Consider the following 72,089-nt stretch of genomic DNA (forward strand, 5'->3'; position numbering starts at 1 on the left):
TCAGGAGCTGCTTGTAGGCAAAAGGCTGCTGATGGCTGTTTTTTATCTCCATCCATAAGTCGGATGTAAACCTCCAGTAACTGCCACTGTGTAGACTTTGTGCTGTTGGATGTGGCTGAAATGTTTGATTTCCACATGCGTCTACATGACTCAGTATATATAAACCTTTCAAATCAGCCCTCAGAGTTTTCTTTAGTTGGACTGCAGCTGCAGACTCTGAGGGTTACTGTCCATCATTCATGTTCAGTCTGGATTGTGTCAAGCTCAGTGTACGTTTCGGTGATAAAGAGCAACCTCGCATGCAAGGACGTGAATTCCCCCGACCCCCCAATCTAAAACCTCAGAATTTTGTAGTTTATCAGTTGATGTGATTTGCAGAACTACTACTGTTACTTCTTTGTGTTTTTAGAGCTCTAGTAGATACTTTTAGATGAATATAATCAAACTCAGCCTCGGTATTAAAGCTGTACTCTTGAATCAGATTATGACTAGGGAGTATTGGGATTGTTTCCCAGTCTGAAGTTACTCTGGAGGAAGGCACATTTTAATATATTGGTGCAATCACATTCTGCATGCTGTATGAAAACCATAAAGCAAGCATCTCAACAAATACTGAAGTCAAAACCCATGCAGTTGCATAAGCGATGGCCACATCTCCTAGGTGCTTTTTAATAACTTGTGGATGATGAAGAGATTTGCATTGAGTATAAACAGATGGCCTGGATTTTTTTTCTCTGTATTCATCACATTTCTATAGAAACAGCTGACACCTCCTCACTGAGCATTTAACTTGTACGAGCTTCTGGATATGGCGAGGCTTTTTTTTAAAGACTATGTTCCCCTTTAGACTGCATACTCCTGTTAACACCACAAGCAGAGAAATGCACACGCTACCTTCATCCAAAAGTAACCTCAGTCACTTTTGCATTTAAAGGACTGTTTTCTTACTTGAATTGGACTGTTTTTAGTAACCTTCCTGTTTTTGCATCTTTCTTTTGTACTGTCTGAATTTATCTATCCAAATAAAAATTGATTTCTCAGTCTCTCGCTTGTCCTGTTGGATTTTCTGCTCCACTTAAAGCTAGTTGGGCTCCTAAAAATTCCTGATTGTCTTACCCCCTTTTTTCTTTTTTCTAACATTTTTTTTTCCAGAAATCAATAAAGTTATAATTAAAAGGGAGTTTTGTAAAAACATGTTTGATATGGGCATGAATTTTACTGACTGACCACTGTAGTTTTTGGTTGACTGTGGGGGGCCACTTTTCCAAATAACAAGGCCAGGGGCCAGTCACAGCAGCCCCATGCATGTTTGTAGGACTTCAGGACATTTTTAGGATTTTAGAACATTAGGGTCTTAGGTAGGACCTCTGTCGCGAGGGGTGGCAGATCTGCCACTGCCACTTTTTTTGATAGACAAGCTCTATTTTGATGCTGTTTTATGCACTCTGGCATCTTATGTATACTAAAAGTGCAAAAACAATTCCCAGTGTGAATCACTTTTTTTCTATTGGGAATTATAATTAATGAGCTACACATACAAGACGGAGTAAATAGTCAGTACAAAGAAACAGTGCTGCATACGTTACGTTAGAATTAGAGTTCTGTAGTGTACTTTATATACAGAGACCAAGTGTTCAGTAATTTTAGGATATAAAATAACCAGATAGAGGCATTACAATAATCCAACACATTTTTAAAGCTCAAAGCTCATAATGACATTGTATTTCATCTTGCTGTATTCAAGTATATGATATTTTCATGTGTCATGTAATATTGGACACTTTGAGTCTACATGAGTAATAATCAATGTCTTTTTGCAAAATGGTTTTAAACAGTAATGTCTCAACACCGTATCTAAATAGGAATATAACTGCTCTTCCGAATGTGTGTGTGTATTTGTTTGTTTGTGGACGGCTTCATTTGAGTCGGGTTCAGAGAGGTGCAGCAAGGGAGCTAAAGCCTCTGCTTGGCCACCAGGGGGCCCCCACACGTGCAACACCCATTCCTTAACATGTATTGACACCAGTGAGCTGTGACAAAAGGTTGTGCTGACAGAGTTCTGCTGGTCTGCAAATTATTACTGGGTTGCCTAGATAGGCCTACATAACTGAACTAATCATTTTCCCCACTATGTAATGTTTTGAAATTGCTTCAGCAGCTGTTACTTTGCTTTGACTTCTCTTATAAATTCATATAAGCTCAAACATTTTTTGCTAAAGACAGCTAAATACAAGCTTATCATTCCGAGCTTAACCATGTTTTAGGAGAGAGCGGGGCTGAAATTTTTTGTATAGACACAAAAAACCTCCAATATTCACTACTTGAATAATTTTACCCCAGAACAGGTAACGGTGTCACTTGTTCAAATAAATGTGGTTATCAGAGACACCATGTAGCCTATAGGTTTATGTAGGCTATAAAGTTTGTTCTGTTTTGCAAATTAATCAAACAAGTTGCAAGTTAAAAAAATTAAATAGTTGACTTTTTTTCCGGCAGTGGTTTGATCGTGCTTCTCCATTCAAATTTTTAAAGTATCCTTGGGCAAGATACTGAACCGAAAATTGCCTCTGAAGGCTCGTTCATTAGTGTGTGAGCACTTCAAAAACCACGTAGCTGGTGCCACCATGTACACTGTTTGAACGGGTGAATGTGACTTGAAGTGTAAAAATGCTTTGAGAGGTCAACAATCAGGAAAGCTCCATTCACCATTTACCTCAGGTCGCTTCTGGCTGCTTCACTTTTCAATCCCAGACCATGAAACCAGCCCAAACTCTTATGCTAGAAAAGTCTGAACTGACCTTGTGGTTTCCTGTGTGTTCAATCAGGATAGGGTCATTTCAGGGGGTCTGGGGCCAATGGGCAGTTTCCTGACGTGCCCACCTGGCTTTAACAGTAACAGTAATACAGTGTGTTTGTGTGTGTGTGTGTGTGTGTGTGTGTGTGTGCATGTATGTATGTGGGAGGGAGTAGGCTACACAAAACAATTCCAGAATGAAAGAAGGATAATAAAAATTGAAAGTTTTAAACAGAGCTGGCATTAACACTCTATGCAGTTGTTTAGGACCACAGCTACTAGAGGGGGGCCAGGATCAGTGTGTGATTTGCTTTTTTTCTTCCTCTCTTTATTTCAACACATACAACCATGGTAACATATCAATGTTAAACAAATGTTAAAGTAAACATAAAAATAAAAGGGTGAATAATAAACCAGTAAAGTCATTATGTGACTTGCTGCTTGTTCTTTTGTGTGCCATGGTGACACAACAGGCAGCGACAGTAGTGACAGTGAGAAGATAAAAAAGAAAATTGGTAATGGAAAAAACAACACAAGATAAAGGAACGTTATAATGTGATTGTTTGTTGAACCCATGGCCTGTATCTAAAGATGGACGACTCCTCCCCTCTTACCCCTGCTGTGCTGAAGTGATGCTAAAATTCGGCCGCTGCCATCTTGCACTGGTGACATAATTTGGAGCCGGGGTCTGAGCAGCAGTGATCTCCACCAGTGAGTTCCCACCAAAACACCTGCATGCAAGCGCATGGATTGGCTGTAACAGCTGTCACTCATGGCGGAAAATCCCCTTTCTGTAGAATTAAATAACTCATGAAAACCAAAGTTATCAGGAAAACAATCACTTGAACAAATATCTGGGTGATTAGAACTTCTTTCATGACAGAAACCATCTTTAGGAAAAATGTATTTGGGTGCACTTTCAGTTTTTAGTTTTGCCTAGGTCCCTTTCGCTAACATGGAGGGGCGGGCTTTGTGACCTATACTGCAGTCAGACGCCAGGGGGCAATCCAGATTGAAAAGCTACACCCTGGGGGAGCTGTGGTTAAGGATGATTGAATGAATCAACCTGTAGTTGTTTTTCGTGCCTGCAAGCAGCATTGAAGAGTTATTCTAAAAATAGTAGAGCACTTTCATGTTGTATCAGATCAACATCATCAACAGTACTAAGAGGTTGTTAAACTCTGAATAAGCGATATGAGAGCTTTTCAGGCCCAGCTCTGCAGCTACAATCAGAGTTCTTTTGCAACTGCATGTCACAACATGTCAGAGAAATTGATAAAAGTAGACTGTGAAAACACAGCTTTTAATCAAGAATCGACTATAGGCAGACTCTTAGGCTACTTCCCATGGGCAGTTCAAAACCACTATGTCTGATATTAAACACAACTGTTTTTAGATATAGTATGGTCAGTACACTTTATCTAGGAAGTACTTCTTGTTCAAATGCCCCTATGTATTTTATTCAACCCTCACTATACTTAAAATGAGAAATGATTAAAGTATTTAACATCTGTCGATAATGAGAATGTTTTTGGTGTATATATTGTATATATTAGTGTATATACTCATTACAATTCCCATCAACAGTATTATTTTTTCAATTTTTCAATAAAATTGCATTTAATGAGTTGATGATACAAAGACCTGAAAGATACATAAAACATGCCTATGTAATGTCTTCCAGCCTATATTTAAAAATAATAATAATCTAAAGTATCATCTTTTCAGGGGTTATTGAAATATTTTGGACCGATCTTCGCTGTGCTGGGACCAGCTACCTGCTGAAGAAACATCGTCACAAACGTCAGGGCATCTACTCTTGTAATATATTTTTATATAAAGTAAGATATTTGCTGTTAATTCATGTGCATGTGCAAAATGCAAATTAAAGTGTGGCATAACACAAATCGGACATCACAAGTTGTTCAGGTAATACAAAACTCACAGGATATGTTTCATAACCATATGGAACCATGTGTGTAAAATGATGAATGAAATCACTAAATGAGGGTGCTTCCTGTTTGAGGTGTTCCAGGCATGTCCAACTGGTAGGAGGCCCCGGGGCAGACCCAGAACACGCTGGAGGGATTACATACCTTGTCTGGCCTGGGAACACCTTGGGGTCCCCCATGAGGAGCTGAAAACAGTTGCTGCGGAGAGGGACGTCTGGAATACTCTGCTCCACCCTTTGCCCCTGGAACTCGAACATGGATAAGCGGAAGAAAATGGATGGATGGATGGATGGATGGAATGAGGGGTGCAACCATTTCCAAACAAATGCACTAGGCTTGTGCAAGAATTGGTCATATATCAACAAGTTAGTCCAAACATCACTAAATTCAGTGGACATTTTTAATCAAGCTATTGAAGCATTTCCACAAAATGTGTTTACCAATACAGGACAACAGTGTTGCCAAAGAAGGGGGTGGCTGCAGAGATTTGTGCATGAATGAATGAGCGTCTGATCTTCCTAAAACCTGTTGGTTATTAATACAGGTGTCATCAGTTTTAAAAGGTCTTGAACCTTTACAGCTTTCAACTTCCAGGAGTCCATGCTGGCTTTAACTCCAGAATCACCAGCCTGTTCTTATTTTGAAGTTGTCAAATACTGCAGCTTTGACAGTGCTTTCAGCCACCTTTTACATCTGCATGATATGCCCCTAACACAGCATCAGGTGAGAATGTGGCTGGACAGAACTGGTCACAATGCTAATATACGCCGCTGGATTGATGGACAACACCTGCCATGACTGCATACTACATGGATGGTCGGCGTCACTTGAGAAACTGGCCGGACTGAACCTGTTGCGTCTGCATAGAATGCCACAGAACAGCATCAGGTTCAAAATTCTGTCGGTAACAAGCTAATAGATGAAGTTTGAGGATGCCAATGGGGTGGGCTGGAGAGGTGGTGGATGGATCCAACAAACCCCGGACTGTCATTCAGCTAGTGTTTTTTTCCACACCTTATCATGTGCCTCCATCCCCTCATCCTAACCATCCATGCCACAATGTGCGTTTGTTGCCATGTGCTTATGTGAGCACAGTAATCTCACCATGTGCTTGTGCTGATATCACGGTAATCCTAGAAAATAAATGGCAGATGCAGAAGGATACCTTAAATGTAATACGTGGACACCGAAATCCATTGCAAAGTGGCAACATGTGGCGACTTGGGATGACAACATGTTGGAGTCACTGCTTGCAGCCACAGTCTACTTAATGTTTTATGTCTGTCATGATTGATACAATTTAATTTTTCTGTTTAGGCCTTTTTAAGACCTTTTGAGATTATCCAGTCTCAGGCTGGTGTGAATCCCCTTCCTCTGACACATTATCTGATCCCTGTCTATTGACTTGTTACAGCTAAATTAAACTAAATTTACCCTTTTCTTTGACCGCATCTCGTCTCCTTGGACAGGATGAGGACCAAATTATCTTAAATTAAGCATTTTATTTTCTGCTTATTAAGTCACAGCTTTAGATTTGGTTCTGGGTGACCTGTCTTATGAATGCATTCCTGGGCTGCTTCTCAGTAACACTCCGGACCGACGCGCATGTATCGGCGTCACCGGCGCCCCTGACGGTGGGAGGAGAAGCTCACCGGAGCGCGGCAGCGCAGCACACACACACATGGTCAGTGTCGGTGAGGGTAACCTGTTCACCATGAACCACTGCGCGCGCTGCCTCTCCATCGCGGTCGCCCTGTTGATGCTGCCAGCGCACGGTCCGGGGCGCAGAGCGGAGCTCGCGGTGACGGCGGAGTACTCCTCTAAAACCGACTTGGACTATGAGTTTGGGGACTACCGGGGGAAGTGGTGCATCGACGACCACGGGTTCGTTTATGGGATCGGAGAGATTTACTACCCGAGCCCGACGGCGTGTCCGTGCACGTGCACCGTGGACGGTCCCGTGTGCGTCCGACCCAAGTGTCCACGCATCCATCCTCGGTGCACGCGGATCAGATACAGGGCATGCTGTCCGGTGTGCGAGGCTATGGCCAGGGTGTGTGTGTACGGGGGTAAGACGTACCGGCTCCTGGAGGAGTTCAGGGTAAGAAGCATCCAAATCAACCCCCCCTCCCCCCGCCCATCACAAGTTCACACAGCTGCACATGTGGCAGCTGCTCAACGAGCTATAAAAGATTTCTGCACATCACAGAGTAAATAAGTGCTTTGAGTTTTTGACTTGACATGTACACATATTCTTCCTTGTCTTTTTTTTTAGTTTGTTCACATTTTTTGTATGCCTGAGAAAATCACAGGTGGAGGAAGTAGCCTACTTTTATATGTCGTAAAAATAACAATATTACCACAATGAAAAAATATCGTTTACAAGTCCTCCATCCAAAATCTAAGCAGGAGTGAGTAGGCTTGCCTAAAATTCTAAGTATTAGCAGTCAATTGTCCTTCAGGTATCAAAGGTATAAGTAGAAATGGCTGCATTAAATGTGTCCTGTGTATCGGCCTAAGTATTAATTAATGGATTTTTTTAGTGATTCATGTCAGTAGTTCTATCTCTTTATATTTTATAAACTGATCAGATGTTACCTTATAGGCAGGCCTTATAAGTTACCATGTTCTAGTGCCTAGTCATTTTCATTGCCTGTAAGCAATAAAAAAACAAACTGCATGAGATAGTCAATATGTCCAGTAAGATTGCTGGACAGCAGAAAAACAGCATGATGGTGACCTGTTAGTGGACAGGTGAGTACTGGAGAGATTTTGCATCCCCTGTGTAGTGCACTAGCTTGCTTATAGCAGCTGTATCATCAGGCAGAAGGTTCAGGGTGCCAGTCCTGTAAACCAGTCAAGCTCATTTGTGCCTACCAGTATTGCTCTGGGAAACAAAATGTGAACAAACTGAAAAAATAATTGAACCTCTGTGTGTGAGGATGTAGAGCGCATTTATTTGTTGATGATTCGTCTTTTGGTGGTGTTGTTGTTGTTGGTATTGAAGCTGTCTGTTTATTTATCTGACAACTGCTGTATGGCACACAATGGATTTCAGAAAGAACAAAAAAAAACCCTATCCATGTTTGAGGTGCAAACAGCCGACCACACATGCAGCTTTATATTTTGCCGGTAAATCAGATATATTGGGCCCATATCCAGCCCTAAGTTTAGTGTGTTTATTCAGTTTGTGATATTGTTTTATTTTTTACAGTTTTATGATGAAATATGCATCATATATGCAAAATATCTAGGCCTACAATAATAAAGATCTTATAACTTGAAACAGGACCGCCCCATGAGACAGGGCCATGGGAGTAGCTTCAGCCAGAGTTTTACAGCCAGATTTTGGCATATGATCTTGATGCCAAAAGCCACCTTTTGTGGATGTATGATACGCCAGTGGGTGGCATCATCTGAGAACCTGGCCATTTGTGGTGTTATGATACGATGCCTGATCGGATGGAGCTGGCTCAGCAGTGGGACATGTGGATAGGTATTGTCAGTTTGATATTCAGCTGGTAACAACATAATAAAAGGAGCACAAAGGTCGTTACTGGATGGCTGAGAGGGGCAGTGGATGGGGGAGAGGTGGTGGATGGGTTCAACAAACCCTGCACTTTCATGCAGGAGCCCAGTGTTCTTCTTCCTGTGAGTGAGAGTGTGAGTTACGACTTCTATTATGTAATTTTTTTTCTACACCTTTACCATGTGCCCTTTTTGCCGAATCCTAACCATGTGATGTGTTGATTAACTGGTTTTGGTTACCAGGTGCCTGTGTTGCCTAAACATCACCATGTGCTTTGATAGACTAATCCCACCATGTGCTTTGTTGACATGTCGGCATCCCAGAATGTCAACAGCAGATGCAGAGGGACACAGAGAGCACAATATGTAGGCATGGAGGTCCATTTCATGTGATGACTTGGGATGAGAACGTGTTGGCAGATAATAATCCGTGACCTCATGTACCTTTATATGGTGAAATATATCACATGTGAAATAATAAATTGAAGATATATATCATGAAATGGTTTCACTAATAATACATTCACACGTGCCGTTTTTGTAAAGGTGGGTTCTGCAGGTAGTTGTCGTCTTGGTTGGATTATGTAACCTTGAGAAGACAACAGTCACAGAGTGAGTGACGGTGAGTGAGAATGTGTGTGAGTTACCAGCTCTATTGCTGCCTGACATTTCAGATGAAAGAGGGTTGTCTTTTGTATGCCACTGCATCATTACACCAACAAACAGTTTGCATGCAGCCATGTGCTCAGTGAGGATCCAGCAGTGTGTTTTATATAACTGATAGTGTTTAGACAAAGTGCATTCAACCTGTCCAATAACCTGAGAGGCAGATCAGCTGTCTTTGTGTGTTTATTGGACAATGGCCTTCGTCCAAGAAATGATATATGAACATTTTTTTTTCTTATTTTTGCTCTTATCCATAATTTGTTGTTATTTTGTTGTTTTTTAGGATTCACCAAAGTTTTCTTATATTTGTTCGTCTCTATGGTAAGTGAAAATTTTATGAGCAGTCATGAGCACTCTGACCAAGATAAGAAAAAAAAAATCTTGTTTTCACATACCACCAATTGTTGACCAGCGCAAGGAAAAATAAGTTTTATCTTTGAGGAACATTAAAAAATGCATAAATATTATTTAATCACATGTTCATGATGTTTTAGAGTAATTATAATGACTGGATTCCAGGGCTAAAGAAATAGACTATACTTGGTGCATTGTAATTTAAGTTACTGTAATTTCAGTTACTGTGCATCCCTCTGCTACAGAAGCCCTGAGGGGCAAGTGAGAATTTTTTTTCTGATGATCCATTTTCTAAAATGCGTGAAATAGTAAAAAAATATTTATTTTGTGACAATTTTTTCTTGCGAGAATTTTTAAAAAAATTTTTGAGAAAAAAAATTGCAAAATTTTCACAATAATTTTTTTTTCTGCATGTGTGGAAAATAAGGCTCATTTTTGGGTTTCTTTTTGTAATACTCATTTTGACCACAAGAGCCTGAATTGCACCACCACCGTAATTGGACCAAGCATCCATGCTCTTACAGGGGATTTTTCATTTCTCTCTGCATTCTAAACACAACATGCATCTCTTATGTGTAAGGAGATTATGTAACATGACTGTCACATCTTTCTTTTGGCCATGAATGTGTCATACTTGGTGCTAATCTGCCACAGATGGAATATATTGTAGAATATTGTTTACTGTCAGCAAGTCGGATCGAGGATTAACATTTTATGGCCTCATATGTAGAATTATTTAAATTCTGATATATGAGCATTTTCAGTCATTTAAATTGCCAAGATCAAAATTCATCAAAGTGCTTATTCTGTTTGTTATAGCTATCAATACATGTGGAAAATAATCCTATTCCCTGCAAGTGTCCAAATGTCCCACTGACAATACGCAAACACACTGTATGTAATACAGTGTGTTTGCAGTGGTAACTACTACTGCTGATGTTAGATTTTGAATTTTGAAGATAAAACATGACAAAACACAAGCGCAGTGTTCTGTAACTGCTGCAAGTGACAGTGACCACTATGACCATAACCTTTTATGTAACATGAAAGTGCTCATATATCGGAATTTGAATAGTTTTATGTATGAGGCCATAAAATGTTAATCCTCAATCTGACTTCCTGACAGTACACAATATTCCACTCGTGGCTCTAATGGCAGATTAGTGCCAAGTATGACAAATTCATGGCCAAAAGAAAGACATGACAGTCATGTTACATAACCTGCTAACACATAAGAGATGCATATTATGTTTAGAGTGCAGAGAGAAATGAAAATTCCCCTGAAAGAACATGGATGCTATTGGTCCAATTTAGGACATGGATGGTGGTGCGCTTCAGTCTCTTGAGGTCAAAATGAGTGAATTTTTTTTTTCTCGCAATTTTGTTTTTCACTCTATTTCACACATGAAAAAACATTTTTTTGAACTTAGAAACAGGATCACCAGAAAAAAAAAATTTCACTTGCCCCTCAGGGCTTCCGCATCTCTGCTGACCAGTGCTGGAATATAACTAAGTGCATTTATGATATATTTTTATAATAGTATTTCATTTCTCATGCAAAAAACATTTTATAATTCCAGCTTCTCATATGCACTCAATGTATGATGACTTGCTTGCCTTTCCTTTAAATTATTTTGATTTATTACATTTATTTGAAACTATTTGCATGTGTACTTTTACTTTTATTACATTTCTCTGATATCTTTTACCATCTTTTCATTTGGTTTCATGTTTCTAATCTTGGCCATGTGCCAGAGTCTTTGCTCACAGCACCACACCTGTCCTAATATAGTGTTTAGGGGGTGTTACCTGTGCTAACAGGTGACTTATGATCAGTGGGATTCATCATTGAGCACACCTGGTCAGAGCAGATTTTGGTGGTTTAGAATGTGTGGTGTCAAGTCAAGTCAAGTCAGTTTTATTTATATAGCCCATTATCACAAAACATGGTTTGCCTCAGAGGGCTTTACAGTGTACGACATCCCTCTGCCTTTAGACCCTCACATCACCCAAGGAAAAACTCCCCAAAAAGAACCTCTGTAACGGGGAAAAAAAAAAGAGGAAGAAACCTCAGGAAGAGCGGTAGAGGATAGTGAGGGATCCCTCTTCCAGGACGGACAGGTAGGTGTGAAATTAGTAATTGCTCTCTATGATGATGTTGAGAGAGATGATAACAGTCTCATGCATATGTTGAAAGGGAGTTGTCCAAAGGCAAGATCACAGCATCGGCGCAACCAGGAGCAGACCACGATCAGGGCGAGCGGGGGGCACAGAATCAGTACAGCCACAGCACGAGCACAACCAAAGGCAGGGTCGCGGCATCAGCACAGCTATCACCACGGTCAGGCACAGTCAAGGTTACGGCCAGGATCCAGGGAAACTAGGAAACAAGGGAGCAGGAACGCCCCCAAGACGCAACAGGATTAGCGTAGTGCAGTTCAACAGACCCAGGCTCTGTAATCGCGAGCCCCAGGTAGTGAGAGTACCACATGGCTATCACAGAGCTAAGCTAAGCTTGCACATGGCAATGCAGTTAACAGACATGCATGAATCGTGTATCTGAAGTTAACTGCTCTTAAATTTTCGCTTACCAGAAAATTAAGAGAAAATATTGGAGAAATTTAATGTTAATTTTGTAATGAGAATGGTGCTGCATGAGGCCCACTGACTACATAACTGAGCCCACCAGTCACCTCTGGCATGGTCCTAGTCAATTACTAAAATGGTCAGAATGAATGAGACTGCTGATTGTTCCAATGGCCTCATGTGACATTCAAATTGTTTGTGTGTTCCAGTTGTCGAGGTGTGAGCGATGTCGCTGCGAGGCCAACAGAGAGGTGTACTGCAGCATTTCGGACTGCCCTGCCCCTCACTGCGTTAACCCTACCTATGAACCCAACCACTGCTGCCCCATCTGTAAGACTGGTAAGACTCAGTCAGAGCTGGGTGCTTCCTCTTCATCAGTTCAATACTTTGGTCCGTGAGTATCTCTAAAACTAATGTCAGGATGTCCCTTCAATTTGCTTTGGACATTCATGGTCCACAGAGGACAACTAATTTGTTGGTCATCCTGCGATCTGTCCTTTTGCACCACTCTCAAGCCATGGGATCCACCAACACACAAAGCAAATTTTCACTACATTTCTACAACACTGTGAGTGTATAGCTGATAATGAAATAACCAGGATCTACAAGCTTCAGTACATGTTTTCTGGTTTGCTGTCATCTGTGGACTAAAGAAGCTGTAGGACACTGTGTCTGTCTCAACGAGTCCACTAACTACACATATAATGCAAGAGAGTAAATGCTAGCTGGTATGTTCAGAATCAGTAACAGAAACATAATCAGAAACACACACACACACACACGCACACACACACACATAAATTTCTCTTCTCGCCTTTGGGCAGTTTTCTTCCCTCAAGCTTGGGTCCTCTATCAGAGGCCTGGGAGGTTGCGGGTTCTGCACAGTATCTTAGCTGCTCCTAGGACTGCACACTTCTGGACTAAGATCTCAGATATTGTTCCTGGTATCTGCAGGATCCACTGTCCCAGTTGCAGGGTTACTGCCCCGAGTGATCCGACAACCACTGGTACCACCGCTGCCTTCAACTTCCACACCTTCTCTAGTTCCTCTTTGAGCCCTTGGTATTTCTCGAGCTTCTCGTTTTCCTGAAAAATCCTGAAGTGGCTATTGCTCAGGATTGCTACATTTATCACTACTGCCTTCTTCTGCTGTTTATCGACCACTACGATGTCTGGTTGGTTAGCCATCACCAGTTTGTCAGTCTGGATCTGGAAGTCCCGCAGGATCTTGGCCCTGTCATTCTTCACCACCTTTGGAGGAGTATTCCATTTGGATCTTGGGACTTCCAGCCCAAGCTCAGCACAGATTTTCCTGTACATGATGATGGTGCCAGCCTCTTGGTTATGGCGCTCTGTGTACGCTGTGCCTGCCTGCATTTTTCACCCTGCTGTTATGTGCTGAACTGTCTCAGGGGCCTCTTTGCACAGCCTGCATCTGGGGTCCTGCCTGGTGTGGTAGACCCCAGCCTCTATTGCTCTTGTGCTGAATGCCTGTTCTTGTGAAGCCATGATCAGAGCTTCCATGCTGTCCTTCAGACCAGCCTTTTCCAGCCCTTGGTAAGATTTTTCGATATCAGCCGCTTCTGCTATCTTTCAGTGGTACAAGCCGTGCAGGGTCTTGTCCTTCCATGACAGCTCCTCCTCCTTCTCCTCCTCCTCATCATCATCATGCATCTGCTGCCTGAGACATTTACTCAGCAAGTCATCACTTGGGGCCATCTTCCTGATGTACCCCTGGATTTTAGCTGTTTCATCTTGGAGAGTGGCTCAGATGCTCACTAGTCCTCGGCTCCCCCTCCTTCCACTTAGTGTACAGTCTCAGGGTGCTGGACCTGGTGTGAAACCCACCACGCATTGTGAGGCATTTTCTTGTCTTGACATCAGTGGCCTCTATCTTGTCTTTTGGCATGTTATTATACCAGCGGGGTATCTAATGACTGGCAGTGCATTTGTGTTGATGGCTTTGACCTCGTTCTTTCCATCCTGCTGACTTTTCAGGACTTGCCTTACTCTGTGCAGGTATTTGGTTTTGGCTTTCCTTGAGGCTTCATTATGGTTCCCATTTGCCTGTCCTGTACATCCGCTATGTTGCCCTCTGGCAGGTCAACCCCTTCAGTTGTGACCATCTTGACTCTCTTAGATACATCCTGACATCCTGTCGCCTGATCGTTGCTGTTCTGGTGATGTGGATCAGTGAGTCAATGTCACACTCACTCTTAGCGTACAGCTTGATATCATCCATGTAGGATGGTATATGCCGCACTTGATGGTCACTTGGGCAACTGGCAAGTTGAAATCTTGATGAAGGCTCTCTACTCTCGGGTAGTTTGACACAATGACAAACTGGTGATGGCTAACCAACCAGACATCGTAGTGGTCGATAAGCAACAGAAGAAGGCAGTGGTGATAGATGTAGCAATCCTGAGCAATTGCAACATCAGGGAAAAGGAAAGCGAGAAGCTCAAGAAAGAGGAGCTAGAGAAGGTGTGGAAGGTGAAGGCAGTGGTGGTACCAGTGGTTGTTGGAGCATTTGGAGCAGCAACCCCCAAACTGGGACAGTGACTTCAGCAGATACCAGGAGCAAACTACTGCTACCTTCTGGGGGTCCTTCATGATCAGGACTATCTGGCCTTGTGCCATCCACTCTGGGTGGGTCCCATCTTGCAGCAGTTGGTTCATTTGTGCTGCTAGGCATTCATGGAGTGCAGTCAGCTTCTTTAGCCAGTAGGTATGAACCATGTCAGGGCCAGGTGCTGTCCAGCTCTTCATATGTGACACACTTTCTTGGATATCTGCCAGTGTGATATGTACTGGGTCTTGCTCTGGGAGGTTGCTGTGGTCTGCTCTTAGATCCCCTAGCCACTGAGCATTGGTGTAATATGTGTCTTCCTTCTCCCATATGGTTTTCCAGGGCTGTTCGGTCTCAGCTCTGTTTGGATTCTGCTGCATTACCATTACCCTGCCATTACACGAACACTTTGGATGGTTTGTTGGTGAACATCCTGTTAATTCTCCTTCCGTGTACCTGGGCAGCCAGTGCTGTTAGTCTCTGTCAGTCTGACTTTCCTTGGTGTTGGCTTGATTTTGGCCTCCAGCCAGGCTCATACTGTTCATCTTATAGCCAAGCATCTCTAGGATCACTGCTGCTGTACTGTGTATCAGCTTATTGGTCTCTGTAATGGTCTCAGTTAGGAGAGTTTCTAGCACTGCATACATGTCAGCTAGCAGACATTCAGACGGTACTTCTCAGCTTCTTCAGCCATGGGAATTGACCATAGGGGTACCAGGTGTCTAGCTTGTTTATGATCAATGTTCTCAGATCACGTTTGTCTTCAGTGTTTCTGAGGCTTGGAATCCAACCTCTGGGTTGTGGAGGTAGTGTATTACCCCCACTCCAACCTGTCATTCTGGTTCCCCCTTGCTGTAGCATTGTTGTTGTAGCAACTCAATCTCTAGTTGTGATAGTAGTTTGTGATTGCTAGCTCAGATTTTGGAACATCTGAGCTAGTTTCTTAGTTAGTGTGGATGATGGCTTTCAAAGTAACCATTGGTCCAACATCCTCTGCTTATATCTGGGATTGTTCTTATAGTAGCATTCCAACAGAGCCACATTATCGTCTGTGTTCCAGCTCTGTCTTGTTGCACTAACCCATTTGCCATCAAGTTGTTCTGCTTCTCCAACACCTGACGCCAGTATGGGTTTTGTATTCTTGTTATCGTTCATGTCTGACACACACACACACACACACACACACACACACACACACACAGACATACATACATATATATATCATAGCTGATATTGTTTTGGAACAAATACAATAACTTACTAGGATAATTTGATGTTTTTTTGACACAGATTGCTACTTAAGCAATAGCATATGATGGAGTGGTGTTGGAGGGAGTGATGTTGTACTGTATATCATCACAGCTGTGATTTGGTCGCACAAAATGACCAAAATGACTTTGGTAGAAGTTTAATTCACCTGTTAGAGTATTACTTGAGTAAAAGACTTGAAGTATCTGACTATTATTGCACTTGAGTATCAACATATTGATAATAATTGTACTTAAATAGAGAAAGTAAAAGTACAAATAAATGCTGGTAAGAAATGTGGTCAGAATTTTGAAAATTATGATGCTTTTTCCTTCGTAACATGCAGGAACTTTAAAAATTGCAGTGCACATTATGCTTGAAGAAAAACAAGGTCTTTTTCACAACTGAAAGGATTTAAAGAGCGCAGATCCAGTTTTTCCTTCCCTCCCATTCCTTCAGTCATTGAGCCATTTTCTGTTCTGTTTGCCTAGTGGGGCGAATCCAGGTGATTGTTCTGCTTTCTGCTAGGTATTTTTTCCCCATCATTCTAAAAGGCATCTTGCATTTTTTGATTTATTTCGAGAGCAAAATAAGGTGGTAAACTAATAGGAGATAAAAACTTTGAAGGGCCATAAGTTTGATCCATGTGCACCATCCACTTCCCTCTGTGCTACAGGCAGCTCACAGCAGGAGCAAAAACACATGTGCTGTCAGACCTCATCCCACTGCATGTTATCCATCATTAGAGGGCTGTTATTGTTCACCCAGCAGCTCTGAGAAGCAGCACCAGTTATGTCACCTCACACACCCTGAAGCTTACAGAGCCAACGCTGTTATGTCATATGTGCTTTCACTGCCACTGGCATTAAAGTCCCTCTCCACTAGTGGATTTTGTGTGTGTCAGACAGGAAGAACAGTTAGGGTGGGGGTAATCATAACTATTGTATTATATAAAATAGCTAAACAATCAAAGGCATTAGATTAATTGACTCTTTATGAGCAGGTAAAAGAGAAGCATATAAACATGCTGTCTATTTCCCAGGTACCTTGCTGCTTTATGGCAGGCGTAGCTAAGTTGTAGTGTCTATTTTTACTGCTCCCCTGCTGGACAGGCAGTGGGACAGATGGTTTGGTTTGTTGCGTCATTGTTTTGTTTTTGTTTTTTTTTTCCCCTGCTGTTAAATTCCCTTCTGTCAGCGGTGCTTTATCAGACGTGGTTGGATCTGGCATCAGTTGAACTGTATGTCCTGTCCTCCTGCTGACTGGCGTTGGTAATTGTTTCACAGGTAGCTGCCAAATAAAGGAACCCCCATCTGTGACTGAGGAATGCAAATCTTATCAAAGGCAGGCTGTATATAATTTTGCTTGCATGGTGTGCCCAGTCCAAACAACATTTTATTTACTTTTTTATCTACATTATATCATATACACACAGAGGAAAAGACAGAGCTTCTGTGGGAAGGAGTTTTTCTGGGACAGTTTAACCTTTGAGACCTGGATCAGTGTTCCTGTGCTGCATCCAGACACCTTTCACAATCTATTTGACCCTTTGAACCTGAGCAAATTGGTTTGATTCCTTTAATAAAAAATGGGGAAAAGGCAGTTACAAAATTGGTAAGAAATGTCCTACAAATTGCAAGAAATGAGTAAAAGATGACAAGAAAATAACCAAAAAAATTTTTTTTAGAAGAGAGGATTATTGGAAAATTACCCAAAAGGGAAAGACTTCAAGAAAACTATATTTATAAATAAATTATAATTTTATATTAAAAAAATATGTTACAGAAAATAATGATGAAACATATCAAATAAATACATGTATTATTATTATTTTCAGCATTTGTAGGTCATTTTGGTGTTTTTTTTTATTTTGTTTGTTATGTTACTTTTTTGGTTTTTTGGGACTTTTTTGAGTATTTTTTCTTTTAATTTTTGGGCCATGTCTTGTTAAGTTGCTCATTGCCTTCTCGCCATGTTTTTGAAAAAAATCAAGCCACTTTGCTCAGGTTTCGAAGAGTTAACCATACCTTTCATAAAAGTCAGCATCTGTAGCATATCCTCAGTTGCTTATATCATATTGCCCATTTCTATTAATATCACAGTGATGAGGCTGTTTAATAATGAACTTGAGCTAGAATTAAATTAAAGACTTTGTCTTGCATCAGACCAGCAGCTGTGAACTTGTGGTCTGCAGAAAAAGCAGTATACACAACACTAAACTAGCATCACCTAATAATTTAAAACAAAACAAGAAAATGTATTTGTCAAACCTATTGGAGAATAATTCACGTGTCTGTAATGTACCATCTCACTGGAATTGCAAACAACAAAATAAATAAAAATAAAAGCTTCTGGTCGGAACACTGCCGAGATGGTTGCATAGTGGGAGAGCTCCCGGGTCGAACCGGAGTAATTACAGAACTACCTCCATTCAGGCTGAGAAAAAAAGAATAAAAAGGGGGTAAGACTTTTACCACAGTAACGAAAAGTAAGCGCCAGTAGAAAAGAAGAAGAGGGTGGGAATGACGAGGCACTGCAACACAATTAGCGAGATAAGCTAAGTAGCAAGCAACAGGTGCAAACATGGCAGATATGGAGCTGATTTTGCACGAACTAAGAGTGTTTCGCCAAGAAAACAAAGAAAAATTAGAGAAAATTAAAGAAGAAATTCTAAAGATGAACACCAGGTTGGATGAAGCGGAGGGGCGAATCGAGAACGCGCGGGAGAGGATTCAAAACAATGAAGACATTATGACGAAGATGCTAAAGCTACATGCTAAGCTAGAGGACAAGGTAGTGGACTTGGAAAGTGGCTTCAGACATGAAAGTATAAGAATCTATAGGGTGCTGGAGGGGTCTGAGAAGGATTCACCAGCAATGGTTACATTTGTGGAAAAGCTGCTCTGTGAGGGTCTCGGTCTGACCGAAGACATGCCCGATTTGAACAAAGAATGAGCACACGGCTGGACCTCAGCTGCCAGGAAACGCACCACCACGCTCCATCATAGCAAAGTTTTTAAGCTTCAGAACAAAAGAGACAATACTCTGCAAGGCTTGGCAGGGGAGGGGGTTTACTTGAAGTGAAAACCAAATTAATGGAACACTGGAGCACGTCTATCCACTTCTCATTCTTAAAAAACACAGAGAATACGCGGAGGTCTGCAAGATATTGAAAGACAATCAAATCTAATTCCAGACCCTCTTCCTGACCAGGCTGTGGGTGAGGTATAAGGGTGGAACTAAAATCTATGACACTATAGAAGAGGCAACTGAGGATTTATCCAGCAGAGGCTACACTGTGTAGATCATCAGACCTTCAGCCACACTGATGGAGCAGATACAGCTGCTTTCCTGGAGGAGAATGGAAAGGGGAGTGAGGAAGGGTGCACTCGACTCTGGACGTGAACCAAACTACTAGACTTCGAGCCTTCAGGAGGTCTTCCCCGGCTCCTTCTACGACCTGATGGATCAAATACACCAGGATTTGCTCCTGTTTCTTCTTTTTTTTCTTCTCACCCATCTTTGAGTTAAGACAGGCCCAGTCTGAGGATTGGCGAGTTAAAACTCCTGAGAGTAATAACATTATACCTTTGGTAGAGACTAAATAGACAATATAGAGGTTCTTTAGGGGTCACTTTCTCATTGTGCTGCCGTCGCAGATAAGGGCCCCTTTCTCTGGGCACAGGAGGAGGGATTTCCCCTTAGAGCCATTTTTTATTCTTTTTTGCTCAGTAGGACCTCTACATAGGGAGTCACACTGACTATTTATTTTAAGTCTTGTGTTTACTAGTGTGAGGTTTGAAAATTTTTCTTTCGTTCACTCTGTTTGTTCTCGCAGGGAGGGGGAAACTTACCAGGTTCATGAGTTTAGCTGAGGGTTTAATTATTAATGACAGAAAATTACTTAGTACTTACTGCTGGCAGCGAGTAAAAAGACCATCACAAGAAAATGGTTAAAGATAGAACCACCCACCAATGAGAAATTGATGGATATCGTATACAATTGTTTGTATACGATATCCATCCATCCAATTGTCATTTTCCATCAGAGTGCAAAAAGAAGTTTTATCAGATTTGATCTAAATGGACAGAGTATGTAAAACCTGTAAGATCTGATTTTACCTTAATGTGTCTGTAACTTGTGACTTGCTTCACCTCTCTCTTTTTTCCTTTTTTCTTTGTGTGACATCTGGAAGATCTTAATGTAGGCTCCCCTGGTTCTGTTGTTCACCAGTTATGATAACTTAAAAATGACTTTTTGCAACACCTTTCCTTATTCCCTGCAGGATAAGGTGATCAACAAATTTAAGATTGTCCATAATGTTGTGTAAATATATATAATGGAAATGGGAATATTATTTTGGTCTTTCTGAATAAAAATAAAATAAAAAAAGAGATCTGTAGAAAAATAGTAATAAATCAGCACAAAAACAATAGGGTTTAATCCCTTTTGGGGCTGGAGCTACTTAAAGTGTTGTGAGCGTAACTTGCCCCTGTGCTGCCTTTCCTGTTACTCTAGGTCCCAACTGCTTTGCTGGGAACAGGGTGATTCCAGCAGGGGAGCGTGTCAACATTGATGAGCAGACGGTATGCTACTGCACCTACCGGGATGGAACGTGGCACACTCATCCCCAGGCCACCTGTGAACAGCGCCCCCAGCCCAGCCCGACACCAAGCACTCGCATCAAGACCCCTGGGGACGAGGAGTCCAGTGGGAGACATGGGAGGCCGTATATTCCCAGACTAGATGTGATACCATGAAGTGTAAAATAAATGAGTCATTGAGAGAAAGCCACTTAGCAGGTGCAAATAAAGGCTAGTTCTATTGAGCAGTATCAGAACGGCCAACTTTGGTTCCAATATATCATAACTCAGCCTGCCAGATCACGTTATCACAACCAATGCGATTATTTTAGAACAACTTGGTGTGGAAGAAGTGTGGGATAATTTGCAGGGTGGTTCATGTTGGGGTAATATTTGCAACATCCTTAGAAAAAAAACACAGAAATGATTTGCAGACATGAAATTTGGACAGCTGGTAGTTTTTATTTGATTTCCATTTTTCACATTTTTATATTTCTAAAATTTTCATGAAAATGTAATTTTCCCTTAGAGAATTGAAATGTCACATTTTCATAAATTAATGAAATAATTAGTCAATAAGTAGTGTTGAAATAATTGGTCAGTTCATTAAACTCCATCTCCTCGTTTACTGTTGCTACATAACTTCCTATTCTCTAGTTGCTGCTCTATTTTACTACAAAGACACCCAGCAACACATGCAGAATGCGTCTCATTGTCTTGCTGGAATAAGCAAGTATGTCCCTGAAAAAGACATTGTCTGGATGGCAGCTTGTGTTGCTCCAAAACCTGTATGTTCCTTTTCAGAATCCATGGTGCCTTCACAGATGTGAAGTTACCCATGATGCCATGGGCACTATCACCTCCCCATATCATCACATATGCTGGCTTTGAATTTTGAGCTGGAAACAATCTGGATGGTCCTTTTCCTCTTTAGCCTGGTGAAAATGTGTTTGTTTTATCCCTTGCTGCAGAGGCCCAGTGTGAGGAAGTCACCCTAGGCTCTGAGAAGGAAGTCATTATAGGGTTCATACACATTTTTACAAATGCATTTCCTTAAATTAATACATTCTCAGAAACTGTAAAAACAGACATTATCAGAGGGTTTGTAAGTTTCCAATGGTCCTTGAACACATTATGTGACATTATATGGCTTTCTGAAACAAAATTCCATGACTTTTCCCAAACTTTCAAAGTATATTTAGTTTTCCAAAACTTTTCCAGGCCTGGAAAATGCTATTTACAAATTCCATCACTTTTCCAGGTTTTTTGTAACTGTATGTGCTCTGTTGTTAGTTCCATGTGAAACATAAAGGGTGATGAATTTTGAAGATGACTTGCTCACGTACTGCTGAAACTATTGCTCAGTTTATCCCTTCCTGCACATGGATCAATCTACAATCTATCTACATGACACTCTGACACCCCCCCCCCCCACCACCACCACTGGAGTCATGGAGTGAGATGACTGTAGTGGTAACATACAGTAGGCGACAAAGGGGAAACAAGTGTCGGGTACAGGTGGTAGCCTGCATTCTCTCCACAGGCCTGCTGCTCTCCGTCTGTATGCAGAGAGATGTCCAAGTAGACCAACACTTAACAAACACACACACACACACACACACACACACACACACACACACACACACACACACACACACACCACAGAGTGCTGAAAATGACTGTGTAAGCAGAAAAACAGATGATTCACACAGTAAAAGATGACTATTATATCTATCTTTATATATACTGTATCTATCAATACATCTTTATCTCTCTCTCTCTCTACATATAGAGAGATAAAGATGTATTGTTGAGAGTACATGCCGCTAAGTATTTATGTCACTCATGTTCCTGTTAGTTGATTTGGACTGACATGTCAAAGGTGCTGATTGACAGAGCTGGTACAGCTGTAAATCCGTCTGTTCAAACTTCTCTGAGCATTTATTGTCTTGTACCTGTGCTCAACAGTTCCTGTCATCATCTTCATGGGAGAGACGTGGCCTGAGTACTGCTTGTTAGAGAGGAGTGCCAGTCTGCTGAAATCAGGTTCAAATTTTCTACAGGAGAGGATTTTATGGCTATTTCCACAGCGGGTTGTCTGACTGTAGTCACTGCTCTCCTTTACAGCCTCCCTCATAAATGTGTGCTGTTGTTATGTATATCATCTTTAAGAAGCCCAGGTTACCGTGTAAAACCTGTAAGTATCTGTAAAGTGAAAGCTGTAAATAAAACTTGATTATCATATCACTCCTCGTGTCATGTTAGGTTTCAATACATCCTTTAATGGTAGGTCTAAGGCTATGCTGTTTTTGAGTTTAAGAGCAACATTTATTTCAGATTTTGTCTTTTCCCCAGACTGCTGCTACATTTGTGTTGCCTCTGCTCAAACTGTATGCTTGCTCTCACATGTAGGCTGCTATTGCTTTCAGATTTCCTGCACTGCAGTTTGAGCTCTACTCTACGCGCTCAGGCTCCCTCTGTGTGCTCCTGAATCATCTTCTCCCTCAGATCTCTGCTCTGTTCTCTGTTCTTGACATTTTGTTAAATGTCCTCCTTTTACTTTCTTAAAAGTACAGGTAATGAACATGCCAGAAGCCGTACTTTGTTTGCAGTACAATAAGAGCCTGCTGTCTGCAGCTCTTCGTCTAACATCTCACCGTAGATGTTTCTGTTTTTACTTTCCTCCCTGCCAGATCAGCCATACTACAACGTTTGGCAAACAGAGATTAACGATGTTCCAATACATACTCTGTTAAATGCAATATGCCAAAAATACCAGGATGTCTCACTACATCCGGTCAGATTTTGCAGGATGAAAGCCAGCATGCTTTTCTGGCTTTTCAGACCCACAATACTCTGCACAGATGTGTCACATTGACTGAGCTGCAGACAGATGACCGCTCTGACAGCTCGTTGCTGCAGTGACAAGCAACAGCACATTATAGGACTGATGGCCAGTTGAATAGTAGTCTAGTAACAGGAATACAAGTTGTTTAACCGTTACTGTCCCTTTTAATATTACACACACCATGTTGATCTGTGCACAAAATGTGCTTTTCAGAATCAAGCTTTAAAAAGTAACATTCACATTTTCTATCATTTAAATATTCTATATCCTTTAAATGTCCGGTTTTTTTTTTTACATTATGCCACTATTTAATATGAAACCAAATAAAAATTATTTTCAATATACTACATGCAAGTAGATTTTTTTAATGATCACAGCCTGTTATTTCAGTGATTAGCTGGAACATTGACTGTGACAGTGCACCTAGTGGAAATAGCATGTATTTTCTCCGTATGCCAAATATTACATCAGGTCGAGGAACCTGATTGCAAAATTTTCACCATAATCTCAAAACACATCTCCATAACTGTGAAACTGAGGCACATGTAAATCAACCTTCAAGAATGTCAGCATCCATTTAGAACATTAGCTCATATTTTGACATTTTAACTACATTCCTTTCATCACAATATTGTTACCTGCACATTAAGAGGTATGAATAAAAACACACAGACATGAGGCTGAATTACCAAGTTTTTATTGAAAACGAACAGAGTTGCAGGGTCCAGATCAGGCTATGCTGCCAGCATTGGAGGCGATCCTGGGCCAAAGGTCTGCACACTCCTTGGCCACTGGGCCTGTGATGGCTGAACCTGCAGACACACAGCAGGAAAGCAGAGTTTGTTTGGTTCAAACACAACAAGCTTCATTTCATTACATGTGGGATATGGAGTTCAAGCATAACATTAAAAGAAAGAGTAAAAATATAAAATGTGGCAAAACAACTCTCAAATATCAAGAGGCTAACTGTTATTTGGTTTTCAGGTTATGGATCTTAAGCAGCTCTTACATAGAAAGTAGTCTCTGGTGGATCAGCGGATATTTTAAAAATCTGATCGACACACTTGTATCACACACACTTTAAGATGCTGGTTCTGCTGACCAGGTTTAAGGTGTCCCATCACTGATTGAGATCAGTCAGCCAGAGTGAAGCTGCTGTCTCACCCACAGTGATGAGCTTAATATTCCCTTCTACGACAACTCACCCAGCCACTGAGCAGACAAAGCAAGTGCTTTTGGAAGGGAAATCCAGTTAAACTACAACCTGAATGTATCACCTCTGTAAGAAAACTGAGGCTTGACACTACAGAAATGAAAATCTCCTGATGGTAAAAAAAAACTTTTTTTTTTTTTTTTTTTTTTTTAATAAATGTCTTACTGGACTCATTTACAAAAATAAAAAGTGTACTGAAGGATTAAACATGTCAGCAGGGACACGAGTTACTGCGGGGTGATCAGTAAGAAACTTCACCACTGTCAAACAAGACAGAACAGGAGGGACTGAATCAACCCTGCTCACATCAGCGATTACCACCAGACAGCCTGCAGACCACATCAAAGCTTTCTAGCCAACCCACCGAATATTCAATTCAGAAAATATTTGGGGAAAATTTATTTTGCCTGTTTTCTTTTCCTAAACTGAAACAATGCCAGAGACAACTGAGATGGAAATAACTCAATTAGGAATTATATTCTAACCCTAAATATGCATATTTGAGTAACAGGTACTAACGACTTAATAAATCAATTTGTCAGCTGTTTATTAGCATCTTTATATCTAAAATGCATCAAGACATGACCCTGCAATTAAGACACAGCTGCACTCTGAGCATGGCAGAACACAACAGATAAGCCTGGTGTTAACATCCAAAACACACCCACCTTTCATTTCTCCTTTGTTGTTCACTATGACACCTGCATTGTCTTCAAAGTAGAGAAACACACCATCTTTTCGCCGATACGACTTGCGCTGCCGAATCACCACTGCAGGATGCACTGTGCACAGAGAAAACAGGATTAAAACAAAATCACAACACCATCATTTGACTGATCTGGAAAACACAAATGGTTGATGCACCAGAGTGTCAGCAACACAATGCGTTTACTTTAACCCACAGATCAGACTGCTGTAACATCCATAAGCAGGAGAGTGGTAACCAAATTGCTGTGATATTAGGAACCATCTTGAAGTATGACTTATTAACTGCTCTGCCCTTAAGGGAGGACTAAAATTTTGTATTATTTCCTCTTGCAATAATCAAATATACTGACACCAAAGCGGATATATTTTTTTAAAAAACATGCAGGCTCTCTAAATTGATTCACCTCCCAAATTTAACCCAGCAGAGTCACTACTCCATGAGTCTTAACGGTGGCACTTCTCAAATGAATGGTGATAAAGTGAATTGAAGTTAACTAATTTGTGAAGAAACTTGGGGAAAACGGCAAACAGTGTTTGCGGCAAACAGCTGCCTCTCTGATAACAGATCAGAGAGGCAGCTTTCAAGAAAAAGAAAAGACTAAATAGTGAATCTCTCACTGCAGCGTTCAGGCAGCTGCAGATTCACGCCGTGTCAAAGTTATGAGTGTTTTTCGTCTGGGATATCCAACCACACATCATAAGGACCTCATAGAGAATATCACATTAAATCATCTGGTCAAAGTGCTACAATATGCCTTCACATGTGCATTTCAGTCAGTGTGTTGTGCTTGTTTTGTACAATAGCACAAGATGCAGTTTAGCAAGTATTAACGGGTCAGACGCTGATGATGGAGAATTACATTACTGACATTTGTTATATTTATTTTTACAATGTTAAAGCAACTTTGAGGTACAAAGAAGTATATATATATATATATATATATATATATATATATATATATATGTAGCGAATTCCATCTTGCATTGTAGCAAGAGATGCAGAATCCCTGTATCATACCATTGTTACCATGGGCAACGAAATGTTTTAGTATATCACAAGTTACTCTGACTATTAATCAAGTCAATAATCAATAATCAATAATCAGTCAATATAGCTACAGAAATCACCAGTGTGTCTCATCTTCCTCACACGCCACTCATATGGAATTTTAAACAAATGACACCTAAATATCTATGTATTTGTGCAATAGAGTGACAACTGATTGTGTCAATGCTCATTTGAGCTGCCTCTTCACTGCCAGAGCGTGCATGTTTCTAACAGTGGAGCTCATCTGCTAACCTGTGTGATGCTCGTTGTAAATACCAAGCTTGGAAAATACAACTGACTTTATGTATTAGAATTTTTGTAAAACAGTTTACTCAACATTCTAACCTGTCCAAGTGCCAGTCATTAAAAAAATAGAGAAAAGAGCAAACATTTCCTCAACAGTACTGCAGAGGGATGTGTAGTCTACTTGAACCTAATGTCAAACAGACTCTTCAAAAGTGTCCACATACACACTGAAAATTTCTGCTCCTTTGGTGCATTCAAAACACAGACTTTCAATGCAGTGCTGTTCACGGTTCTTCACACACACCAAAACAACATCTCATACCAGGTGTTTCCACTCACCCTTCTTCCTGAGCTCTGGCTTGCCTTTCTTGACTGTGGCCATGACCATGTCACCCACTCCTGCAGCGGGCAGACGGTTCAGACGTCCCTTGATGCCCTTCACAGAGATGATGTACAGGTTCTTTGCACCTGAGAGATGGAAAGAAAAACCAATATGAAAAAAACAGTGTGGGAGAGGGGGTGATAAAGGGACAGTGAACAGAGTCTCCTAAGAACATTATAGTGGGTTTCCTGATGTGTTTTTAGAGACAACACTGTGTGTACTGCACTTAGTTTGTCTCATCACTGATTGAGATCAGTCAGCCACAAAATGAAGCTGCCGTCTCACCCACAGTGATGAGCTTAATATTCCCTTCTACGACAACTCACCCAGCCACTGAGCAGACAAAGCAAGTGCTTTTGGAAGGGAGGACATAACAAATGTCTCACAGACAAACAATGTCACTGATCTGTGCATGAAGGTTAACATAGGTAGAAACATCTCCCATGTTTATTTCTTTTAACTTGGAAGTTGACAGCACCTGCACATATCCTAAACGACACCTTTGAGCCATGACAATAGGTTAATGGAGACATACCTGTGTTGTCAGCGCAGTTGATGACTGCCCCAACTGGGAGACCCAGTGAGATGCGGAACTTGGCTCCAGATGAACCACCACGTCCTGTAAGATGACAGAGCACACAATTAGAAAGATCACCCTGTACCACTTCCAAAAAAAAAAGAACAGAAATTTATAGTTTAAGTGAAAATTTAGATGACCTTCAAGGACAAACCACAAAAACTGTACACATTTAAGTACCATCTCTGTAGTTCTTAAAGGAACATTGAAGTTACCCAAAGACAGACACTATAAATATTACTTTAGTTAAGAGATCAAACCATCTATGGGTGAACAAGTTCAACACATTTACAATTTATATCAGACTTATCCCTACTGAACTTTTCTGAAAACATTGGGCTTTCCTCAGCTCATAAAGGAACTAAAAACAGTGCACGTTAGTATAATATATATACACATATCTATGAAAACTTAAACTGAGAGCCTGTATGTGTATGAGCTGTATAGACAGGACCGAGAGCCTTAGCAAACATTGAGGCTGTCCGAAGTCAATATTTGTAATAACTTGACAGACATGCCGGTATTTCTCAGGCAAACAAGACGTTTAAAGTTACATCGGAAGGCCACAATTTACTAAAACAGCTAGTTATGTGAACAGCATTTGATGAAACATCTTCACTTCAGTGAACATGAACAATAACTACACAAAACGGAGTCTGCGGTTTCTCCAATTCATTCGTCTCTATGAAGGTTTACTTTTCTGGCCTCCACCTCCACGATTCACACTAACGTGCGTCTACCGGCGCTAACCTAGCTTACCGTTAGCCGTCTCAGCTAACCGTAGCTAACGTTAGCTCCGACCTGTTACAACTTCACTGAGACGAGTCGGACCCCGTTTGAATTCATTCAATGCTGCAAAATTAAGTCTATTATAAATGAACATTTCTCAAGTTGACATTTTTTGCCTCTAGTTTATTTGCATTTAGCCTCAGCGGCGCTGACAGCGAAACATGTCTTCCCCCAGGAGCCAGCTAAAGAGCTATCGTTCATAAAATCGTAACTGTTTGCAGAAATTTAAAACTAATCTTACAGATTTGTTGTGTCCAGCACTCTAACATACACAAACAACATTATACGAGATGACGGGGAGTTAAAAGTAGCAGATGAATGTGGATTTTACAAGCTGGGTTTCATACCTCTCTTAGACATGGCTGCTGTAGGGAAAGAGGAAGATGCAGAAAGGAATTGTGGGATATAAAGTTGAGCGGAAGTTCATCCGGGTCATGGCACGCGGAAACAAAACTACACAATTTTGCCAAAATGTATGCCATTCTTCCAGACTTCCTTATAATACATCCATGTATGCCATGCATCGACTATAATACATCTACGATATGCACAAAACACAGTCAAAATGATCAAAATATGAAGAATGTAAAGCACCAATGTACCAAACAGTCCCTAAGGGTAAAGGTAATCTTGAGCAGTTTACTACTCCCAAATGTAAATATAGGCCTAGATAGTTTTATTACAGTTGAAAACAATGGAACACTTTCCCTCTGTGAACTGATAATTATATTATTCCTAATAGAAACAAAGAGTTTTTATTTAAAGACGCCCACAGGTACTACCCAGAGTCCTTTAAAAGAGAGTCGCGTCATCTCTCGTTCGCTCTAATCAATACATCCATGGCTGTAATGTACTATTTTTTTTCTAAAGATGGCGGCTCATGGAGAGCCTCAATAGTTCGCGGAAATACCATTAATCGCTATCGGCGCTATGGAGTTACAGCAGGAAGACCATTTGTGATGGGCTTTAACAGGGTAAGACGTCCAAAGAATCGTTTTTCATTTTATCAGCATAGTTTAGCTAAATTAACATGTGCATTAAAGCATGATATTGGATTATCTGCCGCTAAATTAGTAGATTTATGAAGCAATAACAGACATGCTAACAGAGTAAGCTAACGTTAGTACACTGTACTGTATGTACTGAACACATTTCGTGAGCAGCTAACAGCCTGTTAATTTAAAATGTCCAGCTCTTGAGTAATTTCAACTAACATTAAGGAGTTAAAGGGGAGAAAAGGCTTGTGTGATTTATTTTACAGGTCAGTGTGAGTTACATGTCAGCTTTGTTAAAGATAACATGGTGCTTGATAGCAAAGTGCTGTTTTGTGATATATAAATATTGATATGGATTAAGAGTGCATATTTGAGACTAATAAATAATGTAAAACATTACTGTAAACAGAAACATAATATAAAGGTGAATGTTTTTAGCTTTGTGATTCTGTTGACTCCATTTGTCTTTATTATGTTTCAGCTCAGCTGATTTTCCATTGATGGCAAAGGGAGGGAAGCTGAAAGACCTGAATGAGATCACAAGGTAAATCATTTAGAAAAATGTAACATACTAGGCTTAATGGGGAATTATTCTTAATACTGAAATTGTTACACTACTGTATTATATTATTTTTTCTTATGGTGTTATATATGTAATCTTGTTATTGTATATTGGTAACTTACAATAGGAGCTCTGGGTGCTGGAGGAACTATTCCTAAGCAGGTTCTAAAAACGCAGAAGGCTCAAGTTTAATGCAGTTCATTAACGTATAAATCCAGTAGAGGGCAATATTACACAGCCTGATGAAGGCTCTCCTCTGGAGCACAGATCTGACTAATTCATGCATTCACATGCAGTGGTTTACACTTTGTGTTTAAATCGCTCTCTTATATTAACAGTAATGTGACGACATAGAACAATGAAGTAGCCTAGACCTTTTTAAACAAAGGAAAAAGCTTGGACACATGGACGGGCAGGCTGACAAAGGATCAAGGTCTGATAAATAATTAAAAAAGGATCAATATTTGTAGGCCTTTCATCTGAAACACTGTAGACAAATGCTGGGGTTAGTACAGCAAAAGCTAATTTCCAAGCGAGTAATTCACTATAAGAAGTGCAAACTTAACACAACTAACAAAGTTTCATAACTGAAGTTGGGGAACAAACACGCCTCATCTCCCAAATCAGTTTCCCACCCAGGCCTATAAAAGACCCTCTCTCCTATCCTTTTCTCCCTCCCTCTTTCATTAAAAGAGCTACACAGGATTCAGTGAAGCCTGGAGACTCCCTGCACTAAGACAGCACCCTCATCCTGAAAATCAGCTCCCTGTCCTCTGCAAGCCTTTTACTGTTTTTTATTTTTATTAAACCATGTACAAGCTTCCCAATGGTGTGCTCTTTGTTTGAGTAAAATGTTCTAATGCAGTTTTTTAAAATGTTAACCTCACATATTTTTTGTAGTTGTAATCTGTGGTGAGTGTAAGACTACTTCTGCTGCCATTACTCAACAACATTTTCCTCATCTGCGTGTCAGGGTGCCTTTCTCTACACGCCTGGATCGTTCCCGTGAAGCACAGCAAAGCATGGTGGCGACTATCTGAGAGGACACCACAAAAGAAGGACATATACCAACTGCTTGAAGTGCTAGTTATGTTTCTGAGTTTATAAGATATTAATTAAATTAATTAATTGCAGTAAGTCAGGAGAAAGACAAAGATAAATGAAATACACATTTATATATATATAAGCAATAAACAGCAACCTGCTCCTTTACCATGGTAAGTCTAAAATATGTCAGCATAACCATATATGTCAGATCCACATCACTCATATCTATACTATGTAATTATACATTTTATATATATAAGTACTATACATACACAGTATATATATATGTGTGTGTAATGGTCCATTGGAGCGAACGGAGATGACGCGACTCTGAGAGAGTCGCGTCATCTCCGTTTGCCTTAAAACGAGTAAATAAGCCGTTTTCTCGTTTTTCATGGAGTTCAATTCCGTCTGAAAACTAATTCTACTTTCATACCCTGACCCATACCCTGACCTTTTATTCCATCTTTATGGCAGACCCTGAAGCTTTTTTTTATTCTTTTACTTTTTAAATTTCCTCTACATTTTATTTATTATGCAGTTGAATTTATTTTTTTTTATAATGAAATGTTGTTATGCAACCCCTTTTGAAAACATTGGATGTATTTGAATGTGTCAATATAGTTTGAAGAATTTGGAAAAAAAACAAACAAACAAAAAAAAACCCCAGCTCCATTCAGGGACTGCCGGACACAACACACAGTTTAAGCAACTATATTTTTGTATAGTCTTTCAGGCAAAAGTTTTATTTCATGGAAAGATATTACAGTTTTCATTGCGTTCAGTCTTATTTTACTTTATTTTTATTGAGAAGTCATATTTCCATTACTCATTCATGAACACAAACAGTACATAGTCACAATGTCTTGTTCAAACAATGAGCAAACTGTTGCAATGAAATGGTCACAGTGTACTTGTTAATGTTCTCATGTGAAGTCATGACCCAGCTGGCAACTGTTGTACAGCAAAGAGAAAAGCCGTGAAACATTGGAAAAGCAGGACAAGAGAAACAATGCTCACAAAAAGGTTTAACCCATTACACTGGTAACTTCCCCCATATTACAATCACCACTCATTAGGTAATTCAATAAGGTACAAGGCACAAGGTAACTTAATTGTCATTTTTTCCTAAATGTAGTTTAAGAAGAAATGACATTTTAGAGTAATTCCTAAATCCTGCTACATGTTTTGGCGTCAGAGGAGGAGTTGAAGAGTCTCACAGCCTGGGGAAAGAAGCTGCTCTGTAGTCTGGTGTTTCTACAGTGGATACTTCTGTGTCTTTAGTCTTTAGGCTTGGTAGAGGAACAGCTCTCAGTCCAAGGCGGGCCAGCTCTCCTCCCTCTCTTTGCCTGGCAATTTCGATTTCGTTTCTCCCCTCTGCTTTGACTGGCAGCTCAGTATGCCATTTGTGCAGATCCTGTCATGGTCCGCTGCATTCAGTCCAAACCCCACACAACTTTTCCTGATGTTGATGAGTGCCTCTCTAGAAAAGTCGTGCTTCAGCAGAAAGGGCCATGGAGTTGAAAAAATATAGCAAAATACAGCAAAAGTAGCAAGAATTTGAGGAGCCACTGGCTGCTGCATCTGCATGCGTCGACGTTGTATATATAGATAAGCAACACAACTCACTGTATCTAACCGTGGAGGAAATGGAGATAGTCCAGTTTGGTTTTACTTGCCTCTTAACAAGAAATGTTTCTTGTTAAGACAATATATTACTATTTATTTTGCTGTAAAATAAAACATTTAATGTTAAAAGGTGATAATTTATTGTTATGACACAAAACATTTCATGTTATAACTAGGGCTGTCAGTGTTAACGTGTTAATCGTGATGCAATTAATGTAACTGTAGGTAAATTTTTTTTAAAATCGCATTAATCCCTGGCAATTACTGCCAATATTCCTGTCTTTAAGAGGCTGTAGCAGGCTGAGTTTTAAAGCTAGAGCGATGATACTGGTATTATATGAAACTAGAAGAATGAAGGAATCCACCTGTACCAACTGTCATGCTAGCTTCTCAGGAAGGGGGATAAATAACACTTCAGAGTAGAAGGATGAGATACATTTTGGCATTTTGACATTTTGCATGCAGTAAAAATATGTTATTTTTATGTATTTTAATAGAACATTTCTGCATATTGGGGTCCATAAATCAAGGGCTACTGCGTGCCTGGGATGAGACATGGTTTGGATTTTTGTTATTGAGTGCAGTGGATGGTCCGCGCACCCTCACGGTGGGTCCCTACACTGTCACATTCAGACATTTACACACAGGTGGCTGAGGCTACAAAGGTGCCAGCAGCTACTTAGATGAAATGCACTCACACACCAGTGGAACAGCTACTAGGAGCAATTTTGTTCAGTATCCTGTCTAAGGATACTTTGATATTTGGACTAGGATCGGGGGATCAAAGTGTTGATATTCCGATTTGCACAGGACCCTCTCTACCTCTGAGCCACAGCCGTCCCTTGGCCCCGATATCTGCTGGTGACACTGGATTCCCTGAAATATTGTCAGTTGCCCCCAGAAGCTTATCGTTGTCAGTCTGATAGCCAAGGGGCTCCATGATTGTGACTGTGGACCATTTAAAGCCATTTTCCTATTGATCAGACACAAACCTGAGAAGAGAAGCTTTTTATTTTTTATCAGTTTTATTTTGTACAGCTAAAAGTTTCCAAGCAGAAAAGCATCATTAAAGCAGCCATAATGTCTTTGCCAGTTGGGGGCAGCAGAAACAAGCTGTAAACACAACAGATTATCACCTTTTACAGATATTGTGGCAAACTTGACATCAAAGAGGTATGGAGGAGCATTAAGAGCACTTGTTGCATTCACCTTCTTCTCTTTTTTGTGCCTTCAACTAAATTCATATGGAAACCTAATGTAAATTTACTATTCTGTTTCCTGACGATGCAGACTGCACACAGAGCCACATGCAGTGGAATAACAGGCAGACCAAGCTTATGATCCTTAGAGCCATAGCATGATGAAACATATGTGGCTAGTACAAACATGAGAGCAAGACAGAGGGATACACGGTCTTTCTTGTGAATGGAGCAAGGACATTTGATCTACGGACTGTGTTGTGTATCTGTAATAGAGGATAAAAAAGTAAAAAACATAGGAGAGTAATAAAACAAACAGAGAGGAAAAAGATGCAAACTTTAGCAAAATTAAGTTACTTTACTCAGAGGTATAGTCTGCAGAATTGACGATTAGTATCTCAAAACGTGTTCGTCAGTCAAAGTAGCAGCCAGCCCCAAATTCACTCTTGTTTTGTGTTTTGCTATATTTGCATTTTTTTGGCATTGTGTCTCTTGGATGTCTGCTGCTTACAATCTGGCATCTGTTTGTATCCTTTTTAAAAGCCCCGATCCACCCTGACCTTTGTGTGACACACCCACAAATGTCCTGAACACAGCAAAATAAGCAGAAAACTAGAATATTTGTCCTACAGTTGTATGCCTCTGCACTAAGTTACACTTACAGTTTACATCCAGCATCATGTACACACATCTTCCTCCAAGAAATTCCCCCAAGGCATTTTTGAGATATCACATTCACAACAATGGGACAGACATCCACCTGAAAACATAATGCCATCCTCAGCTATCACCAGCACTGGGGCATAATAACGAAATCCAGTCAGAGGTCAGAGCCTCTGCAGATAAATACACAACCACACAGTGAGAGAGGTTCAACAGTGATGATTGAGGAGAATGAATGTATACATTTTTTTTTCTTTTGATAAGCCTGCTGTATGTATATAAAGTGTATATATGTATGTATATAAAGTATATCTTTATATATTTCAGTTTTTTGTGTTCCTTATATTTCTATCTTCTTAATGTTATCAGTTTGACAGCTGTAGTTACCAGTACACATATAATATTAGTTGAATACACTGCCATAGATTATAGTAATAATAATTATAATAATAAACTTTGTATAGCACCTTCCATTCAAGAAATGCAGCTGAATAGGCTTTACAAGAAAGAAATTAGATGCACAGTGCTTCACATCAAAACACATCAAAGACAAAAAGACATAATAAAACGTGCATGTAAAAATAAAATAAATCAGAATAGAATACACATAATGCACCTTCAAATGGACAAAATCCACTTGATTATACTAGTAATAGTGTATAGTTACAGTAAGCTCCACATGCAAAAAAAAAGATGCTGCTTACTCCTTACACTAATTCTACAAATATATAGGCCTAATATATCTCATAATAAAACACTCTGAGAGGCTTTTCCTGAATTATGACTGCTTTTACGTTTCACACTTATTTGCAGATAAAACCTCTGCACATTTACTTAAATCAAATTCACCTCTGACAGTAACACAAACTATGTCAAGAGACTCAAAACCCAGAAAAGGACAAAGGGAGATGAGATGAGGCCATCTGGTGGGCAGATGGAGTAACACACTGCATCCTCAGGGCAGTGAGAGGGAGAAAAAACAAGACTAGGTTAAACCCAGTGGTTCCCAACCCTTTTTCTTCAGGGACTTCTTTCATTGAGTAAACTGATGATCATATTTTGGGGATATTTTATATTATATTACAATAACAATAGAGAACCGGTGATAAACTGTTCAGTTAACCCAAATGCCTGCTGGAAGTTTGTGTTAGATTAGCAATGATGATGAAGTTAGAGCAAATTATTTCTTGTAAACATTGCATCAGAGATAAGTTTTCCTGATATTGGTTGAAACTTTTTATAGGATTCTTTATACCTACAGTCATGTGTTCTTTGAAGGCTTATTTTTTGATACCTTCCCTTGGCTCTTTTCTATGACAGGACAGAACCATGACCTGGCCTGAAGCAAGAGCACATGCATGTGTGCAATGAGTTCATACCTAAACAAACAACAGCTGCATAAACACACATTCGACTACAGCAGTAATAGCCTCAAAAACAGTGATGACTAATGTGTAGGTTCAGACCCAAGACTCATATGTAAATATATTAAGGCCAATTAAAAGTGATTTTATAGTGAAAAATACCATTTCAAAACCACTTTTACTCTCCTTTAACACAGGATCAAAACCAGTTTCCTTGTGAGGGAAACGTTTGATGGAGTACACATTTTACTTTACATGTAACTGTGTGATGTTTTTCAGAGAAAAACTTAATTTCGTACATCAAGGCAATTCATATTGCTTCTTAGTATAATTAGAGACTGAGGGAGCACAGCCTTTGTCAAGCTGAGACGCATGCATGAAGCTGCCTGACAGAAAGATCTTCCACAAGGACAGAAAAGAAGAGGAGTAGGAGGAGAGCTGCTTCACCAACTGACTGCATTGCACTGCATGATGTGGGTCTGTAATTACATACTTTGTGACATTTTATTTTTCATCCATACCTACAATACTTCTTGAGAAGAAACTGCTAGTGTTGATGTTTGTGTTTGTGCTCTTTTTTTTTTACTTTTCTCCCAAACCCACCTTGTCTTTGTTTCCAAAAATAAAAAGAGTCCGCACACTGAAAACTGAAACATCACACGTGTGGAGGTAATTTAATAAACGTTCATGGGAGCATTCTCTAGTGTGCAGACTTTATTTATTTTTTGGAATCTGTTTTGGCATGGTCCAGCACTTAGTCTTTACTACTTTTGGATGTGCGTGCTGCTAGAACTTTTTTCTACATTGTATTTGTTTCCCATCTAGTTTTCTGTATAGAACCTATGGTGTTTTAATGCAATTTATTTTTCCAAGTTTCACAGTTTATTTAGACTCCTGTTCTTAGTTGGAGCTGGAATGCTTTTGTAAGTCCCTTCATCGAGATGAATGTGAGGTAATTAAGTTAATTTGTTGTTGCTTAAAAGAGTATAATAAGGCAGTGATACTCAACTTATGGCCCGTGGGCTAACTCTTGCTCCCAGTAGAGTGCTGGGTGGCCCCCTAACCATTTTGTAATTCACAGTAAAAATAAAGTGATACACACTGGGAATTGTTTTTGTACATTTAGTAGACATAAGGTGCCAGAGTGCATAAAACAGCATTAAACTAGAGCTTGTTTTTTGTCCAAAAAGGTGGCAGAGGTCCTAGCTAAGCTCCTTATGACCTAAAATCCTAGAAATGTCCTAACTTCCTAGGAATGTCCTAACATCCTGGAAATGTCCTAAAATCTGAGAAATGTCCTTAAATCCTCAAAACATTCTAAAATCCTACAAACACCCTAAAGTTATAGAATCATCCTAAATTCTTAGAAATGTTCTAACATCCTAGAAATGTCCCATAATCCTAGAAATGTTCTACAGTCCCACGAAGACGTTGTAGAAATGTCCTTATATTCAAAAATTCTAGACAGGTGGTAAAATTTAAGAAAAATCCTACAATCCTGGAAATGTCCTAAAATTCTGGAAATGTTAAAATCAAACATGTATGGGGCTGCTGCAGCTGGCCTCTGGCCCCCTATCATTTTGCAAGAGCTGCTCCAAAGCAAAGTAAGTTGAATATCCCTGGTATAAGGTATGAAGTGAGATATTTTCTATTATTATTTCTATAATTTTTTCATGTAAAAAGTAAGTTTATGTTGATCTTTCTGGAGGAAATGAAAGCACCTGATGAGACTGTGAACCTCTGTAAAGGTGCAGAAACTGTGTTCCAAGAAAGTCTGAATGTAAAAATGAGATGCGTTTCATCATCAGTTCCATCAGTTTGATGGAAATGTCTTCAATGACAAATATGAACCTGTGATATTTGTTTGACAGAGAATGGATAACAACTTGTGTATGACATTTGCATTTGATCACAAAGTGTTCTATTTTCTGGTGCCTGGAGTTCCCTGTCATTTTATTTTCTAGTCTCTAAATCTAATGAATTAATAAACGATTAGAAAAAAAATCTATTAATTGGTTTAAATTGCATTTTAATGATACAGTAGTTAACTCATAGTCAAATCACAATAATTTCTTAACAGCTGAATTAACCACATCGACCCTTTCAGGCATCGAACCAAAAACCCCTTCAAAAGACCTGCTGACTTCATGTTTAAGGGCTTAATCCTCCACCACTTTATGCACCAACCACGGCGTAACAAGAGCTCAATAGTGGGGACCCTAGTGTTGGATGGATTTTCAAAATAAAAGCTTTTGAAAATAAAAAAGCCCCCAGATTGTAACAGCTGTATACCAGAGGGCCAATAAAAACAAATGGGGTATTCAGATTTATCATATTGACATTAAACAGACTGTGGGCTGAAAAAAGCCCTCTGAATTCAGGGAAATTAGCTGACAAACTTAACAAGTTGTGTTTTATTATAAAGCGATCCTACAACTCCAAAATGCTCTTGTGGACAAGTAGTGACCTGCACATTCACCACGCTATGAAATAATAATGTAGAATTATGTAAAATTACTACACATAAAGCAAATAAATTGCACTATATGCTTTTTAGGTGAATGTACAGGTCACAACTTGTCCACAAGAGTGTTTTGGAGTTGTTGGATTGTGTATTTGATGAGTTGAAGGACAGACAGACTCATACCATCCACCTCCATTCTGTTTGCTAGCAGCTAGTGCCTCTGCCCCCTGGTCTCAATACAACAGGCACTGATAATTAAAGGCAATGTACCTACTCATGACTACAGAGAGTATGGCAATAAGCCAATTTGCCAAAATGTTGAACTATCCCTTTAAGTAAAAAAAATACATTTAATCTAATTTGTTATATATGTGTTTATATTCTATGTTATATGCAGGTCTGGGACATTTCAGATAACGTGAGCACCCAAGAATGGAGAACATTTTGCAGGGGTAAAATTTGCCTTTGTCAAGTGATTTTTTTTTGTTTTAAAAACAAAACATGTAATCAGCAGTGAAATCCATGTGTTATTTGTTATTCCCAGACTCCTTTGTATCCATTCTTTATGATGTGCATTAATTCTAAGCAGGTAACAATGCCATGTGATTAACTGATTAAATTAAAAATGTATTATTTTTGACTAGGGTGGACAGCAAACCAACTGCCCAAGATCAGTTAAAATCTTCACAGAATCTGAAAACCTGTTATAGGTAAGCTGGTGGACAGTTGCAACCTTAACATGTTTGGTTAGTGTGTGTAAATATGTGTTGAATGAAGAAAATAATAAATAACTAAAAATGGAAGGCATTATGCTAACATTTAGCCTATTTCCTTCAACCATTTCATATTTTTGATACTTCTTGTCTTGGAATGTCCAGCTGTTTATCGACATTCATTTTTATTGCTAGATTGCAACATTACAAAATGCTTACTAAAGACCAGTCTTTCTACATTTTCGACAGCTACCCAAACTCACACCCAAAGTCAAAATAACATTAGAACTCCAACAAACACATTTTTAAAATTTCTGGGTATTGTAAGAATGTACTATATATTCAGGTATTGTTGGCTTGTCATCCTTTGTAAAACAACCAACCAAACAAAAAATGTTAACTGTGCATTTTACAGCTGAATCTATGAACTCTTTTCCTGCAGCAACTACACCCAGGTGTATGCACCTGTAGTTGTTGACAGTGAGTCTGAGCCAGATGAGCACATAGACTACCCTGCAGAGGAAAGGTATCATTTATTACTAGTCAGTACCTCATTCTTATTTTTGGCTCCGATATTGGAAATCATTCACACTTCTTACAGTCCACAGGTTTTGAGCTTGAGTGCTGAGTTTCATTGTTTCAGAACTGGCCTCCAAGATCATCAATACATTATACAGCAGGTTCAACATCAACAGGGCAAATATATGGGATGGAGCACTCAAGTGTCAATCTTATGACCCATCCAATGAAATTTTGGTTAAATTCACAGATGATGAGGGGCAAGCTGAGGATGCAGTGGACACTGGTGGTCCCAAACGGGAGTTCCTTACCCTGCTGATGGACTGCTTTAGATCAAGAAGAATCTTTGATGGTCCAGAAGATAGGAAATTTCTCACATTTGACTGTGCAGGTAAACGTTTTATTGTTTCAGATTGAAATTAAGCACATTACATTTATGAAAGTAATTTTGGAATTCATCCTGGTTATTCAACATCTGGTTTTAGCTCTGCACCTGGATTCAGTGAAATTAACCCTGGTATGCATTTTCATGTGTACTTGGCAACTGATTTTAATAGTGGCACTAATGGATAGTGACACATCAACAGCTGCCAAAGATGATGAATATTTTCATGTTGAGAGGATGATCACTACATCAATGGTCCATGGTGGTCCAGGCCCTCGATTCTTGTCAGAAATGCTCTACAACCACCTCACGGGAAAATCAACCTGTGATGTTCTCAATCAAGTGTTATTATCACACAACAACTTTCTCAACTATCTATCTATAGTCTATCTCAACCCCTGAATCAAACTGTTGACTCACTGGGCCTCTGAATTCCTTTTTTTTAAAACCAAATCTCCGTTCTCAGGTATTGTTCAATCTTTTTTAAACATGGATAGTGAATACTTGTAATCTAAAAACCGAACGATTTGTAGCAAAATTCACTTTCCACCATCTCAGAACATTAGCTTAATTAAGCCCCTCCTTCATATCTTATGGCATGGACAATATGAAAATGGTTTGATTTCTTTGCATCTTTATCTTTCAGTATGGGAGGTTGGTGGCATTTCACTTAAATATATGGCATCTGTCTCTCAGATATCCAGTGCAGCAACACTGGATGAACTGCATGAAGTGATCGACAAACATTCAAGTCTGTTGCAGACTGCTGGTTGTCTTCAGTACCCAAATGTTGTAGAGGACAAGAAGATGATCATAAAGGACTTCATGCAGTGGTACTTCATTTATCGCAAACGTTTCTCAATACAAAGGTAATGTGCTTTATTTGAAATATTCATTTATTCAAATTTTTAAGACTTTACGTGAAGTTATTTGTTGAACTATCAAGTAAGTAGTAGATCTCAAAGCGATAGTTTAACATTTTGGCAGTCCCTATGGTCATATGAGTAGATACATTCCCTCTAATTATCAGTGCCTGTTGTTTTGAGATCTGGGGCCAGAGATGGGAGCTGCTCGGATGCTTTAGAAATCACTCTGCCCAGCCGGTACATTTGGAATATAGTTACGGCTATGCGTTTGCCTTGAAAACCACTCTGTCACATAATGTTGCATTATTTTTTCATACATGGTAAATGTACAGGTCACAACTGGTCTACCAGAGTATTTTGGAGTTGTTGAATTATGTATTTGATGAGTCTTGAAGAAAGAACGGTCTCGTACCATCCACCTCCACTCTGTTCTCTGAGCGGCTCACATCTCTGGTCCCAGATCTCAAAACAAGCACTGATAATTATGAATTAATTATAATAATATGATAATAATATAATAATTTTAAAATATGACCATAAGAATTATGGCAATTGAAAAAAATAAGCTATTGTTTTAACTTGTAGTTAATCTGTTGTGCTGAATTTTATCCTGTATAATGTTATAAAAGTGCAAGGATTTTTCATATCTTTTGAAGATTTACTTAACTGTTTTTGAATTTTTTACTGTTAGCCAGTTCAGGGAAGATGAAAGGTTAAACACTGAAAACTAACCTGTGAGGTAGGTTGTATATGACCTCTGGTTTACCAGATGGACAATGAGCTGGTTTAACAGGTCTGATTGTATGAGTGTTCCACTTTTCTCTGCATTCATCAGGGTCACTTTGTAGCACATCCATGAACACAAATCGCAGCAGGCATGTGTGCTCATGACTACCATTGAAGAGATTTCTCTCTCTCAGATCGTTCAGAAGGTCCATCCAAAATTGAGACCTGAAAACACAAACTGGAATTAGGGTGATTCATTTCATGTAATGTTTTTGGATTCTGAAGCAACAGTTTAAACAACATTTTTCAAGTGATTAATTATATTAATCTTTATTCAAAAATATCTCAAGAGTTTTCTGGTTTAACTTTCTAAAATGTTTGGATTTAATGATGAATATACTTTGTTGTTCATCAAACAGCAATAAACATGCAAATACCTCAATGCTCTGAAAAAATGCATCCATCTTTGCCTTGCCTACTGTCTTGTTTGAATGTTGAAAGACAGGGTATGGTCTATTGTCTACTAAGAAAAATGACATATAATAATGACACCTCTGTTTGCGAAAATATGACCACCAGCTTTCAATTCTTTGGTTTGCTGTTGAAGAGCCGTACAAATGACTGGCAGCTCCAGCACAGTTGTGAGATGATCTTAAGGCACAATTGACTGCCACCATTGTGCCGTTTTTAGTACCACAGTAAGTGCGAAGTCGCATTGGAAAGACTCCACATGCTGACAGACAGTTGAGATAATTCTGAGCAATGACCCCTGGGTCATTGTTTCTTGCTCCACATCTCAACCACAGCACTTAATCCAAAACCACAGGGCTTTAATATGTCATAACCATCCACATGCCAGACATGGTTTGGTCCATTAGAACTGTAAACTCTTTTTACAAATTTTCTACTTGCACAAAGTTGAACTCCTTGTCCTGGACCCTTTAACTCTTAACGTATGGCAGCACAAACGGTGGCAAGAGGAGAGTAGTCTTTTTGCCTGGACAAAGACAAACTTTTCAGCTTCCTCTTCAGGGAGCGAAGGCTCATATGAATGTCATGTTTTGAAGCCAAAAAATCCAAGATTTCAGGATTGCTGTAGCTGTGATTAAAGTATTTTCGAATTAGATCCTCTTCTGTGGGGATATCTGATGCTGACCCTGCCAAACATTAAATAGAATAAAGAGGTGGATTTTTATTAGAATTAGAACACTTTGCCTCTCATGGATGATTGAGGTCATTTAACATCAGAATCTGCATAAACACAAATTTTCTACCCTATGGCAGTGAAACTCAGTATCTCCACCTCAATGACACACGGCTGAATAAGATTTGGTTAACTATATCACCATGCACTGTAAATTTATTACACAGCACAAGCTGTTAAAAGTCACATTTACATTAATGCATTTTACATAAAGATGTGGTGTGAACTGTATCAATGTTACTACAAAGCTGGATATGAGAATTTTATTTAAATCTCTATTCTGTATAAACAAATAATTAAAACTCCACTTACTGTTGTCTTCATCTTCTGCCAAAAATTGCACATTAGAGCCACATGAGCCACAGAACACTATAATGGTTCCCAGATCTTGTCCACAGTAGGGACAAAACATAGTACCGGTAGCCTGGAAAAACAAGGATAGATCAGTACAATCTAGAAAACTGAAAATGAGAAAGGTGATAGGTAACGTTATTGAGATGGGTATTTATACTCTTCACTACCTCTTGATATACACAAACAGTGTAGCTAAGGATGCCACACACCGACTCCTGACAACACCGGTAATACCGAGTAGACGTATTATTAAATTAAAAGATTAATAAAAAGGTTTAGCAGTCAGCTCTGTAGAGTACTGACTTTGATCTATAACAATACTCCCGTTACCTTTTAAACAAAGTGAATGCTTAGAAGGTTGATGTTAGGGTTGGGCATCTTAGGTGTAAGGCCAATACGATATGCATCTCGATACAGTGTCTCCAATTGGATATATAAAAGATGCATGTGTGGCTTTTTGCGATGCTATACGATACAATTCACACCCAAATCACGATACAGAGCGATTCAGCACGATCTGGTTCAACACAGTTCATGTGGTGATGTAAGAGATGATGCTGTGCAATTCAATGAGCTTAATTATTTATTTACCAAATAAAACCAAGACTTTTCACAAACAGGCTTTTCTCTTAAAGCCTGAGCCTCTGTTTTTTGCGCAGACTGTGTAAAAAATAGTACAGACAAATGTAAAACAATAATGTATTAAATGGATCGGACAATATCAATACAAACATTTAATAACCAATGCATCTCAATAACTTTCCAAAATTGAATTCACTCTCAGCTGCTCTACGGGTGCACTAGCATTGTGCACGTGCGTGATCGTGTCGATATGTATCGGATAATCTTCTCATCCCTAGTTGATATATTATTTTTTTTTATTGAAAAACACAGTAATGATAAAACAGTGAAATGACAATCAGAGCTTTGATAAGGAATAAATAAAACAACAACAGTGTGACAAACTCGTCTTGTGCTGTGGGCTGCATGACCGTAATGCAAAATATGAAATTACTTTAAAAAAAATAATGAATAAAACAAAACAAAGCCATTCCTTAATGGCATATACGGTAAAAAGTGTTTCTTTACGGGCTTTTTAAATAAAGAGAAAGTAAGAATTGAACAGTAAATTGTCAATCGGAAGGTACTGTCTGCATGTTCTTTGACAGGAATACCAACATATTTACCCTCTCTGGTATATATTTTTATATTTTATATTTACAAACTCGGTATGTCCGGTATGCAAGTTATGTGGTCGATGTGCGCCTCAACACCGAGTAACACCAGTAACACAGACTACTGCAAAAACCCTCAATGGAGATCATTCGTAACTGCTTACAAGTTAACAAGCATAACGTGTAATGTACAGCATTGTACAGTGATATTCATGAACAAGAGACTTGTGTAAAATATAATCAAATAAAAGTCACATTACCGTGCTGTGCCGTAACTTCACTTCAGTTCCCGCGGTACTGTAGTTTGAAACATACACTCAGTCAGCGGTTTTGTGTCTTTCCATTTAGCTGAGTGCGCCACCTGCAGGTTAGGAGCACTTCTGTTGTAGTGACTGGTTATGCAGCGTTTTTTATTTGCAGACGTTTTCTTGGTTTGCATGGTTTTGTGCTTTGCATCGTTTCTCTGTTTGCAGCGCATTTGATTATGATGAATCCGATTTTTGTTTCTAGCAGCGCGTTTTCTCATTTGCACCATGTTCCTTTTTTTTGTACTTCATTTAGCCGCGTGTTTGAGTATGTGATTTTGTGTGGTTTCTGAACTTGCAGCTGTTTTCTCTAACTGAGGTGCATTTGGCCTTTGCAGTGCGTTCGGTCCGTGTTGGCCGCTGTAGTTTTGTGTTGGGGGAGGGATTATGTTTTCTAAATATAAACTCTTTGGCTGAGCTGAGACGCTACAAGCCGATTCCATATTATACTCAACGAAAACTTTCAAACAATTCAAGGTATGCATAGCTCAGGGGAGATATTCATGGTTAAGTCATTACATATGCTTCAAAAAAGCAGATTCTTTCTCTTGTCCTTGAAGTGATAAATTGATGTGAAGAGCCACCCTACAAGAATTCCAATGCACAGTGCAGAATATGTGATGAGTGCTCAGGATAGATGCCAGACTGACAGTACTACTAGTAGTTAAGTTAAGTTGCTAGGATACAATGGCGGGCGGAAGTGAAATGGAAGGGGTTGGGCAGTGGAGGTGTGTGAGGGGGGGCTACAGAATCAGATGGCACTGCACTCAATGATTATCAGGCATCTAGAAAAGAGTGTAACAAAGGACAAGAGGAGGAGGAGAAGGAGGAAGAGGCAGCAAACAGAAAAGTAAGGAGCAATAGATAGAGAGGAGGGGGGAGAACATGTCTCCCGACACAGAACTGGGACTATACTGTAGGTAAGAGGAGGGAGGAGAGAAATGTGTGCGTATGTGTGAAGCTGAGGAGGTGTGGAAAACACTAGGGAGTGAGGGAGGATGAGAGATGTAGGAGGAGAGGAGACAAGAAAGCAAGAAGCAACTGTGTGAGAGCGATGAAGATGGCAAACTACATGGCCAAATGTATATGGACACTTGTACATTACACCCATACGTGAGTGTTGAACAAAGGATTCCAAAACTAACAGTATTACTGTGCTGCAGTGACAACCTCCAATCTTCCTCTGAGTGTTTAAAGCCAATATAACATTAATGCCAATGTATTATCTTTTTTATGTATCTACATATTTTAACCATAACTGGTCATCACGATGCACCGCAGGACATGCTTATATGGCTAAAAAAACAAACAAACTTGGGACATAATCATTCTTATACAATTGCTGTTAAAATAATTTGCTCATAATCAAATAGTCTCTCTACAGTGTTCAAAAGAACACTCCTGTTCAGTCAGCCCTTCTCAAAACATAATCAGCATATCTTTTACGAGCTGCAGTTTATGAACACCTGTTGGCTCACCAAATATAATAAAGTATTGTATGTAGAGATGGACTGGGACTAAAAGGTAGGCTGGACAAAAAGAACAAAAAGCAGGAAAGACACACACAACAGCTCATAAAGGGTCATAAGATCAGGCTCTTACCTTGAACCTAAACCACCTCAACAACTAAACCTGACAGAAGTACAGCCATGAACACAGGACTACCAACAGAAATACAACAAAGGCTAAAATCAAATCATCATCAGTGAAGGAGCGTATGAAATGCACAATACAAGTAAAGTCTTTAACATCCCAACGCTAAGTTACTGAACAATTGTGGTGACCCACATTACAGAAAACTTATTGAGACATTCACCAGAGACTGTGGCTCCTTTAAGAAGCGGAGCTCAGAGTTGGTAGAGAGGGATTTTGGGATATAGAGTTTGTAATGTATTGCCGTTGGGTGCTTAGCTTTTGCCGACAGGTGAGTTAAGAGCTCGTTCTGAATCTGATTGTAGTTTTAAAAATGAAAGTAAAAGGACTCAACTCAGTCTCTTTGTCTTGTTTACACTACCATACAATGCATAATGGAAGAGAAAAACAATACAGTGTTCAGGAAACTCACAACTCACAGGTGCATCGAAGGCCTGGATACACAAACTCTACCTTATTAAATGTCTATTTTTGTTATGCACCCTATGCAGAAAAACAGGAGGTCAATTAAAGCCAGCACACAGCAAAGAAATTTGCAAAAGCCACTGTGATAACCAACCATAGCTGAATGATGATGGAGCGCAAATTGGTTGGTTGGAACAAGCCATAACACTTTCCACCTCTGCCAGAACAGACAAACATTCTGCTTTTAACAGGCCAAAAACATGCCTCCATCAGGTTCAGCCTTCATTGTCCTGCTCCTGTATCCTTCCACAGCTGATGTTTGTGGCTTCTTGGTAGGCACTAATTTGGAAGACGTTTGTGGGGTCCAAAGGAGTTCTGTCAGTATAGGGAGTGCCATGAGTTAGAATGCATCTGTTTCGGTATCTATAATTTAACTGTGGACTGCAATTTTAAAGACTGTCTTTGTATAATCTCTCACAGAATAAAAATACATTTTTCTTGGCATGCTCTCTTTTTCCTTGCCCTCCACTGTGGCAGAGTGGCCTCCTCCTTCAGCTCTGTCTCTTCATCCTATCCCTCTAACATGTCTGCAGCTGCCTTAATGCTGTCAAACTGACATGCCCTTTACTTCTTCTTGCACGGCCACAACCCTTTGATGGTCAGTGAGAATGTCCATCCTACTTGACTGCAGGTATATGGACAGAGACCATGTCTTTTTAAAAATCCGGAGAAAGATTACGGCTGTCAGTATTTGTGATGTGATCCTGTTAGGGATATGCATATGTTACACCATTAGATGTCACTGTAGGCTCCCTAGACTCAGGGTGAAGCAAGGCCTTCTCGGTAACGTCAGTACCACGATAAGTTAGTCCAGAGAATGCATACACAGTAGCAGGAGTGTTATGGCCTCTTCATTTATCTGCCTCCCGAATAAAATAACCCGTGAAGTTAAAGAGCATGAATCCATGAACTTCATGACATGGTGTCAGAAGTAACCATCCTGGCAGATTGAAAGAAGAAACAAGTTTGGAGCAGGAAAATGGCAAAGTTTCATGCGCAGAATCGTTTTACTTCACCCAGCTGTCGTTGTGGCCGATCTGGAGACAGCGTTTCTCTTGCTACTGGACTGCTACAAAACTTGACCACAGGGAAGGTGACGTTCAGTAAATACCTTGTTATATGCAATAAGAAAAGAGGCAGAGCCCATAGTCAGCATGTTCACATTCCCTAAAGAGGGTGATAAGGCTTATGATTATTATGAAGCAGTACAAGCGTGCATGTTTTTCCACAGCGACAGGGGGAGAGTGTGGAGGCGTTTGTAAGATATCTTTATGAACTGGCAGAGCATACAGATAAGGGATCTATTGTCATCGGGACTGCGGACAGCGAGCCAGATTTAATGCTGGAGAACTCATTAAGTCAAGTCAAGTCAAATCAATTTTATTTATAAAACCCATTTTCACAAAACACATTTTGCCTCAGAGGGCTTTACAGCGTATGACATCCCTTTGCCCTTAGACCCTCACATCACCTAAAGAAAAACTCCCGAAAAAGAACCCCTGTAACGGGGGAAAAAAAAGGAAGAAACCTCAGGAAGAGTGGCAGAGGATGATAAGGGATCCCTCTTCCAGGACGGACAGGCGAGCAATAGACTTTGTGAATAACAGCTGAAATACAATCATGACAAAAAGGAAAAAGAAAGAGAGAGGGGAAAAGAGAAGAAGAGATTGGGGAGAGGGGGAGAGATGCACAGCAGGTGTGAAATTACTAAATGCACTCTATGATAATATTGTGGTTGTTGATAAGAGTCCCATGCGTATATTGATAGTGGAGGCGTAGCTAATAATAAAGGCAGTAGAGGGTTGCATCAAGCACGATTACAGCATCGGTGCAACCAGGACCAACAACATAGGCGTAGCTTAAGGCAGGACCACAGCAGTGGCAAAACCAAGGCCACAGTCAGGGCAAGCCGGGTGTACAATATCAGTGCAGCCACAGCAAGAGCACGATCAAAGGCAGGATCACAGCACCAGCACAGCTTTCACCACGATCAAGCGCAGCCAAGGTTGCTGCTAGGATCTGGGAAAACCAGGAGACAAGGGAGCAGAAATGCTCCGGAGAGGCAACGGAGTTAGCGTAATGCAAACTCTATTAAGGTGACCAATGAAATGCTGCTTGCAGCCAATACAGGGAAGCACTCTAGCTTTTGACACAGTGGATCATGATGTCTTGGTGAACCGCCTGAAGAATCATGTTGGTATCAGTGATGTGGCACTGGATTGGTTCATCTCTTATTTATCAAACAGGTCCCTCTCAATGATGCTTGGAGATGCTTTCTCTTGTGCTCTTCTTTTCTGTGAGGTCCCCTAAGGGTCCATTCTGGGTCCTCTCCTTTTCTCAATATATACGCTACCCCTCAGGCAATTCATACGTAGCTTTGATATTAATTTCCACTTCTATGCGGATGATTCCCAAATATATGACCCGTTAAATCCTGGCACCACTGATGTCTCAAGTATTATGTCTTGCCTTGTAGAGATCAAAAGTTGGATGTCCAAAAAAAATCCTCCAATTAAATGACTCCAAATCAGAGGTTATTATTATCACCCCCCTGGTCCCAGTACTAGCAGTCAAACTACTACAGACTACTGTCAATAATCTCTCCTGTAGTCTGTGTGCCTTATCCAGTAATGTCCGTAAAGAGGTCCGCAATCTAGGAGTGTTTTTTGACTTAGAAATGTTGGTTGATACCCAAGTGACCACAGTGCTGCAGTCCTGCAGTACTGCTTTGCCCAGCTGAGACAACTAGCCAAAATCAGGTCATTCTTTTCTCTGGCAGATTTAGGAATGGTCATCCTGTTGCGGTACCAAGTACCATAAACGAGAGGAGGACCCAAGAGCAAACACAGACAAGGAGTTAAATCATATAACAATGATTTTAATGTGCATAGGGAATGAATGAAGGGAATGGCATTTAGGGAATGAGCCTAGTGGCTGAGATGGTGGAGGAGGCTGGAGTGGCTTGGAGGAATGGAGAGGCGAGGTAGGTGGTGAGAGCTGGTGAAACTGGAGGGAATGGTGGAGCTGGTGGAGCGGCACAGATCCTTGTAGGTGAGTGACGAGGTTCCAAAAACAAAGGCAGTGGGGGCTGGGTGGTGATGCACCGGAGCTCTGAGGTGGCAGGTACTGAAACAAGCATAGAAACACAATAAGCGCAAAAAATCTCAAAATAGTAGCGGTTACTAGAAGCACAGGAAAAAGTACTCATGATAGTCGGCCAATATACCAAGGGCAAGGTGGAAAAACAATTTGGCACCGAACAGGAGAGAAGCCGTGGTATATATGCTGCAGAGGGTTGATCACTGATGAGGAGCAGGTGAGGAAGTGTCCTGTGAGCTCCAGCACCCAGGAGCCACGCCCAGCCCCTAAAACACAGAACAAGGAGATGACACACCAAGCACACAGACACACAGTAACAAGCACTTCCAGACAGAACAAAACTACCACACATCCATGCTTTTATCACTTCCAGCCTTGATTACTGTCTGCCTTGAGATCTCAGGCAGGTAAACTCTGTGTCCTCTTTTAAATCAACTCCCAAGACTCACTTTTATTGTTTGACTTTTCTTAGTTAATGCTGACTGCTTTTAAATTATTTTAAAATTATTCTATTGTGTTTTTATCTCATGTGTTGGATTCATTATTGTGTTTTGTCATTTTTATTGTTAATCAAGTGCTCTACAAATAGCTATTATTATTATTATTATTATTATTATTATTATTATTATTATTATTATTATTATTAGTTATAACAAAAAGTTATTATAGTTATTATAAAATTATTAAGTTATTATAAAATGCCTGTGACAGATCTACTGAAAATGAAGTAAGTGCTGTTGCATGAAAATTCAAGAAATTAAAGCCATTTGACAAGCCACTTGAAAAGTGACATGCTATAGGAAGAAGCAAGCTATAATTTAATGGAACAGCAAAAACAACTAATGAGAAAAAATGTACAAGATGTGGCAGAATGCATGATCATGGTGCCTGACCTGCAACTGGAAAACACTGTCGTGAATGTGACAAGATCTGCCAATAAATGGGACTACTGTGCAATTTAGAATTGACACAGGCGCTGATATTACAGTTATATCAGAGGACACTTATTTAAGTCTTAAGCCACAAAGTCCTCTCTTGAAAGACACTAATGCAGTTTTCATGAGTGAAGATCTCATTTGCAAAGGCAAATTTCTGAATGACTGTGCGAGACAGGGTGTGAAACACACGTTCTGGATATATGTGATGAAAGGCCCATTCATCGCTAACCTGCTTGGATGGGAAACAGCTACTCAAACGGGACTTGTGAGAGAGACTTGAGGCATATGAAGATTGTGACCCTGAATGGTAGTCAGACCTGATGCCCAGCCCTACAGCATCGCCACACCATGGCCTATTCCTTTTCCCATCCTGCCACAAGTGGAAGCAGAACTGAAACAAATGCAGTCGCTTGGCATTGTTGAGAAAGTAAAGGAAGCTACCGACTGGTGTGAACCTAAGGTGCCAGTGATCGAAAAGAAAAACAAGGACAAGTGTCAGTTTGGAAGAACTGAAATCCAGTATTTTGGATACATCATTGGAAAGGATGGCATCAAGCCTAACTCTGAAAAAGTTAGAGCTATCACAGAACTGCCTCTCCCCACTTATGTCACAGAGCTATGCCAGAGGATCGGGATAATCAACTATCTGTGAAGGTTTCTCCCTAACCTCTGTCAAGCACCCAATTAACAGCCTGCTGAGGAGTGATGTTGTGTGGATTTGGGGTGATACGCAAGAAGAGGCATTCAAACAGGTGAAAACCATGTTGACCACAGCGCCAGTCCTGGCATATTATGATGCAAGCAAACCAACAGTGGTGGGTGCAGATTCCAGGAGTTATGATCTGGGGGCAGCCCTGTATCATCAGCAAGGAGATGGGCTCCGACCGGTTGCCTTCTGCTCACGAACACTGACAGAGACTGAGAAACTTCAACCACAGATAGATAAGGACTGCCTTGCAAGTGTCTGGGCATGTGAGCAATTTGTGAGGTATCTACAAGTAATGGAAAAGTTCCCCTTGCAAACTGACCATAAACCCCTCAACCATCTGATAGATTCACATGACCTTGATAAAGCACTGGTGAGATGTCAGTGATTGTTAATGCAACTGATGAAGTTCAATGTTGAAGCTGTGCATGTTCAAGGAAAGCAGTTCCTTGTGGCTGACATTTTGTCATGCAAGACAACTGTACATCTAACACAGACCACAACGTCAAAGCCTATGTACAGGCAGTGATATCTACAAGACCAATAACAGCTGATCGATTGGATGCTATCAGAGAGGCTACTAGCCAAGACGTGGACCTTCAGACTGTTGCTTGCTACACCAACATGGGCTGGCCTACAGAAGTGTCGCAAATACCGTACACACTGCACAAGTTTCATGTTGCCAGAGCTCATCCATCAGAAGTCGAGGGACTCCTGTATGACAACAGGATTGTCATTCTCCTCTCACTGTTTGAGAATGTGCTCTCACAGATTCATGAAGGTCATCAAGGCCTGACTAAGTGCCGCAGGAGAGCTAATATGTCAGTGTCGTGCCTAGGGATTGGCAGAGACATTAATGAGACAGTCAAAACGTGTGAGTTTTGCCTGAGAAACAAACCTACACAGAAAAGAGAGCCATTAATGACCACACCACTGCCACAAGGTCGGTGGCAGAAAATTCCAGCTGACATTTGAAAGCAAGATTGTTGTTGTGGATTATTATTCATGTGTAATTGAAATTGCACACCTGCCAACCATCAGCAGTCAGCAATTTATTACTCGCTTGAAAAGCATGTTTGTCAGGTGGGGGATCCCGTTGGAGCTGGTAACTGACAATGGTACCCAATTCACCTCAGCAGAATTCAAAGAATTCAGCAAGGCATACAACTTTGAACATACAACACCCAGCCCACACTACCCACAAGCCAATGGGGCTACCGAAAGGAGTGTTGCCACAGCAAAACGGATTCTGCGCCATCCAGATCCTCACTTTGCTTTAAAGATGTATCAAGCCACACTGATCACTGTGACTAGGTTCAGCCCTGCCCATCTTATGATTGGTTGACAGATAAGGACTACTATAAGGTCTGAACAGACCTTTTGTAAAGACATTTGACTTGAGTTTTTCTTCATCCCCTGCAATGGTCCAAGGACAGAGAAATATTGTATGTTGTAAAGCTCTGAGGCAAATTGTGATTCATGATATATATATATATATATATATATATATATATATATATATATATATATGTATATAAATCTGTATTGAACTGAATATAATATGCTTTAATCCTTGACTTGCAGGGGTGGATGATTCTCTCAAAGATGTTGAAACTCACTCGAAGTGTTGGATAGCTCTTTGCAAATTGGATATCCATCTCCTACAAGTCCTTGGTTTAGTCTAGTTGTAACCCTAACCCTTAAGCTTCCACTTTGAAAAATTCCTGTTTTGATACAATGAGGTAAAATGATGAGCAGCTCTATTTGCTCCACTTTTCTTTATTTTGACATGATAAGCAAGGGTGCACAGCTGCATGTAAACAGGAATATGGATGGAAAATTTATTTTTTATTTATTTATTTTTTTAGAATATTATATGCATGCAAATATGACTTGCAGAATTTCTTTTAACAGAGCAACAATCCAGGAATCAGGACACCATAGACTGTAGGTTCTACTCTTCTTATGGTTCTGAAACCATGAGGTTATGTAACCATGGTCATGACAAAACCAGTTAATCCTGACATCCCTAGGTAGAACTCACAGAAGAAACACAGCAAGAAACATGAAGAGTAACCCATTTGCTATGACCCTTTCTGTTCTGTCAGCCATGACCAGATTCAGAACATGCACATCACCCCTCATATAGCTCCACTGTCTGTCTTTGAGGCAGGCAGACCCGGCTGCAGAAACAAATCTAAGGGGGGGCTTACATTTTTTTGGGGGGGGCAAACTTTTTCAACCTACTTTTTTTTTTTTTGGCTTCAGGCTGACCAACTGCTCTGTGACCAGACCCGGCTGCAGAAACAAATCTAAGGGGGGGCTTACATTTTTTTGGGGGGGGCAAACTTTTTCAACCTACTTTTTTTTTTTTTGGCTTCAGGCTGACCAACTGCTCTGTGACCACTCCTACAGTGCTGAGAGATAATTTTCCTCTCTCTAAAAATGGGCAGTTCATCTCAAAATCTAAAAAACAAACAAACAACAGTGTGGTGCTGTGTCCATTTATTCCACTCAAGCATAAAAGGACATGAATTGATGATTGGAACAAGCGGGATACAGCTGCAACTTGGAAATATAATGATGATGTCAAGCTGAACACTGAGGTATACATTCATGCTAGGGAGAGGTAACTACAGCAGCTAGGGAGCACAGGGAGCATCACAAAGCAGTGTTACCTTCTGCCTGCAAGTGTGTTTGTGTGTGTGTGTGTGTGTGTGTGTGTGTGTGAGTGAAAGGTTTAATCACTTTCAGTAGAGTGGCAGGCGGCGTCTGTGGACTGTGTGAAACCTTTTTAAAACAATGTCCTTCCACTCATTCCTAAATTTCCGAGTCAAGTCCTTCTCAAATGCCAATTGGATCAGGTTGGCCTTTATGCTGATGAAGCATGGTTTGGCGATGCTCTGTGAAGATATTTTTCAGAGTGGAAAATGAATTTTCACAGGATGCAGTACTGGCTCCGAAAGTCAGGCCATGTTTAAATGCAGTCAAGACGGTAGGCATTGCTTCCAGTGGCTTCTGGAACTGGTTTAAAATCTGAGGAGAAATAAGGTTGAAATCAATATCATTACAACCATAATTATTCCCCCAGATAACAATATAAATTGTATGCAACATCATGTTGAACAATCAAATAAATTCTCATCTCATTGAACTAAATCATGTTAGGTGTGATGTGTGATCTGTTTGACTGCTTGATGAAACCTTGATCCTGTAAAATATCAGTTTGTTTTAAAGGTCCCAAATGACCAGGCCATGACAATATAGGCTATTTGATAATTCTAAAGGAGTCTTGTAGCTTTTTGAGATTTGAATACAATAAAAACAATACTGAACTTTTGCCTAGCCTTAATCACCTGTTTCATTGTCCACTTCTGCCCATCCGGTGGAAAAGACTCTTGCATTTGTGTAGGAAGTCGGGCCACCCTCAATTCAGAGTCCAGAGCAGGTGTGTTGGTGAGGTCAAGTAAAGGCTTCACCTTCTGACATCCAAGAATGTGGGTTTTGCACAGGATCCAGGGCATTTAGTGCTTCCATCAGGTCACAGTTATGTTTCCGGGGTTTATTTTTCATTTCTCCCACACTGAGTCAATGCAACTGTAATAAATCCTATGTGAAGTTCTGTTTCATCATTACAATCTACATGTGCTGATTTCCCAACTACGTAGTCAGCAAAGGCAGAGTTTTGTGAGCGTCTTCTCTTTGATGGCCTTGTTGTGACACTGTCACAATGCGCTTAGGATTGCCTGAATTCAGTCTCAGCATAGCATTCTCAAGACAGGTACATGCACTGAAAAGCTGCAAACCTAGAAGAAAAAGAAAAAAAAACCTTTTTGTTACCGCACAGAATATAACACAACTGAAAGCACAGCATTGCATGAAAAGACAGGGAAATGAAACAAAACAAACAAATCCTTAAGTTCTAAAATATTGTGTAACATTTTTATCAAAATAATTGTTTCTGTTGGGATGCCCACAACAATTATTCATCTCTTTTAAACATGTTTTATGTTCATTGTGAAGCACTTGGTGCATGTAACTCTTTTTTGTAAAGTGCTTTAACTTGCATTACTTGTAAGGATCAATAAATGGTTTATTATTAGTAGTTGTATTAGTGGTATTAGTATTACTATTTTGCTCAGAAGTCGGTATATACTTTTTTCACCATCTACATAAAAAAAGTCACCTGTAAGTAGAGCCATGTCTTCGGACTGCAACAACTTGTTTGGGGGATCAAGATATGCAAGGATCTTGTGCACCATCTCAGCAATGAAATTAAAGCTGGGCTCAGACATGCTCTGCCACAGTCCTGTTAAGCTTCAATGCGCAGATCTGCTCCAAATGCCCGGGTTGCTAGTGATCTCTCTGAGTAGTGTGGATAGGTCATCAAGTGATTTCAGAATAACTGAGACTGTAGAATAGAGAAAAGAAATATCTTAATATCTTCAGGTGGGGAGTCATTCACACAATACAGCATCATCATCTTATCAGCTTAATAAATCCAAATTAACATACCTGTAGCAAAATGTCCAGTCCAGCGTTGGTCCAATAGGCGCTTGAGTGTCTCTCCTTTGTAGAGAATGGCAACAGTTGGTTTTCTGCAGAATTTGTACAGCATGTTACACACACTGAAGAAGTCCATCACAGCTGTTTCAACTGCCAGGGCATGGGTGACCACCAAATGCAGCTGGTGATTATAACAGTGGACATATGGTATCTCTCTGTCCAGTTTTTGCTGCAGCAGTTTCTGTACCCCTCCATGTTTACCTCCGACATGAGCGAGGCCCCATCATACACCCTGACTGAGGATTTTCTGAGGGCTCAGACCAGCTGTGGTCAGTTCTTCTATGATGGTGTCAGTCAATGTGACTGCATCTCCCTGGTCAGCAGTGGCTATTGTCAGGAGGCGCTCAGTTGGTTCACACAGTTCATTCAGAAAGCCGGAGAACTATGGATATATTCTCTCTCCCTGTTGGGTCTCTGGTTCCATCCACTTTTAACGTAGAATGATTCACTGACTTCTTTCACAATGTGCTCTCTTACTAAAGCACTCATCACATCTATTAAGTTATTTTGAATGTCATGACTTGTGTATGTTGCATTACGAGGAATAGTTTTTGCTATCTTTGCTAATTCAGCATCTTTCCTTAGTGCAAACTCAAATAGAGACAAAAATAGCCCACATCCATCATCATTCATTCCACTGTATGCATCATGGTCACCTCTGAAGGGCAGTTGGTTCACAGCAAGGAACTCCACAACATCAATAATTGCAGACAGATAATATCTGCGCTGCAGTTGATCATTGTTGATTAGCTGAGATTTCCTTACTTGTGTGAACTGCCTTTCCTTGTCCCTCCACATGGCCTCACAAATCAGGTGCTCTTTGGATGCAGCATGCTTGTTTAGTCCCTTTCCAGTTTCTATTGCATGTTTCAGTCATGGAAACCAGTTACACTGAAAGTTTTATCACTGAGACTGGCTCCCTTAAACATTCTGCATGGGTAGCAGTATGCAGCATCTGTTTGAACAGAATACTCCAGCCAGTGAAAGCTTCCATACCAGGAACTGCAGAATGACCTTTTTTTCCCTGAGAAAAGGCGCGAAGGAAAGCTCTGCATGAGTGGTCTTTGGGGCTTTTCTGTGCCAAGGTCAGTAGGCTGCAATAGTCCGTTGTTGTTGTTGTCGTCGGTGTCCTCCTCACTCACGTTTCTCTCATGCTGTGCTGCTCCCTGTGCTCCCTAGCTGCTGTAGCTACCTCTCCTAGCATGAATGTTGACCTCAGTATTACAGGTGTCTTCAGTGCTTATGCTTACAGAAGATGTAGCTGCTTCCCGCTTGCTCCTGTCATCAATTCTTGTCCTTGTATGGGGTTGTTTTGGAAAAAAATTGCGAATATCCATGCCACGCTGAAATAGCGACTACACGACAGCGACAGTAGACGTCTAGCGTTAATACCTTCTCGTGAGCATGGCGAAGTGACCCGCCCACCGCTACCTGTAATTGGCTAGCAGAACCTTCGTTCGGTGGTTGGATTGGTTGAATTGTATCGTATGATTGACAAATCGAGATAGGAATAATAGAGAGTTGACCACACACTCTGAGGAAAAAAACAAAACCCAAATAAAAATAAACAGTTTCCAGCCCACTGAGCCGACACCAGGGCGAGGCGGGCACAGCTCACTCTGTGGGGGGGCACAGCCCCCCAATGCCCGCCCATGCCGCCGGGACTGGAGGCAGGTCATGTTGGTGATAAAAGGAAGCCTTGCAAATGCCATACAAATTATACAACAAAGAGTGCCATGATTGTTACTGTAGGTCGGCAACATTGGATGGGTGTCATCTTTGTGAAAGAAGTTTCTGCACTGTGTTTTGTGAGTTTTGCTGTGGATGAAAACTAAAAAACATTTTCATGTAGTTTGACCTCCTGGCTCTCCCTAACTTCCCCCTCTACTTCTGCTGAACTGGGCCTCACCTGGACATGAAGAGACACAAATCATGAAAGGTCAATACAATTTTTCGATACTGTATTCACAGTATGTTTTATTATTTACAGGCATGCATGTTGCATCCGTCTGCCTGAAGACGGCACCATCACATTATTTTCTGCACCTCTCTGTGTAAATGCTCATATGAAATATGCACACAAACTTGCCCCGATGCTAATGGGGGTCAGTCCCAGCTGCAGACCAGACTGTGCAGAGAGCCTGGCAATGAAAGGTAAAGTGTGTAAGATCTAGAGGGATTTAGTGACTTCTAGCGGTGAACTGCAGATTGCAACCAACTGAATCTTCTCCTGGTAAGAATCCCTTCAGTGTTCATTGTTCAGGAGGGTTTTCTCAGGAGCTGAATCATCCACATAGTTCTCTTAGTCTCAAAAACAGACCTGGTGACTGAAGCAGCTAAAAACACAGAATAAAGCAGTTTTACTTTACAAATCAATGATTCTTTGACGCTGTTATGCATGTCGCTGCAGCAGGTCTTCTAACACATGCTAATGTATGTTCAAATTTTTACAAATTAAAAAAAAAAAAGTAAAATCCAGATGTTCAGGACGTTTTTAGCATTAATCGACAGAGGTCTCTTCTGCTCCAAAACAAACTGACCCAGTGATTTAAACCACTAAAAATACTGAATAAAACAGTTTCACATTAGATGTCAGTGTATCTCCAGTGTATCAGCAGCTGTTTATTGCAGATCCTCACTATGGTGGCTGATGCAAAAATGCAAATGTCCCAGTTTCAAGTGCTATTTGGGGCCAGTCTGCTGGCCACAGCTGCTTAGTTTGTATATGCATCAGGCCAGCTCCGGTATGCTCTCTTATCCCCATCTGTGGGTTTCAAGATTCAAGACTTTATTGCCATATCAACGAGGTGGATTGGAATTTGTTTTAGTGAGCTCCACTCACAGACAAAAGAGACACTCACTCCTAATACATTACAATGATAAAAACAAATACTCAAATCAGTGAAAATCAAACCATTAAAAAGAATAAAACAATAAAACAGCAGCACCCTTAAAAGAAGTAAAATAAAGACAGCAGGACCTGATTAACAACATCAGCGACCCAGATAAAGGGCATTAGTGCGTAATAAAAACCCTGTTTTACAGCCCCATAATTAAAATCTATCACATGGCCTACGGTATGAGGTTCAGAGCGTTGAGGAGGCGAACAGCTTTGGGGGTTTGTACTGTTCTGGGTGTTCTTGTCAATTTTTTGTGAGAGGGGAGAAAGTTAAAGAGGTAGTTTATTGGGTGGGTGGGCTCGTTAAAATCTTGAGGCCTTTCCTTTTTAGCTTGGCATTGTAGATTTCTACTGGGGATGGGACACCCAGTGATTACTGATGCAGCCCGCACCACCTCGATCAGCTGAGTCCTTCTCTGCAGGCATGTTTTTAAAGCAGACAGTTATTGCAGATGTAAAGATGCTCTCCACTGATGCCTGAGAAATACAGCAAACCTTTGCTGGACACCCCACACTTTTGTAGCTGTTTTAAAAAGAAAAGTCTTTGGTGAGCTTTCTTTAAAATAGTGCTGGTGTTGTTCTTCCATCTCAGGGTGGACGAGATGTTCACTCCTAGAAATTTATTGTTGTGCTTATGTGTGGTTGATGATCAAGGGTGGTCCTCGTGTCTTTTACAGAAATCCACAACTAGTTCCTTGGTTTGTGAAACGTTCATTTTTTGTGCTACACCAGTTCACTAGAGATTCCTGTACATAGTTTCATCACCAAACTAGCAACTACTAGTGGCATCGGCAAATCTGAACAATCGAACTGAGTGACAATGGGAATCATTTGTGTACAGCGAGAACAAGAGCGGTGGGAGTTAACAGCCCCAGTGGGGGACCCAGTGCTCATGGACAAGGGTTTAGAGAGTTTGTTTCTAACCTTTACAACCTGGAGCCTCTCTGTTAAAAAGTCCAGGACCCACTGACACAATGATTGTTCAACTCTCATATAAGGAGCTTGGCATACAGTCTAGATGACAGAATAGTACTTAAGGTGGAACTGTAATCAACAAATTGTAGCGGTTTAAATAGGGGATATATTAATTAATTAATCAATTAGCAGTTAATTACAATTATTAATTAATTAATAAAACAATACCAAAATACGTAACTTTAACTCACAATTGAAAATTATGACTCAGAAACATGAATTGGTATAAAGATGAAGTACAGTAATGGGAAATAATTGAAAATTACAGTTTAAAAACTTCAGAGCACCACCCATTAAAATAGAAAGGTTGATAGCCCATTTTACCTTATAAATTAATCTAGTCTTATAATTTTAAGTTTGTTCTTTTTCCAGTTGTACAGGGAGCTGACATTATACACACACATCACAAGATCAAGTGCCTTTATAAATAAAAGTTTGACTAAACTACTTACTACAAAGCAAAACTACTTCTAGAAAACTACAAATGCATGAGTTTAAGAATCAGCAGGGATAAATGATGAGTGACAGTGGATACAGCAAAGACACAAAGTGAATAAAAGACTAAATGAACAACAAACTCATAAATGAAGCAACAATAAAAATGAGGGGATGAAAACCAGTGAGGAACTGAATTAGATGTGACATCTGGACTTGATCAGGTTCACTGAAATAGAGCTAGATGATCAAGCAGATGAAAAGTTAAGATTAAAGAAAAGTCAATGTCAAGCATCAATCAACAGTGGAGAGGCAACCTATCCCATAAAACATTGAGGGAAAAGATAAAGAAGAGGCCTGATCAGAGAATAACCCATAATTGTATTAATGGGAGATCCTCACCTAGGTCTAACTCTTCCTATGTGACCCTATCATTTAAGAGCATCAACCCCATAACAGCACAGGAAACACTGTTTCACCTTCCTCAAAAGTCTTGATGCGTACTGAACGGGCAGCTCGGTTACGCTTGTGCGGTTCCGGTGGCTGGCCTCGGTCAGTTTGAACGTTGCAAACTCGGCTTGAGTTTGATTCCTCCAACTCTCTCTCTCCATGAACAGCTGGGTCATCTTCTGACACCTCATGTGGCTGAGATGAGATCACGATAATAGCTTATCAGGCTTTGTCTCATTCAAAGTCTCTCTTTGTCTCACAGTCTCTCTTGTGAAAAGTCCTCTTGTTCTAAATCGTCATTTAGATCACGTGTAGCACGGGTTGTTTCCAAAGTTCGCTCTTTCAACATAGATAAACAGCAGCTCACAGCATCTCAGGGGCAGCGGGCAAGCAAAAATACACTCCTCCCTTCTATCACTTCTACTGTTTTAACTGTCTAGATTTAATTTCTTCCTAGCGTTGATAAAGTTCACTACAGGCCTTAAAATCTTCAGTATTTGAAACCACGAGGCTCTCCTCTGCTGATCGATACCAAACACTTATGAGAAAACCAAATTATTATTTGGCAGATCATTACCTAAGGAAAACAGTATTAACCATGTTTAACAAACATAACGAATATGTGTGAAAATAAGTACTGTATGTGTAATGCTACGGTGTCAAAACACGCTAATATAATTAAAGGTTGTTCAAGATTCCTATTTGAGTAAAGGTAAAGTACTAGCATCAAGATATAACAAAGTATGAAAGTACTTAATATGACAAAAGGTCTATCAACAAAACCTATTGTGGCAGGATAGCGCTGCACTCCCTGCCGTGAGGGGCAGTGTGGCAGACAATTGCGCATCACCTATAAATAGACCAGGTCGGACCCGTCTCGTCCTTTCCGCTTCCTCTTCCTCCTTCATGGAGCCGACAGCGTGTGTGGTGGCGTCTCGCTGGTTTGCAGGTTAGATCTCAAAATAAAGTGCGGTGTTACCTGGAGTCGGGCTGTCTCCCCTCAGTGTGTGTGTGTGGTGCACTCTCTGCGGAATCTGGGCTGTGCGCTTCCTCCTCCTGCCACGGTGACATCTCTGATCCTGCTCTCCATACGCGGCCGTCACGCGCCGCTGTGAGCCTTGCTGCTGCCCTGGCTCTTTCTGTGTCCGGGCTCTTTCTGTGTCCGGGCTCTTCCTTTTGGCCTTGGTTTTTTTTCTCTTTTAGTTTCGTCTTGGCTTCGGCGTTGTCTTGGCTCGTGGCTGTCCCTCTCTCGTCCATTCTGCCGGTGTAACTGTCCTCCGTGTGGCTCTTCGTGGGACTCCAGCCGCTTTGACTCGGCGCTCCGGTTCGGCCTGCATTTGACTCTCTGATCCGGCCCTGTTGACTGCAGCCAAAGGCTGTGGCAACACAGCCTAGACAAAAGTTGCCGGCGTGCGCCCAGAGAGGCGTCCTAACTTTCATTGCCACAGAGCCATACCCGCCAAGACTGTTTTAAATTAGAGTGGCAGACATTTATTGATTGTTTGGGTTTATTTCTTTTCTATTTCTTTCCATTGGATTATTATTGTGTCTCAGTGTTATATTGGATTTATTGTTTGGATTTATTTATGTTATTTCTTTTCAATTGAAAAGAAATAACATAAATAAATTATTGAATTATTATTGCTTGAGTTTCTGTTATATCGGATTAATTGTTTAGAAATATTTCTTTTTCCTGCTTTTGATAATTTGTGATTTAGTATAGTTCCTTTTGGCTTTGGGGTGTTATTTTTGGTTATGTTGGGTGTGAGGACTGCCTTGATTTTATGGTTTTAATATTGTTTTCTTTCTGTTGACAGGTGCTGAGGCCCAGAGCGGCAGCGGTTTCCCTGGTGGTGGTTCCTTTTTCACGTTTTTGGTTTGCAGTGTCACGGGTGAAGTGTAGTTATGGATCCCTCCTTTTTTGTTACCGCTGTCGTGGTAAGCCCCAGCCCTGTCCCTTATTTCCTTTAAGTGGCTCCTCACATCATTTCTCACCATTATTATTGTCTTTATTTTGATTTATTTAGTCTGTTACTCAGTTAAAAATAATTGTTTAATAAAATATATTTTTATAATTGGAAATCACGTTCTCGTCCTGTGGAGTTTTTCGAACTGCGTGCCTTGTTTCAAATCGAAAACTGGTAACTTATGAAGTCCTGTTATATCCTGGGGTGAAAGCCCCCAGGTGGCGTTGTCAGCAACCTTCTTATTCCGCTCGCCTTGCCACACTATAATTATAAAATCACAAATTGCATGATTACAAAACAATATAGCATCTGTACACAACAGTGTAAAGGAAGGATAATTAAGATGCAGATAGAGGAGATGCATATCAAAATTCAAGTGCCCCACATGAGTCGTAAGTTAACTCTAACTGTTGGTCGGGCAATAAAATCTGTCGTAATTTAGTTCTGCTTACAAGAGTCGTAAGTTCAACAAGGCAGTTAGGTCCATTAGCTGACCCCGAGGTTCATCTAAGGAATCTCCAAAAGAAGTTTCAGTTTTGGGTAGGCATTTGAATATCTTCTTATCAAGAGTCGTCCTCATCATCCACTACAAAATAGAACTCTTGCATAGTTACCAGGACCCTCTAGGTGTTGCAATATAGAGTGCAGACGCAATAACACAGCTTTATCAACAAACCACTTTGCAAACTGGTATGGTTTTAGACTGACACTGAAAAGAAGGTATCTAGTTTTTTTTTTAAACCCAAACTATGACCATGCTATTCAGACTAATGACTCATTCCCACCACAATTGGCCGGTGCACACAGTTTTTTTTTAAACACAGGTAAACCTGGGAAATTGCTATATTCCCACTGCCACTGAATTTACCGCTGGAGAGTGAGTCTGCCTTTCTGTCAGCTGGCGTGTGTGTGTTGTCTTGTTTGTGTGTCTGTGTGATGTCACATACAGGCAAAAGAACACTCAATAGCTGCAAGAACAGAGGTCTTTGAAAACTTTTCAGTAGTTTCTTCTCGTTATTTATTTCTTACTTATTAAGTCCCCCTTTCAAAGCCGGTGTAGATGTAGAGCCTCAGAGCCTCCTATTTTTAGCTTTAAATGCTCACCTACTGTGATATGCTTGTGCATAGCTATCTGCCTGCTGACCTTAAAACCACGCGGCTCCCCAGAAAACCCTGTGGATGTTTTCATTTTGGTTATTGTAATTATTGCATCAATGTTCTAAAATGTAACAGCTTTCGGGACACCCATGGTGATAGAAATTTAAAAAAAAAAGTTTTTTGTATATACAGGATACTTTTGTATTGATACCAGCACAGTATGATAAAATGTTTATTCTCTCTCTCTCTTTATTTTTTTTACATAATCTCTTCATGCGGGTGTTGCGGGTGTTGCGTTCCCATCAAAGTGTTTCTGGCCGCTGTTTACATCCCCCCGCGAGCTAATCCCACGGCAGCACTCGGCAAACTCCACAACGTCATCAGCGCGTTAGAAACGGCTCATCCTGACGCTGTTTTTATCGCCGCTGGCGACTTTAACCAGTGCAACTTACGGACTGTATTGCCAAAATATTACCAACATGTGGACATTCCCACCCGCGAGAAGAACACACTGGATCACGTTTACAGTAATATACGTGGTGCTTACAGGGCTGCACCCCGCTCCCACTTTGGACACTCAGATCACATCTCTCTGTTCCTGTATCCAGCCTACAGACAAAAACTGAAACAAACGAACCCTGTTAATAAACAGGTAAAACTCTGGAACCAAGAGTCTGAGAGTATCCTGCAGGACTGTTTTGCTCGGACAGACTGGGATGTGTTTCGGACTGCAGCCACTTTAGAGGACTCTTCTGTCAGCATACAGGACTATGCTGAGTATGTGACTGGGTACATCAGCACTTGTGTTGAAAACATTGTACCCACCATACAAGTCCGAAAGTTCCCCAATCAGAAGCCCTGGATTAACAGTCAGGTACGCCACATGCTGCGTGCTCGCTCTCTTGCTTTTAGATCAGGCAATGAGACAGAGTACAAAGCTGAGAAGTATGGACTGAGAAAAGCCATCACAGCGGCTAAGAGGCAGTACAGAGAGAAGCTGGATGGCCGGGCGAATGTGGCAAGGCCTGCAGCACATCACGGACTACAGGACCACCATCAGCTCCATCAGCTCCACAGACAACCTACCGGATGACCTCAACCTCTTCTACACCCGCTTTGAGAACTCCAGCTACCACACAGAGAGGCACACACACACACTGGGTCCACTCAACCCCCCACCCCACCCCCACCAACCGTCTCATCAGGCCAGGTACACAGAGCTCTGAGGAAGATCAACCCCCGCAAGGCAGCAGGACCAGACTGCATTCCTGGGAGGGCTCTCAGAGCATGTGCCGACGAGCTGGCTGATGTTCTCACCTCTATCTTCAACGTTTCCCTCAGTCAGAGCATTGTTCCCTCTTGCTTCAAGACCACAACCATCGTCCCCCTCCCCAAAAAGAGCCCACCCACCTGTCTGAACGACTACAGGCCAGTAGCACTCACTCCAATCATCATGAAGTGTTTTGAGAGAGTGGTGCTGGCCCACATTCAGAACAGCCATCGGACACCCTGGACCCCCTGCAGTTTGCCTACCGGCCCAACAGGTCCACCTCTGACGCCATTGCTGCCGCCCTCCACTACTCCCTCTCCCACCTGGAAAACAAAGACTCCTACATCAGGATACTCTTTGTTGACTACAGCTCTGCCTTTAATACAGTCATCCCCCACAAGCTCACCCACAAACTGTCCTCACTTGGTCTGCACCCCGCCCTCTGTGACTGGCTCCTAGACTTTCTGACTGGCAGGCCCCAGTCTGTCAGAATCGGTAACAGGACTTCAGCCAGCATTACAACAAATATTGGCACCCCACAAGGATGTGTCCTCAGTCCCATCCTTTACACCCTGTTCACTCATGACTGCGTCGCCTCCCATAAGGAAAACATCATCCTGAAGTTTGCAGACGACACCGCAGTGATAGGACGCATCACTAGCGGTGACGAAGCGGCCTACAGGAGGGAGGTGGCCAGTCTGGTGTCATGGTGTGAGGACAACAACCTCACCCTCAACACAGACAAGACCAAGGAGATGATAGTGGACATGAGGAAGGAGAGGAGACCTCAGCGGCCACTCTTCATCCGGGAGCTTGAAGTGGAGAGGGTGAGCAGCTTTAAATACCTGGGCGTCCACATCAGCGAGGACCTCACCTGGACACTCAACTCCACACAGCTGGTTAAGAAGGCGCAACAGCGGCTGTACTTCCTGAGGAGGCTGAGGAAATTTGGCATGTCGCCAAAGATCCTCAGCAACTTCTACAGCTGCATCGTTGAGAGCATCTTGACCAGCTGCATCACCGTATGGTACGGCAGTGCTACTGCTGTGGACCGCAAACGCCTGCAGAGAGTGGTGAAGACTGCTGAGAAGATCATCAGGACTCCACTGCCCTCTCTGCAGAGCATCTACCACCGCAGAGTCCACAGCAGAGCGACCTCCATCCTGAAGGACCCCACCCACCCCCAGCACGGTCTGTTCACACTTCTACCCTCAGGCTGGAGGTACAGAAGTGTGAAATACAGGACCACTAAAGAACTCTTTCTTTCCCGCTGCAATCAGACTCCTAAACTGCTGACAGGAGTCCACACAGCAACTACTTCACACACACGACCTCATAACTGTACCAGACAGTTTACTATTCCGTTTGCACATGCAAATTTTTAAATTTCTATTTCATATTTCTTTTATATTTGCTAAACGTTAGGCATTCTGTGGACAGCAAAGTAAGAATTTCATTGTACAGGGAAACATGTTTCCATACTGTGCATATGACAATAAACACTTTGAATCTGAATCTTGAATCTTGAAAATGCCGATCGCAGCCAGAAGCGATAAAAACCCATGTCTACTACAGAGTCATTTGACCCTGGTGTGAATGCTGACTGTACGCATTCCCATTGCATTAAAAAGCCAGATGTTACCTGGTATTAGTAGGTTTTTTGTGCAGTAGGAATGAGGCTCAAGGGTCCAGAAAAAAGATATGTGGACAGGGATGTCTGCATACATTTAATACATTTAGTCTAAAGGCCACATAGTGTTAGATGGACCGACATCTACATTATTGCTCATCATTGTGCACAGTATTGCGTCAGATGGAAACCAACTGTGAGAGAGATACAGGGGATGAGAGACACCGATAGAGAGAGTGATATAGACACAGAGACTGAGAGGGAGTGAACTAACCAAAGAAGTACCATGCTTCTAACCTCAGGGCACAGCAGAGTGTGATATTCCCACTGCTACTATTGTGATAGACACCAAAACTAAATCAGACAGCAGGCTGCTTAACACTCGGCATCAGACCCTCTTTAATCTGACAAAATACAGCTCAGCTGAGAGCTGGATGGATGGATACCCTCTCTCTCTCTCTCTCTCTCTCTCTCTCTCTCACACACACACACACACACACACACAGCAGACTCAGTTACAGCTCTGAATCCAAAATGAGGATAAATATTTGATAAGGAATGTCTTGTGAGTTGAATTTGCAGACAAGGCACGTCACTCGCTGTGTCCATGGAAAAAAAACAAAACACCTCAGTCTTGAGGATCTAGGTCAAATACAGTATAGCTGGCTGAGGCAGCCTACAGTGGAGGGTGGACCTCTCTGTTTGGCTCCTGGCATTTCAGCTGAAATACTCTCATTGAGACTAAAACTAGTGTCAATCATTTCCCCTGATGCTCATTTTTTTTTCAGCAGCATGGAGGGTTGGAGTCCCAGTATTCCTTCATGCCATCATTCCTAACAGACAATCATAGCTGGGAGTCTCCAGTCCACTCGTTTTGTCAGTATTGTTAGTTATTTTGTTTTAATGGGTTGCAAACTATGCTCAAGCTTGTATGCTCTGCAGGCATGCTGCTCACATCAAACTTTCTGGTGGAAATCTCACTATCTGTGTCCTTAATGCTGTGGCTCCCTGGGAGAGGAGCTGTACAGTCAAGGGAATCCTCCATGCAGGCAGGAGGGCATCAGGTTTATAGAAACAAGTTTGGGCTGGTTTCTATAATGTTACTGGTCTAATTTTTGTTTGACATTTTGTTCCATAGTGTTCTGACTACTCAAACATGTTATCTGTGGTTATTTCAGTTGGTACTAACAGCAAATATAAGAATAAGAGCACTCGTGTTGTGTGTGGGTTTAATGACTCAGCCTTAGATGTGAGAGCAAACATGGATGCGTGGCTGTGATGATCCTCGGCTCTGAGAAACTAATAAAGCTCCTGACTGAACTGGAAACTTTGACTTGCTGGGTGCTTCTGAGAAAAAACACTCACTCACCACAGACGGTTTTTTAATACCAAGGTCTTATATAGTTTAACATTGCACTGCTATTGCGATGATCTCTAGCTCACCTGGTAGAACATGCACCTCATATAGGCCAAGCGCTTTGCAGTGGCTAGGGTTTGATTTCAACATAAGGCATGTTAATATCTTACAAATGCTGTTAGGAGCATGAGGAGGAGGCAGAGGACCATGATTTTTTTCATGGATTATCTGATGTTCTTCTGTCGGGATATGTGAACAGCTTAAACAAATATGACAACAGTTATTTTCATCTGTTGAGTTTAACAGGCTGAGAAATACTCCTTGTGACTAGTAAAGTGGACATTAAGTGCTACTGGATAGAATTCTCCCTGATAATGTAACACTAAAAGAAACAAGATGGATATGATATATGATATAATATGACATGCTCCAATTAGATGCGGGTCTCTGACTCAGATACCTCTTATTGTCACTTACAATTGTTAAAAAAGTATAACTTAACAAGAGGGTGCCGGTGAATATGGTAGCTGTTGAGCTTGTAATACTCAGACTTTTTGATTCACTTTTTTGCAGTATTTAATGAAACTCTTTTGCACCTATCGTTTTTGATAAAATCACATGATGTGATTCATGCAATACTCTCCTATTTCCTCCAACTCACCTCCTTTGCCATCCTAAAGAGGGACGTCATCAAAGAACATGTCAGCCTGAAGATGTGAACAAGGCACCGAGGGAAACGATCGGGCTGCAGGCACAGGCTGAGGACCTGGGCACATCCTCCACCCTCGCCCAGTCTCAAGAGAACAAGATGAATGACCCCAGGATAAAGTCCCAGCACAAAATTGACAACATGTTATATATGAAAGATGATCTGCATTTGAAAAAAAGACAAAATTGTTTCATTATTTTACACTTGCTTTAACCTCCTCAATAAGGATTCAGCTGTGAAGTCTACTCCGCCTCCAGAGGACTGGCCACTCTCAGTGATCACAACAGATGTTAGAAAACTCCTGCTGAGAGTGAATATAAACAAGTTTGCTGGCCCTGACAACATTCCTGGACGTGTACTAAAAACTTCAGCTGATCAGCTTGTTAATGGCCATGGCCCTTTCTGCTGAATCATGACTTTTCTATGATAGAGAGGCACTTATCATCAGGAAAAGTTGTGTGTTGACTGAATGCAGCAGACCACGAGAGGATCCCCAATAACGGAATATACCGGACGGCCAGTCTTGACCAGAGGGGAGAAACAAAACTGAAAGCACCGGACGAAAAGAGGGAGGAGAGCTGGCATCGGGGCGAGGCTCACCCAACTTGGACTGAAAGCTGTTCCTCTACCAAGCCTTCTTCTAGCTAATGTCTGGTCACAGGGGAGTGAAGTGGATGAGATGTGTTTGAGGCTCACTCAGCAATGGGAAATCAGAGACTGCTCTGTGCACATCTTCACAGAGACATGGTTAACCCATAACACCTTGTTGGGAGCCATAAGGACACAAGACTCTGATGCAAATCCAAAAAAATGCACAGCAGGAATTGAATAATGCCACAAGCAGCACCATGCCCAAGCAACCAGATGGAGTCTTCATAATAGCTGCTGTTTTTAATCAACTCATCCTTCAACTCCTCAGATGTAGCAGGGTCAAGGGCAAATTTAATTTCATTTTTTTATACTGTGTTTAAAAAATTACTAATAAATCTACCTTTTACCTTCTTCTTATGTTATAACTGACATTTTTTAACATCTCACTCTCACATGAGACTCTTCCCTCCAGCCTCAAGACAGCCATCATTGTTCTGTACCTAAAAAGTCAGTCAGTCAGTCAGTCATTTTCTGTAACCGCTTGTCCTCGTACGGGTCGCGGGGGGCTGGAGCCAATCCCAGCAGTCGCAGGGTACACCCTGGACAGGTCGCCAGACTATTGCAGGGCTGACACATATAGACAGACAACCATACACGCTCACAGTCACACCTAAGGGCAATTTAGAGCCACCAATCAACCTGAGCTGCATGTCTTTGGACTGTGGGAGGAAGCTGGAGACCCCAGAGAGAACCCATGCAGACACGGGGATACCTAAAAAGTCTGCTGTGTATAGTCTTAATGGCTACAGCCTTGTAGCTCTTACCCCCATCCTGATATAATGCTTTGAGAAACTGGTTCTCCAGCACATCGAAGAAAACACCCCTGCCAGCCCTCACCAGTATGCTTTCAGAACCAACAGATCCACAAAGGATGCCATATCTACTGCTCTTCACTCAGTGTTCACTCACCTGGAGAATAAGAACAGCTGCATCAGGATGCTATTTATTGACTTCAGCTCAGCAATCAACACAATCTCTCCCATGAAGCTGATTGGAAAACGTAACGCTCTGGGCTTTAGTAAAACACTGCAACTGGATACTGGACTTCCTCACATGCAGACCCTAGAGAGTTTGGATTGGCAGTCACACCTCCACTACATAAGTACTCAACACTGAAGCCCCCCAGGGCTGTGTGCTCAGTCCCCTACTGTTCACACTGCATACCCATGACTGCACTCCCAGACATCAGGAGAACTCTATTGTGAAGTATGCAGACAACACCACCGTCATTGGCTGTATTACAAACAATGATGAGAGTTCAAATTTTGACTCATTTTGAATTTGATGCATCCAACACATTTCAAAAAAGCTGGGACAGGGGCAACAAAAGACAAGGAAAGTTGAGGAATGCTCAAAAAACACCTGTTTGGAGCATTGCACAGGTGAACAGGTTAATTGGAAACAGGTGAGTGTCATGATGGGTATAAAAGGAACATCTTGGAAAGGCTCAGTCGTTCACAAGCAAGGATGGGGCGAGGTTCACCACTTTGTTAACAGCTGTGAGAGCCAATAGTCTAGCAGTTTAAGAACAACGTTTCTCAATGTACAATTGCAAGGAATTTAGGGATTTCATCGTCTACAGTCTATAATATCATCAAAAGATTCAGAGAATCTGGAAAATCTCTGCACGTAAGCAGCAAGGCCAAAAACCAACATTGAAAGCCTGTGACCTTTGATCCCTCAGGTGGCACTGCATTAAAAACCAACATCATTCTGTAAAAGATATTACCATGTGGGCTCAGGAACACTTGGAAAACCATTGCCAGTTAACATAGTCTGTTAAGTTAGTTAAAACTCTACCATACAAAGCGAAAGCCATATATCAACAACACCCGGAAACGCTGCCGGCTTCTCTGGACTCGAGCTCATCTGATATGGACTGACGCAAAGTCGAAAAGTGTGCTGTGGTCTGACAAGTCCACATTTCAAATTGTCTTTGGAAATCATGGATGTCGTGTCCTCAGGCCAAAGAGGAAAAGGACCATCAAGACTGCTGTCAGCGCAAAGTTCAAAAGTCAGCATCTGTGACGGAATAGGGGTGTGTTAGTGCCCATGGCATGGGTAACTTGCATATCTGTGAAGGCACCATTAATGCAGAAAGGTACATACAGGTTATGGAGCAACATATGCTGCCATCCAAGCAATGTCTTTTTTAGGGACGTCTGCTTATTTCAGCAAGACAATGCCAAGCCACATTCTGCACGTGTTACAAACAGTGTGGCTTTGTAATAAAAGAGTGCGGGTACTAGATTGGTCTGCCTGCAGTCCAGACCTGTCTCCCATTGAAAATGTGTGGCATATTATGAAGCGCAAAATATGACAACGGAGACGCTGGACTGTTGATCAACTGAAGTCATACATCAAGCAAGAATGGGAAAGAATTCCACCAACAAAGCTTCAACACTTAGTGTCCTCAGTTCCCAAACGCTTATTGAGGGTTGTTAAAAGGAAAGGTGATGTAACACAGTGGTAAACATGGCTGTTGCAGGCATTAAATTCAAAATGAGTGCATATATGCAAAAAAACAATAAAGTTTATCAGTTTTAACATTAAATATCTTGTCTTTGTAGTGTGTTCAATTGAATATAGGTTGAAAATGATTAGCAAATCATTGTGTTCTGTTTTTATTTATGTTTTACACAATGTTCCAACTTCACTGAAATTGGGGTTTGTAGCAAGGGTTTGAGGAGCTACTGGCTGCTGCATCTACAAGTGCTGCTGTCGTCATAGCATAATAATAATAATGATAATAATAATAATAATAATAATAATAATAATAATAATAATAATAATTGAACAAAGCAAATTCACCGTGCACCAGTGAACAACAACACATCCCATCAGGAAATGTTTCTCAATGGTTAAAGAATAATAATCCCTAAAAATAAGAAAAGAAACCTCATATAACAAGTTTGTTTCGACCTCACTCCCTCTTAACTTTAGCTGTTAGTTTACATTT

At 40.8% G+C, this 72,089-nt stretch overlaps 4 protein-coding genes, 1 long non-coding RNA gene and 2 pseudogenes across 7 annotated transcripts in view; 4 read left to right on the plus strand and 3 right to left on the minus strand.

The window, feature by feature from the left end:
- LOC121956922 (SWI/SNF-related matrix-associated actin-dependent regulator of chromatin subfamily E member 1-like) overlaps positions 1–1,043 on the plus strand; it is a 12,013-nt gene extending 10,970 nt beyond the window's left edge. For all 3 annotated transcript variants that reach the window (XM_042505358.2, XM_088069167.1, XM_088069166.1), the window contains exon 11: positions 1–1,043. This exon is cut by the window's left edge and continues 1,108 nt beyond it. The gene's annotated coding sequence lies outside the window, so the exon portion shown is untranslated.
- A 5,314-nt stretch (positions 1,044–6,357) lies between these two features.
- On the plus strand, positions 6,358–22,530 carry LOC121957204 (von Willebrand factor C domain-containing protein 2-like). The gene is made up of 3 exons (XM_042505735.2): positions 6,358–6,847; positions 12,090–12,219; positions 20,217–22,530. Exons 1-3 carry the CDS (start codon positions 6,428–6,430, stop codon positions 20,456–20,458), a joined length of 792 nt encoding a protein of 263 aa, XP_042361669.2. The 5' UTR covers positions 6,358–6,427; the 3' UTR covers positions 20,459–22,530.
- Positions 12,226–13,547, minus strand: LOC148186403 (uncharacterized; annotated as a pseudogene).
- Positions 14,356–15,286, minus strand: LOC148186404 (uncharacterized). The gene is made up of 3 exons (XM_088069029.1): positions 15,241–15,286; positions 14,939–15,122; positions 14,356–14,905 (listed from the first exon to the last, which is right to left on the minus strand). Exons 1-3 carry the CDS (start codon positions 15,284–15,286, stop codon positions 14,356–14,358), a joined length of 780 nt encoding a protein of 259 aa, XP_087925155.1.
- Positions 22,531–23,810: 1,280 nt separating the features above from the next.
- rpl23 (ribosomal protein L23) lies at positions 23,811–28,577 on the minus strand. The gene is made up of 5 exons (XM_042504969.2): positions 28,440–28,577; positions 27,262–27,345; positions 26,684–26,812; positions 25,011–25,124; positions 23,811–23,941 (listed from the first exon to the last, which is right to left on the minus strand). The coding sequence occupies exons 1-5, from the start codon at positions 28,450–28,452 to the stop codon at positions 23,859–23,861; spliced, it is 423 nt and encodes a 140-aa protein (XP_042360903.1). The 5' UTR covers positions 28,453–28,577; the 3' UTR covers positions 23,811–23,858.
- A 133-nt stretch (positions 28,578–28,710) lies between these two features.
- On the plus strand, positions 28,711–30,785 carry LOC148186405 (uncharacterized). Its single transcript, XR_015779671.1, has 3 exons — positions 28,711–29,066; positions 29,569–29,631; positions 30,623–30,785. It is a non-coding gene; the product is annotated as an uncharacterized LOC148186405 (long non-coding RNA).
- An 8,272-nt stretch (positions 30,786–39,057) lies between these two features.
- LOC148186406 (G2/M phase-specific E3 ubiquitin-protein ligase-like) lies at positions 39,058–41,443 on the plus strand (annotated as a pseudogene).
- Positions 41,444–72,089: the final 30,646 nt, after the last annotated feature.

This window comes from Plectropomus leopardus, chromosome 18 (assembly GCF_026936395.1).
Source record: "Plectropomus leopardus strain MGB_pleo_1.0 chromosome 18, ASM2693639v1, whole genome shotgun sequence".
Taxonomy (NCBI): domain Eukaryota; kingdom Metazoa; phylum Chordata; class Actinopteri; order Perciformes; family Serranidae; genus Plectropomus; species Plectropomus leopardus.

What these genes read in the sequence shown, in the direction of transcription:
- LOC148186404 (XM_088069029.1), bottom strand. Translation starts at nt 15,286, where the DNA reads ATGACAGGTTGGAGTGGGGGTAATACACTACCTCCACAACCCAGAG. An exon ending in ACTACCTCCACAACCCAGAG is followed by an intron (nt 15,123 to 15,240) that starts GTTGGATTCCAA and finishes GAAGCTGAGAAG; the next exon opens with TACCGTCTGAATGTCTGCTA. An exon ending in GCCAACACCAAGGAAAGTCA is followed by an intron (nt 14,906 to 14,938) that starts GACTGACAGAGA and finishes CTGGCTGCCCAG; the next exon opens with GTACACGGAAGGAGAATTAA.
- LOC121957204 (XM_042505735.2), top strand. Translation starts at nt 6,428, where the DNA reads ATGGTCAGTGTCGGTGAGGGTAACCTGTTCACCATGAACCACTGCGCG. An exon ending in GGCTCCTGGAGGAGTTCAGG is followed by an intron (nt 6,848 to 12,089) that starts GTAAGAAGCATC and finishes TGTGTGTTCCAG; the next exon opens with TTGTCGAGGTGTGAGCGATG. An exon ending in CTGCCCCATCTGTAAGACTG is followed by an intron (nt 12,220 to 20,216) that starts GTAAGACTCAGT and finishes CTGTTACTCTAG; the next exon opens with GTCCCAACTGCTTTGCTGGG.
- rpl23 (XM_042504969.2), bottom strand. An exon ending in CAACTGCGCTGACAACACAG is followed by an intron (nt 26,813 to 27,261) that starts GTATGTCTCCAT and finishes TCCATCTCTCAG; the next exon opens with GTGCAAAGAACCTGTACATC. An exon ending in CAACAAAGGAGAAATGAAAG is followed by an intron (nt 23,942 to 25,010) that starts GTGGGTGTGTTT and finishes GTGTGTCTGCAG; the next exon opens with GTTCAGCCATCACAGGCCCA.